Here is a 72,089-nt window from a genome sequence, read left to right as displayed (position 1 = left end):
ACAGTCTTTAATGTATTTATCCCCACAACGCTCTATGAGGTATGGAAGTGCTATTATTGGGGTCATACAGATGGGGAATTGAGGCAGGGAAGTTAAGCAACTTGCCCAAGGTCATACAAGGCATCTATGGAAGAGCAAGGATTTGAACCCAGGCTCCCAAACCAGTGACCTATCCACTGGACCATCCTTCCTTTCTATACCACCTCTTGTATGTTGATCCCAATACGCTTTTTGCCAACTTTAATTAAACCTCACAGCATCCCTGAGAGGTAAATAAATATGGTCGTATCCGTTTTGCAGGTGGATAAACTGAGGCACAGGGAAGCTAAGTGATTTGCACAAGGCCAAATGACAGGGCAGTGTCAGAGCTAGGAACAGAACCCAGAAGTCCTAGCTCTCTCACATATGCTCTACCCATTCAAAACCAAAACTGATAACTCCTGTTATCAATATTTGGTCAAGTTAAATGATAGAAAGAAAAGCAAGCAATAGGCTATCAGATAATATTCCTCCTGCAGATACATGAAAGAATGTCCCCTCCCAAGCCTATATAGAGAAACTTGGAGGCTCACAGATAAAATACATTGAGTTATGAAGTTTCTTTGCTTTGAAAGAGTAAAAGTACAAGGATTTTTATTGTCTGCAATGTTGGTAACATTGCATCATCCAAAAGACCTTGTTCATTTATCAGCATTTCTTAAAAATCTTTTGTTCACAAACTTGTGTATGAGCAAAGAAAAAAATTCAGCTCTATCTAATATCAGCTTGCAGCTGTTCGGTGACAGAAGGACTCAAAAGCTATGGATATGAACATGGGAAAATCCAACCAAAGCAGAATGAAGACACAGCACGCAACAGCTGCATGACAAGAATATGCTGTTTCTGGAGTGTGAGAAAAAAATAGCTATAGTTACAATAAGCATCAGAAAGTTGTCAGTAAACATTAGAACTGTGATTAAACTTGGAAAAGAAGCAGCATTTCTCCAGGTATCTCATGCTCTTCAGGGCAGAAGCCATAATCCCCAGCAGGGGCAGAAAAGTATGAGCCAGGTACAAAGTTCTTTGCACTAACTTCTAAAGGCCAGAGTCAGCAAATCTCAATCTGTCTCTGTCCCCCATGGAAAATGGAAAGGGGGTGGAGACCTGTTGAGCCCCAGCTAGCCTATGTATCCTTGATGACTACATGATTTTTCTCTTTACACCCCACTGTTAATGGAATGATGATCTTGTTGGTAAGGCATTATAGCAAGACTCAGGAGATCAGGGTTCTATTCCAAGGTCTATTTTGGTGTTCCTATGTGACATTAAATACTTTATTTCATATCTGAGTCCCTCAGTTTCCTACCTGTAAAATGCAGATAATGCTTCTCCAGCTTCCAAAGTGTTGTGAGTCTAAACTTGCTGAAGCTCATAAGGTGTGCAGATACTGGAGGGAGTGGTATCAGAAATTCTATGAATAAAAAGGAAAACCTGCCAAAGAACAGATGGATTCCTCCCCCCCCACACACCCCCCGCTTTGAATCTCAGTGTTAAATTATTAGTAGTGTTAAGAAAGGACCCATAGACTCCAGCTGGGATCAGGACTCCATTGTGCTAGGCACTGTACAAACACGTAGAAAGACATAGCCTCTGGCTTGAAAAGCCTAGAGTCTAAAAAGCCTTAGTGAAGGGAGTTGCAATAGTCAAGGCAAGAGGAGATGAAGGCCTGCATGAGGGTTCAGCAGAGGTAGAGATGAGACAAGGTAAACAACACTAATAATCTTATGCCAGTGATGACAGGAAGATTAGCAGATACAGGAGATGTGGGAGGAGATCAGTTCAGGGTCAAGGAAGAAACCAAGGTTGAAACCAAGTGGAGATAAATGGGAGGTGTGATTAAAGAAGAGAGGATACTGGTTCAGTGTTAATTGTGGTGTTAGTAAAAATGGCGGTTCTGCTTAGCTCCATTCACTGATAAGACCCAATCCCACAGATCTTCTGTTCCATTTTTAGAGCTGCTCATTTGTAAACTGCAAGATCAATTCTGCTCTTATGGAAATATCGTATTTCAAACTAGTTGAACAACATGTAGCATTCAGAAGAATGATTTGAATACTTGCAGATGAACAGAGACAGAGCCAACTGGGAGGCATGGGTCATTCTTGGCAAACCATGGCCATGTATGCTGACGGCAGAATGGAGAGAACTGTACTGAAGGGGAAAGATTTACAGGCCAAGAAGAAAAATCCTGGCTCCTCCAAATGAAGTAGTAGAGCTGCTGGGAGGAGGTAGGGAGGAAAGGTGAGGTCTCTCTTCTAGGGAACGTACAGTGTGCCAATCACCGTATTACATAGGTGCTGTTCGTACGAATGGCTCCCATGCACCACAGCTCCCTATACTAGGCTGGGACCAGTCCTTTCCCATATCACATTGTCTCCCAGCAGGCTACAATCATGCAGCCCATGGGAGTTACTCCAGCCTATTCCAAAAAGGCCCTGGTAGGGAAAAGACCATCTCTTTCACTTATCTGGGAAGAATGGAGCAATCAGTAGGAACTCTTGATCCCCAGTTGGGGCTGTTCTTGGTTGGAAGCTCCCCCATCAGGACAAACAGGTAGGTGCTCCCAACAGAATTCAGCTGGGTGACCTCCTTCCTTCTGACTACTCCAGGACCACCAGTTTTTTCCTAGGCCAATGGAGACAGAACTTTCCTAACCACACAGCCCTCTAACAGATGGGCGTTCAGTCAATCAGGACAGAACCATTCTCCCAAGTCGGGCCATCAGATTCGGCGGGTCTTTACCACAGGCTCTGGGAAAAGGGAATCATAGAAAAACCCAATACACAAAAATCATTGTTACCTCCGTCATTGCTGAGGAGATCTTTCCCTTTTGGACAATGGAGCAGTCTATGTAACTCCCAAGAGGCCTGCAGCAGTGGGTTTGGCTCTAATGAATCCTGTGGGGGATCTAGTCTCACCACAGCACAAGGGCTGTAATGGGCCTTAATTTTCTGCACACTGGGAAAAATCTTAGTGTTTACTCAATCCTTATTCAAGCAAAACTCTTACTGCTATCAATGGGAGTAGAAAGGTATTTGGGATTTGGCCCACCACACAGGAGAGAAAGCTATACCTCTAAACACACACTTATCCTAAAAATACCTGCACTCAAAATGTTTTTTTCTAAACCCCAAGGATCAGAATCTAAAACCGGAGGGGTGGGGGGTTGCCTAGATGTAACAGAGGGCAGAGTTTAGAACTAAGGGAGGAAATCATTGCATTGCTTCAGGGGCTAAACACAGGGCCAAACACATGCGTTTACTCAGGCAAACTTCCACCAAAATCAGTGAGGAAGCAGAGACATCAGAATTGTGCCCTAAGAGCTTACAGAGTGCATCGGATATTGTGAATGGGGTGGATTTCACCTTACATACATAGATTGATTACTATGTCTATAAATTGCACACTGAAATGCCCAATAGGGCCAACTGCCAGCTAACTGACATATCTGGCTGTAAACATCACCATCAAGAGTCATAGCGTTTTAAAATGCTTTTATTTTATAATTAACTTTAAAATGATATTCTTAGTCTTACTTTGTATTACAGTAATGCGTAGAAGCCACAAGAATAAAACATTACATTACACATGAAAAATGAGTGAAGCAAACAATATTGCTGACATTATTATTACATGCAACGTTATTCGTTTACTTCACCCAACATTTCTGAAATTGGTTCATTTCCCAACAGCAAAGTATTTCAAATATTTAACTCTAATAAGAGTTGCTAATTCTGCAAACAGCAATGAATGATTTAATTGTTCACATTGACACAGGTTATTTATTTTTTAAATGTTTTATGTCCCTTGGTTATTTTTCGTTTTTTGGTTAGACAATTAAACTTTGTTCATTCTATTTGATGTTTTATTGAGTTAATGAGATAAGACCTACATTAAAAGAATCAGGGAGGATTCCATGGTTCCAGGAATGCAAGGAGGAGTTCTATAGTATTGTCCCAATGGTCAAGCAAGCCAGAATATTTTATAAAACTAATATTTTCCAACAGATGGATTTTTATCAAGTTTGCAACAGAAATAATCCAAATGCCAGTGGAAAAACAAACAAAAAGCCCTCTCCCCCTCAGAAAATCCACTCATTTTCATGATTCATTTCCATGCTGTATATTCTTCTGTACAAAATAAAAAATCGGGAAAAGTCCAATTTGTCCCCAATATGTAGTACCATAGTATCCTTAGACTCAATGATTCACATGACAGCACCAAAATACCTTGCATTTTTGTAACACTTTTGAGCTTGGAGGATCGCAATACTCTTTATGAGATATCCTGCAACTTGTCTTTATGCAAGATGCCTCATTCACTTCAGTAGCGAACTCCACGCAGGGCTCAGTGGCAGGATAACCATGCAGAATAGTAGAATCACTGTACTTGCCTTTAAAATACAGTTGCTTCTCGGAATAAACATGACAACTGTTTAATAGCTCACAGAAATACTACACAACTATTTAGGGTAGTAAGAGAAAGAGAGTAACAGATGCAAGTGAAATCCCAGAGAGAATTAGGGAGGCAGAATGTAATTATACCAGTTGTGATTTGGCTGGGACACTACAACTAACATCACCATATTTGTGAACTGTTCCACTGAATGGGTTAATGGTAAGCAATGTGGTCTATTGGGTGAGGCACAGAGTTGGGAATCTGAAACCTTTGAGTTTCAATCTATGTCACTTAATGTATCTGGGCCAAATTCAGTTTGGATGTAAATAGGTACAACTCACACTGTTAGAAGTCACACCTTCTTATGCCAGTGATGACTTTGGTCCTCTGTATATAGCTTTCTCTTTTTGTGAAGTAGGAATATTACTTATGGATGGAATTTTTCAAAAGCACTCGGTATCGATCCAATTCTGCTCCCGTTAAAGTAAAAGGGAATCTTCTTTTACTTCAGTGAGAGCAGAGGTAGGTCAACACTGAGCACCTGGGAAAATCCCACGCTACTTCTCTACCTCCCAGTGGTGGTAGTTAATATTCATAAAGCACTGACTATTGTTAGAGTCTGGATTATCGCAGATTATCTGATTAGGTAGTTGGGCCTTTTGTGATGATATCACAGTTATTTACCACCCAGCTTCCAATTGTGCATTTCTAGGATCTTATAACAGAAAGGAAAAGAAAAATCCACCCACTCATAATTTTGAATGCACGCAAAAAATAAAACTGGGGGAAAAGATCTTTATAGTCTTCCAGCCACTCTTTCCCTCCCATGTAACATACTAGATTTAGTAGGAGTGATTCCCTTTTTAAATGTTTCCTGTAACATTCCTTCCCAACCCACTACTTGAAGAATTTGTGTTCTTTGAACTTTGATTTATTTTGTAGCTTTACATTCAATCTTTCTTTCAATTTACATTTATAAAAATAAATGCTAATTCAATGTTGGCTTGAATAGAACCAATACCTTATGCATTGGATATTGGATGATATGCTATGAGAAAGAGACAAGCCACCCCAATTGGAGGGATGTATGCAGCAAGGAGCTGCAAAGATTGATGATCACCCATGGGTTTGTTTTTGGGGTGTGTGTGTTTTATTCCACACCCCTCCCCCCTGTTAATGATCTGGGAAAAGGGGGAAAAACACTTTGTTTTGTTTCTTGCAGAAGTCTCAAAAGTGAGAGATGTTGCACATGCCGGAGAGGGCAGAGTAATAACACAACAGGACTTTGAGAGGTTAATAATAACCAAATAAGTTTCAACCTGAAAAATGCAACCTAATTTGTCAGGACAGCAATGAATGGAAGCTCAATCAAGAGTGTGATCTAGTGAAACTGTCATTGCTTATTATTTGTTAAACACAAACTATATCTGGGTGTTGTACAAGGCATGTAATACCATAGACATCTCGTGCCCTGAAGAGCTTACAATCAGTACAAGATTCAAAAGGCAAGGGGTGGGGAGTGGGGGTTGTGTTTGTTCGGTTCTTAGCATAATGGGGCCCAGACGACACCTGGGATTTTAGGCAGCAAATAATAAGAGTGAAGTCAGTTAAACTTCACTGTTGTAAAATTGACAAAAGAGAAGAAACAAGACTTTACATTTTGATGAAGCTAAACTTCTTTAGACTCTCAAACTCTCTGCACCCAAGAATGTGAAAATAAAGGACAATTTAGGGCTGATGTGGATTTAACTAATATCTCCAATCTACCAAAGTTCAGAAAAGTGGTTAAAAATAGTCAGTCTTATTCCCTCTTGTCATGGTTTCTTTGGTCTTCATCATGCTGCTCTTTAGCGACTGCTACTAAAACATAATAGATAGGGACAAGCAAACCCTTATAGAAAAGTCATTTGGAATTTAATAGAAAGTAATGACTATTCTATAAATTTTTGGACTCACCTACAAAATTTAAAAGAAAATGATCTGTCTGCCAGTTTGGAAGGGAGATAAACCATCATGCTACAGGGTATAAACCAGCCTCCAAATGATGGAAGTTAGGAAGGAATTTTGTCTATAGAGAGGTTATTCAATAATTGTCTATGACAGGGTTTATTGCACTTTCCCCTGAAGCAGCTGCTATTGGTCTTTGTCAGATACAGAATACTGAATTAAATGGACCACTGGTCTGATCCACTATAGCCATTTCTATTAATAGAATTATTTAAAGAAAATATATCTCACTCTATTAAACTCTGTGGGACAGATCTTTAGCTGATGTCAGCTGTCATAGTTCCACTGAAGTCAATGGAGTTCTGACAATTTATAACAGCAGACGATCTGCCCCTGTGGGTGAAATCCTGACCCTCCTGAAGTAATTTGCAAAACTCCCATTAACTTCAATATAGTACATTTGTGGGGGAGCAAAACTTAACCTGGGTCTCCCCCAGTGCAGACTAGTGTGCTAACCATTGGACCTTCCTTCTTCTGTGATCACTAATATCAAATCAATAATTAGTAAAAATAAAGCACCAAAGCATCACTATGCTAAATGTAGTAGGCACCAAAGTATGTCAGTAAATTATTATTTATTAATTAATAATCGTGACAAATAATATCAGTGGCCCTCCATAATTACCCCTTCACACATGTACCTGCTCTGCTTTCAACTCTCTGCTGCAAAATGAACTTTTCCACACACAAAGAAAGAAGAATGGAATTCCCACAAGTTTCCACACACCAATGACCCAAAATCTGTAAGGTGCTGAGCGCTCTCAGTTTCTGCTGATTTCACTGGGAGTTCAGGAGACCTAGTGTTTGATCCTGCCCCCTGGTATTAACTGGAGCTTTTCCACTGACTTCAGTGGGTGAAAGATCAAGTCACTAATGCCTTGCAGTACACACATAACCCATTATGGGGATCAAGCCATAAAACTGGTGAACTTAAGTAGAAGCCAATACAATCAAAGATTCCATAGGTATCATATAGCGGTGGCAATCAACATGCAGTTCATTAGCTCTCCTTCAGCAAAATGCTCATTGCCTTCAATGAGTTTTTTCTTGAGTAAGGATTGAGCCCTATATCTTCATCTACTTATGTTACTGGCAATTATAGATGCATAGATATGTATATTTTTTGGCCAGAAGGGGCCATTATGATAACCTAGTTTGACCTCCTGCATAACACAATGCATAGATCTTCACTCAGTAATTTCTGCATCAAGCCCATAACTTTTGTTTAAGGTATATCCTATACTTTAGAGCAGGGGTTATCAAACTGGAGGTCGGGACCCCTCAGGGGGTCACAAGGCCATTACATGGGGGGTCGCAAGTTGTCACCCTCACCCCAAATTCTGCTTTGCCGCCAGCATTTATAATGGTGTTAAATATATAAAAACTTGTTTTTAATTAACAAGGGGGGTTTCACTCAGAGGCTTGCCATGTGAAAGGGGTCACCAATCAAAAAGTTTGAGAACCACAGCTTTAGAAAGCTAACCAGTCTTGATCTAAAGACTTCAATTAATGGGGAATCTATCAAGTCCCTAGGTGAGGTATTCCAATGGTTAGTTATCCTCGGTGTAAAAAATGTGCACCTTATTTCTAGTCTGAATTGGTCTACCTTCACTTTCTACCACTGGATCCTCTTCTGCTAGATTGTAGAGCCATCTGATGAATCTCTTACCCATATAGATATCTGTATACCATGATGATTAAGTGACCTCTTAAACTTTTCTTGGATGAACTAAATATAACGAGTTTCTTAAGTCTCCCACTATAAGGCATGTTTTCCACATCTAGAAACAGTCTGGTAGCGCTTTAGTGAACCCCTTTCCAAACTAATGTTATCATTATGATAAGGATTATGGCCCCAACATGCTGGGCATTGTACAAACATAGTAAAAGAAAGTCCCTGCCCTGAAGAACTGCCACTAATTAAAGAGAAGACATTAACAGGTGAATTTTGCATAAAATGGAAAGGAAGAATTCATTTAAAAATTCATTACAACACTCACCTTGGAATTCCTCTGTTTATCAGTCTAACTGCTCTGCCTGAATGAAAGCACCATCCAGGTGCAGACACTATTTTATTGGAGGGCAAATGTTGCTTGCTGCATGGGTGATTTTGTGTAAGTATAGGTTTCGGGTAGTAGCCGTGTTAGTCTGTATTCGCAAAAAGAAAAGGAGTACTTGTGGCACCTTAGAGACTAACAAATTTATTTGAGCATACGCTCACGAAAGCTTATGCTCAAATAAATTTGTTAGTCTCCAAGGTGCCACAAGTAAGTATAATATCCCAAATGATATTGTCTCTTGCCCAAAGAATTAAGAGTCTAAAATTAGCAGTACAATTACAACTTTTTTGTAGCTGTATGGGTGGGGTGCACTCAGTTCCTATGATTTCTAAATCCTAATTTTCACACACATAACCAAGAACGGGAGGCGGTGGAAAAGTACATTTTTACTATGCTACCTACTTTGAATTGGACTATGGACACACAAAGCACAACTTTGAAAAGTTAAAAATCACATTAACAAAAGGTGAGCTCATAAATAACACTTGAGATGATTAGGAGTACTTGTGGCACCTTAGAGACTAACCAATTTATTTGAGCATGAGCTTTCCTGAGCTACAGCATCCCATGAAGTCAGCTGTAGCTCAGGAAAGCTCATGCTCAAATAAATTGGTTAGTCTCTAAGGTGCCACAAGTCCTTCTTTTCTTTTTGCGAATACAGACTAACACGGCTGCTACTCTGAAACTTGAGATGATTGAAACTGAAATATTTTTACATCTATTTTACATGTTATGATTCACCCTGTTTGTTTACTTTCTGCATTTCTCTCAGCTCCCACAGTGAAAAAAAACCCCATACAGCTGGAAGGGGGTTATTTTAGGTGGAGGTGGGGTAGGGGAGAAGGGTGGATTGCTTCCAGACAGTTTCACTTTCAGATGCTAATGCCGCAGCCATGCTCCAGTGTTCATGTTAAAAATACACTGCAAGGGACTATTTATTTATTTATTTATTTAATTTAAATAACCCTCTATCCACTGGGCATTAAAAAAAAAAAAAGTGTGCACTCATTTCCGCTCGTCTTTGGTTTGGAGAAAAGGCATCGGATGAAGTGGGCTGTAGCTCAGGAAAGCTTATGCTGGAATAAATGGGTCAGTCTCTAAGGTGCCACAAGTCCTCCTGTTCTTTTTGCGGATACGGACTCACAGGGCTGCTCCTTTGAAACCTCCCATTTGATCTGACAGTGTGCCTGGAAATATCTTCAGGCTGCTTAGTTCCCGTATTTTTTTCCCCCAAAGGAGAAGCTGGGAGGTGGGGGGGCGGGGAATTGAATTACTCCTGGATAAACTCGGGGCTGTACAAGACACAAAATGAAGCCTCTCCCTAGAACTTTCGTATTAAAAAGAAGAAAGTTTCCTCCGCTATTACTACTCTATTCATTATCATGATTAATACAAAGAACTCTAGCGCATAGAAAAAAAGCCCCTACAACTAACGACAACTCCCTGGCGACCGGACCACTGCCCTTGAAGCCGCGGCCCCCGGGCTCACAGCGGCGCAGCACCCCCCCTAGCGCAGAGCGCGCGGCTTCCCGGGGCGCAGGACAGGGAGCCGCGGCAGCAGAGGCGCCCGGGAGAAATGCTTCCAGCGTGGTGTTGGCAGGGTGACGTTACATTTCCGCGAAAATCCAGCATGCGTCTGCGGCTTGCAGCTGCACTTAGGGGCATCGCTGCAGGGAGCGATTTCCCCCCCCCCTCGCCGCCGCCCGAGGCTGCACACCCAGCCTTTGCAGAAACTGGTGTCGTTTTTGCAAGGTGTGGGCATAAACATAATGCGTGTCTGTTTAAAAAATAAAAAAATAAAAAAAATACGAACAGTGGTTGGTTTAATCCTTTCTGCTCTTTGACTGCCAGAGCAGCTCATCAGAAGAAGAGGGAGCGTATGTGAAAAGTTTTTTTGGGACAGGGGTGGTATTCAACATATGGCACTCGATTAATCTCTAAATTGAGACTGTTAAAACATCTGCTGTCTCCAAATGTTAAGCGGTATTTTTTTTTTAAGTAGCCTTATTAGGGAAGCGCCCCGGGCATAAGGACAAAATTAAGAGACGCCTTGTTTTTGCTGCTTTATTCTGAAACCGACCGATAATTCACAAAGCAGTCGGGAAATGACGGGATTTCTCATGCAGCACATAAGTGCATCTACCACCCTCATCGCCACATACAGCCAAAGCAAAAGCCTCTTCTATACCCTAATGGAGGAAAAGGAGAACCTCTTATACTTTTTTAACGTTAGCTTTTCAAAGAATAGACGTCGGGAGTTAAACCCGGTTACTTAAAATAATAATGCTTTTTAAGCGGTTGTACTGGAATGAATTTAGGTAACTCTTTTTGCACAACACCTCAGTAGGTAAAAGCCACGTTGCTGATCCACAGTTTGCATGGGGTTTTATTTAAAAAAAAAATGAACAAAATGTTTACACAATTCTGAAATGCTCCATCATCACGCATTACTTAAAAATAAAAGCTGAATTAGCATACCTGGACTCTAAGCTCTGAAAGATGTATATACAGTTGGGGAAATGATCACTTAGTTTATTCCCCTTGATGATTGGCGTTGTTGTAAGTGAAGGTTCCCGCATATTTATCTCTCTGTTACAAGAATCCTGCTTTCTAACAACATAGTATTAATTTATCTCCAATCCAACGAGAAATCTATCAACTTTTAAAACTTAGAAACTTTTGTCAATTATCTTGCGCCAATAGGACATTATATCACTCTCCCTTTTCCTTGAAAATAATAATAAATAATCACAATTACGGGCTTTTGGGGCTACAAAGCCAGACAAGAGAGTTTATGAATTCACTAAGATTTGGGGGGTGGGTGAGGAGTTCATTGGCACAACGCGCTCCCTGTTTACACGAGCAGCCAGGCAATAGGAAGGGGAAATGAATGAGGGAAGATAAAGTCAAGAGCCTTTCATTGAGTAGCATAGACATTAATGTATATGCATGGGCGCGGGATTCTCCCCTTCCTTTCCCCAAATGCCGTAATAAAATACAAAATTTGCAAAGTAGATATGTTTCCAGTGCTTTCTATTGCAGACCTTTATTGATAAGCTCTCAGACAATGACGTGATAAGAAGCTAAAAATGATTTAAACCATAGTTTGTATGACGCATGGATTTGAAATCACATGTGGTTCTTTGCTTTTTGGGGGGAGGAGGTAGATGACTTTTGATGAAAGATAATATGAATAGTGTATACCTCATTATGATGGCTCTACTCATTAGCAAGTATCAAAGGTGCTGTAGAAAAGGTTCAGATTGTCTTTTTGATGGTTAAACATTTCACGTCACTGACTAAAATATCTACTCAGTTTCGGAAAATCCCTCTCAAACTTTTTGTGTTTTGTTTTTAAATGTAACTTTATTCCTCATGCAGCTAAACCAAGGCAGTTTCATCCTCAGTACATACTGTTTCGTTTTGAACTGCAATTTGAGGGTTGTGGGTGGGTGGGTTTTTTTATTTTGTTTTTGGCTTCGGGGGTGATTGCTAATTTCCAATCAGCAATTTTGCTCTTTGCTCTTTTATTAATTTTTTTACAGTAGACCGGATACTGATTTCCCCCAGTTGATAAGGTCAGAAGGTTGTGTGTGTGTGTCTCCCCCCCTTTCCCCCTCCTTGGTTTCTTTTGATGTAGTGAGGAATGCTTCTTCCTTAAAATATAATCTGCCCAGTAACAATCAGCGCGCAGCAGCAAAAGCCCCAGAGCTATTGGCTATGCAAATAGAGGGAGGGGAAGCAGCTCCCCAAACTCTTAACTCACACTTTTAAAGTGATATTTTCTTTCCCTCCACTTCACCTTCATTTTACTGGGGGGACGGAAGGGGTGATTAGGAGGCGTGCTAGCCACATACACCTCTTTATTTTCTGCTTGGCCATCTTACTTTTCATGCAAACCCATCTTTAGGGGCATACAGTTCCTCTTCTCTGGTTCCAGCAAGGTTGCAACAGAGACTTAACAAACTTGACACACTTCACAAAATGCTGCCTTGCATAGGCTGGGAGGCACAGAGGAGTGGCAATGAACTGAGGTGTGCTGTAAAAGGTTAAAAACCACCCAGAATAAAAGTTAAACTCCATGGCTAAAATAATAGATGCAAAAAAAAAAATTAAAAAAAAAAAGCAAGGGTACGAATGATCCTCATAGCAAATCAAGCATGATGGAAATCACATTTATTGCCTAGTGCAATTTTTTTAAAATGCAATATAAAGGACAGCAGTAAGAATAACTGAAGCAGGAAAAATGCAGTGTTGAAGGCTGAAAGTCACAGAGCAAGTGCGGGACAAATCCGCCCCTCTGCTTCCCCACCCCCATTATATTTCCTAGAAAGCTATATCAGTGTGACCATGCAGTGCTAACACCGTTCTGGCTGTTAGTCAGAAATACATAGACATATTCGAGGAAGTTGCATTGTGGCCACTGCTAGATCTCCCCAAACACCAGCGTGAAAATACTGCAAAATATACAAGCATCAGCAAGCACACAGCTTTGGAATCTTCTTTTGTACGGTCTCTGTTTTGCCTTTAGTCTTTAGTTGGCAAGCAAAGTTTTCCTCCTGGTTGCAGGTCAGCAGGCTTGGGGGCGGGAGGGGGGGAGACGGAGGGAGAAAGGGTGTGTGGGGAAAGGGGTATCCGAAACCTTCTGTTTAACCTGGAAGAAGCAGGAGGATCTCCAGTGAGCAAGGAAATGTCATGGTTAACACGCACAAAACTAGGCTGATATTTAGTGAGCCACTCGGTTCTGTTCTTGCAATAAGCAATTAAAAAGAAAATAAAAAAAACTTATATGGATCCAGATTGCCCGGTGCAGCAGAAAGTCTGGAGCGATTTTGTTTGGTCGCTGTACAGAAGAAAAAGAGAAGCTGTCATTTTGTGTGTGTGTGTGTGTGTGTGTGCCCTATACAAGGGCCTCCTGGTTCCTTGTTAGCTTATAGAGGGGGAAAAAAACGCGTTTGATGTTACATCTGACCAGCTGCTGTTCTCCATAATAACAAGAGAGAATACTGCCTGCCCTAGTGAGTTGCGTCACTTTTGCTTCAACTTTAGGCTAGAAATCAAGAGAGCGAGAGAGAGGAGAGAGAACTTTCAAGGAAGCAGGAGGGAGCTGGAAAGCCCTGCAGCCTGCCGCCCACCCACTTACCCCTCCTCCTTTACCCCCTCCTTCCCCTCCTCCTCCCCCCCAAAAACTTTTCCATCAGAGAAAGAGGGAGATCTCTTTGGAAACATGGAGCTGCTGTGCTGCGAGGTGGATCCCATGCGGAGAGCTCTGCCAGACCCGAACTTGCTCTATGATGACCGCGTTTTGCACAATTTGTTAACCATAGAAGAGAGGTATCTGCCCCAATGTTCCTATTTCAAATGCGTCCAGAAGGACATCCAGCCCTTTATGAGGAGGATGGTGGCGACCTGGATGTTGGAGGTTTGTATTAAATTGAGAGGCAGAGCTTCCCCCCCAATCGGTCTGTCTCCCCTCTTTGCTCCTGGTTCGGGATTTTAGGGGGCTCCTTTGCACGGGGGTGGTGGCTGCAGAACTCACCCTTTTGCAAGCTCCTGAGTTTGTTTTGTCCCTTCTTTTCTTGCAGTGTTTTGCCCCAGATCATGGTTTTTGCTAATTCATTCAGTGCTTTTCTGAGGGGGGAGGGGGGAAGGCAGACGGGGATGTGAAATGGTTGTGTCTCGGTCGTTTGAGTGCGAACCTGTGAAGAAAACTGCCCTTCCGGGGCTGCTGCTTTGCAAAGAGGGGTGCAAAATGGGGGAGAAGGAAAGTTGCAAAAGTCTTTGCAAAACAAGGAAAAGAAAACCCTCCTTTTCCCCCAGGCTACTGGATCTGCTCGAGTGAGGCTTTTATGGCGAGGGGAGCTGGTCCAGATGCCGTGCAAAAAACAAGGGGTGACCGATCCCCCCCCCGATTTTTGCCCAGCAAGTATTTCTGTGCCCACGTATGCAGTGCTCAGGACGTGCCATTTTTTCGCCATGTTGCTTTGCATGCAACTCTGCTCAGAAGCGCCGAGCCGCCCCCACCCCAAAAAGAAGAGATCTGAAATACACCCCCTTCTCAGCAGGGCTGGACCCCAGCTTGATGGGAGGCTGCTGGGGCGCCCGGTGAGCCGGGAAATCCCTCCCTCTCCCCAATATTTACCCTGCAAGGGCGGCTGTGGGCCCAGAGCCCTCCAGACTTTGCAGCCTTGCGCTGGCCCCATCATTTCCCCTTAAGATCTAGCTTTGGGGGGACCCCTCCCCGCCCATCCCTCCCAGGCTGGGAAGCCCAGACCCTCCTCTTGGTTTTCATGTGAAATTTGCCCCTTTCCCCCCTGGGTTGGATTTTTGATCATTTTTTGAAACCATTTTCTCCTGCTGAGGATCTAGGCTCTCCCCACCCCACCTCCCCCCCTTGCCGAATCGCGGGCCCAGGGCTGGGGGAACACCCCGCTGGGGAATTTTTACAATTGTCGGGAATGATAGGGGGGTGCCTGGGGATGCCATCGGTCCAAAAACAGGGGCCCCCGGGGCGGTGTAGATATTTTTATTTATTTTTTGAAAATATGACGAAATCCAAAAAGGGCAAAAAAAAAACCACCCAAGAAAAAATTGGGTCGCAAAGTCTGAGGCGGCTGCTGCTGCTCGATGGGCTTTCGGCTCCCACACTGTGACTTAATTCATTTCTTACTGAATGAACCAAAGGAATGTGAAAGCCGATTGACAGCCTTCCCAGCCTCTCCAGAGATCGCCCCCTCCCCCCAATCTAGCAAAAAAAGAAAAAGAAAAAAAAGAAAAGTAAAATCATTTAGAACCATTGGTAAATTTCATGTGATCACTCATTCTCTCTCCCTCTCTCTCTCGCTTTCCTCCCCACCCCCACTCCTTGATTGCAGGTCTGTGAAGAGCAGAAGTGTGAAGAAGAGGTTTTCCCCCTAGCCATGAATTACTTGGACAGATTTCTAGCTGTGGTGCCCACCAGAAAGTGCCATCTGCAGCTGCTGGGGGCAGTTTGCATGTTTTTGGCCTCCAAGCTGAAAGAGACAATCCCCCTTACTGCAGAGAAACTTTGCATATATACGGACAATTCCATCAAACCCCAAGAGCTGCTGGTAAGCAGCCCCACTCTACCTCCAGTGTGCCCCCCTCCCCCTCCACCATCAGCGCTTGTCCTGTCAACCTCCCCCCTCCTTCCAGGGCCCAGCAAATGATACATGTCTCAGCCCCTTTATAATTTTTTTAACAATATTTGAAAAGTTGAAGGTGTTAAAAGATTTTCCTGCACTGATAGAAAGTGATCAAGATAAGTTTCCTGTATGAAAATAACATGATTGTTTGAAGGGGAGATCTCCCCATTCCTTTTGAATGTCCTGTGTATAATTGCCTAATATTTAATAGCCTTGTCCTTTTCCTGTTTATTTAACACAATGGTTAGCAAATGCCCTCAAAGGGAATCTGAAGGCATTGGTTACTGTTTGTGTTTTTTAAGAGATTTATATATAGTTAGCAGAAGATCTCTTTTTGATAGCATGCACATACATATATGTACATGTGTTTAAATGGGCAAGAAACTTTCTGAGCTGGGTTCTTTGTAAAGGTGCTTTCTTTCTGGTGCTCTGGTGCTGCACTGCCATCCAGTGTCAGACATGCACAACTGGAAATGACCTCATCTTTGAACCATTGCCAGAATCTCTTCTGTTTGTAGTTTCTTTTCTGCTTTCAGTTTTAAAGGAGCTGTCTTCAATCTGAGGAAATTTTTAAAAACCCATGTTATGTCACTTGGCTTTATTCAGGTTAGGTACCAAATAAAATAAATATGCAGGAGGATTTTTATCACCCTTTGGATAATTTGCTTTCAAACTTTTTTCACTATTGATGCAGTAAGCCCTGTTTCTAAATTTCTTTCATTTATGGTTGAATCCTGCTCCTATTGAAGTCAAGGGGAATATTGCTATTGATTCTAGTGAGAGTAGGATGGAGTGCTTCATACTGTGAAATTAACAAATTGCCTGTACAAGTGACAAATTTATAACTTAGAAAATCATGGGTAGCATTTGTGCCTTTTTTGTATATGTAGTTCCCAGTGTTAACTCAGTAAGGGTGGTTTCGGAGTAACAACCGTGTTAGTCTGTATTCGCAAAAAGAAAAGGAGGACTTGTGGCACCTTAGAGACTCACGAAAGCTTATGCTCAAATAAATTGGTTAGTCTCTAAGGTGCCACAAGTCCTCCTTCAATAAGGGTGAAATTTATCGAAATTCAGCTCTGTTAAGCGTAATTGCAAAGAAGGGCCTCCTCCGCAGTGAGGAGCTCAGGCTCAGATCTTCAGGTGAGAGAGCTGAATAAAGTTACTTTTTTTTTAAATGCTTTCTGATTAAATAATATTTGCATAGTGCTTTTAAGATATAAAGTACTGTGTTAAGTGCTAAGTATTATTTGTTTATAAGAGTGCATATTTCAGTCAAATAGTTCTATTCTCACAGATCCTAATTTGTAGGATCTGGCCCTGAATTCACACAAGTACTTCTTATGTGAAAAACCCATTGAAGCCAGTGGAGTTCCACCTGTGGAAAAGTTGCAAAATCAATCTAGAAGGAAGGGCCTTGCCCCAAAAATGCTGTTGTGCTTAATGCACTGTTAGTAGTTCCCCCAGTAGTTCTACCTAGTAGTATTTTCAATAAATACTGTGGCGTCAATAAATACCCAGTAGTATTTTCAATAAATACTGTGGCCTCAATTCAGGAAAGCGCTTAAGCACATGCTTAACTTTGTTGATTTCAGAGGGAGTTAAGCATGTGCTTAAAGATAAACACATGCTTAAGTGCTTTGCTGAATAAAGATGCTTTCCTGACTTGGGGCTTGTGTCTGGTAATAAGTGTTAGAAAGATCAGTCCTTCATGAATTTAATTGTCATTTTATTAAAATATTTTATGATTTTCCTTGAGAAATTATGTAGGACTGGTTTCAGGTTATCCTTATGGAAACGTTTTAGTAGAAGATTTCCAGGTTTTGAAGGGTTCTATATTATCTGAATAGCAATGTTTCTGGTGCAGCTGTTATCTATTAAAGTAGGGTTCTTCTCTGAAAAGTGACTGTAAAAATGCCATTGTGGGGTTCCATGTTTATTGTCTCTCACAGATGCCAGTTCAGATCGACTAAGTTCACAAGTAAAAAAGATGTTTTTTCCAATCGCCAGCCCTACAAACTCAACCTGGGCTCTGCAAGTGCTGCTGGCTTTCTGAGGCTCATGCATCCTGGAGATTAAAGAGTCTATAAATGGAATGTCGTTAATAATTCTGATGATGCATGAAGTGGAGTGGAATCCAGCTCCCTCTCTCTGATCTATGAGGCCTCTGTAGGACTAATAGCAGTAAAATGTATGAAAAAATTATTTTAGAGACTAAAGGAAGGAAACATGGCTCTGAAGGCACCCAAGGAGCAGATCTGTTGCCTGAGAAGGTGCCATTTTTATATATAACTGCTTTTAGAAGTATAACCACACTTTAAGGGCCTGAACCATCATTCCTTGTGCACCTAAAAACTTCTTGTGACTTCTCTGGGAGTTTTGTGTGTGCAAAGAATGCAGGATTGGGTCCTATGTGGTACATTGTCAGATGTCGTACAGTCTTCTTGGATGTGTCGTATGCATTTCCCTTCTGCAAAACTTGCTGTGGCATAGGTGAAATACCATGTGAAGCAAAGGACATCTCTAAAACAATTGTGGAGAAAATGCCGTGTTGCTAACTTTTCCAGTGGAAAAAGAAAATGTATGTGTTGCTTATTTGTGTGCATAGTTATCCACTGGGCTTTAAATGGCAATAAATTAAGCACTATAGCCATTTAAAATAAGTTACTAGGGAAGGACCACAGTGACCTTGGCGATATCTAATTGCAGGATAAAGTTTATGGGTGGGCATTCAAAACTGGATACAAAAAAAGTAAAATCTTGGCAGGAGCTGTCAGGCCTCATTATTTTCAGTGTAGCTTGACATTTCCAGTGTTTAAAAAAAAATGAAGGAAAAGCAAAGTCAACAACTTCAAAGCTTCAGAGGCATATTGAAAAAAGGTTTAAGCAAAACCAATTTAGCAGTGATATAATTACAATCAGTAAAATGAGTAAGCTTTTTGTTCTTTTTCGTCAGGCTTGCCTATGGTTTTTCTTTTTTTTTTTCTTCCTTCAGGAGTGGGAGCTGGTGGTGCTGGGAAAGTTGAAGTGGAATCTTGCAGCAGTGACTCCACATGATTTCATTGAACACATTCTAAGAAAACTGCCTCTACCTAAAGACAAGTTGCTTTTGATCCGGAAGCATGCACAAACATTTATTGCCCTTTGTGCCACAGGTAAGACAAGGTGTTTTGAGTCGCTGCTTCCTGCTTTTAGTGGTCTGAGAAAGATAGATTACAGCCAGTGGTGATACATAGGGCCCTGTCCTACATCCCTAGCTCACATGGGAAGGCCCATTGAAGACGATGGGACTATTCACATAAGGGCTGCAGGATCAGGCCTTGAGATCGTATGTTTGCTAATGCAGAATTCTTGCACTGGAGAACAGCAATAATGAGTTAAATCACTGTGGCCTGATTGTAGCCAGCTTTCATTGAAGTCAATGGAAATACTGCCATTGAGCTCAGTAGATGCTGGATCAGAACCTTTGATTTTTCTGCTTTTTAATTGGTCATAGGTGGTTTCTGGGGACAGATATGGTACATCCAATAATATCAGAAGCTGCGATGGAATGTTAACAGGTTCTTTATGAAGTCTCTTGTTCTCTGAATGTTTTCATGTATTATTATAGGCACTTCATTCTTTAGTATTGTACGGAAAAAGATGAATTGGGGAGAGCATTTTTTGTTTTAAATTGCCAAATATATATGTTATAATGACATTGCCAAGGTGAAATATTATATGTAAACATATGTCTTATTTGTGATACCACTAGATTATGGAAGGAGAAGGAATGGAAACAACATCAACATTTGTTTTGTGTCTGTGACACTTTTTAAAAAAAAACAACGCTTTTTTTTACTTCACTCCAAAGTTAACCAAGAAACTAGGCAGTCATTTTCACTTTGTGTTTATGGACAGTCGTATTTTCTGCTTCTCCTGTGTTTAGGTTTAACATACACCATGGAAATGTTTAAATAATTAAATTTAATTTCGTCTTTACATTTATTTATTTAAATCTTCAACGTATTTCTAGTCATTTTAATTTATGTAAAAATCCTTCTTTCAAAAATGAAACCTAGACATTGAGCCTTAAACTACTTAACAGCGTCCCTATTAAATTCTGCATCATGCTGTTGTTGATTCAGATTCAGTTGCTTACAATAGGTCTAGTCATTAGTTCTTTGAGGAGGAGGCAGAATTACATACAGTTCAGTGACAGTCAGTCATGTTACAGACGGAATGTATGGGGCTTTTTGGAACAGGGATTATTTCTGCCTATGAACTTGTGCAGCATGTAGCAGAGTGGAGTCTATACTGGGCAGTTGAGGTGCTACCATAATATAAATAATTACTATTATTTAATGGCATTTGAGAGTTGATAACCGTCCTTTGCACAGTAGGCTAGTTCTGCTACTTGTATAGATTTTAATCTTTAAATACTAATTTTATGGACTATATAAATGTATATGCTTTAAATTTGATTAACTTTTTAACCATTGAGATTAACACACACACACACACGACTAATACACACACACACACCTGTGCGCGCACACAATGTGTGACAGACCCATGGCTGACATTGTCAAATGTAGACTTCAACTTTCTTTATGCTGTGTTTACATTGTGGGGACTATAGCAGCCTCGCTATATAGCATTTATGCCGGTATATCCCCGTAGTGTGGATGCAGCCTACGCTGGCAGAAGGGTTTTTCCATTGCTGTTGGAACGCCACCTCCCCAAGCGACAGTAGCTAGGTTGATGGAAGCGTTCTTCCATCGATATAGGTACATCTAAACTGGGGGTCCGGTCAACATTTTTTACACCCCTGAGCGCTGTAGCTGTGTCAGCTTCAGTTTTGAGTGTTCACGAGACGTAAGTCTCAACTCATAACTACCCATCCTTTTTGTTTTTTAAACACCTTTCTGACCTTCAGACCCTTTATTCGGGCAAGACTCCATTGAATTCAATGGGAGTAATGCTTAAGGACTGCAGGAGCACTCTTGGTCATTTATCAGCCAGTTTGGGCCTGATGAACTCTTTCCTTCAGGATTTTTTATCGGTTGTTATGTATATACTGGCTTCACCTCTTCTAGTGTCAGCATTAGGGGGTTAATCCTAACATCCCTGACTTCTTTTCTCTCCTGGAAGCTCTTGGTGTTTCACAGGCTCTCCTGCCCACACATCCAGTAGTTACAACACCCTCGCTGTAGCTTTGGTTCTGCCATCAGTGATCAATCCTTCGGCACTTTGGGTTTTGTTCTTCTCAAACCAAGCTGTTCCTGCCTTTGCTTTGGTGCACTCATCCACTAAAGCAGTGGTTCTCCAGCTTTTTCATTCATCAGGGCACTTTGTGACAGAGAGATGACCAGACTTCAGTCTCCAGTTCCCTACTTCTCAAAATTATTCATACTGCAGATCCTTGGAGGGCCATCAACCGTAGTTTGTGCACCAGTGTCCTAAAGCCTGGGTACCTCTCCATTCTCTCTTAACGACTTCTCTGTCTGTTGACTCCATTCCCTCCCAAGCAACTATCAATATATATCACTCTATTCTTTACTCAGCCAGTGACCAGTTTGCACCTTCCTCTATCTTGTATCTCCTCCTACCCTTTCTGTGTTCTTTTGTGCATGGATCCTGTTCATGAATTCAATTCCCTTGGCTTGATCAGAGCTCCTTGTCCATCAGGAGATATGGAAAGCCCAGTGTATTGTATATAATCTCTTCAGAGTCCGTGGATTATCACTGTGCACACTGATGGGACTGGCTGTGGACAGTGGAGTACCTTCTTTTCCTCCCATCCCGTTCGCCACAATTTGTTGTGAGGAAATGATTACATTCGCTTTTCAGGAATCAAAAACATGTATATAACCTCACTACAGTTTCAAGATTGGGGGCCTCATTCCCCCTTGATTTACTAGCAATCTGGTATTGCTGTATTATTTGTTTTACAATAAATGCCACATTTTTGTTATAGTTCCCCTTCTCAGCTTCTCTCCTCAAAAGCGTTATTGTTCTTGTGTATGAAGAAAAGTTCCTTCTTGTTGGACTTTCTTCCGACTCTAGTCCTTGTCACCTTTTCTTGCTCTTTACTTCATAGCTATCATCAACCACTCCATCGTCACTTGATTTCTTTTCCCTTTCTCACACAAAACATCTTTCTCAGTTCAGGTAAAACCTACTCTTTTATATCGCCATTTACCCTTTCTGAGCACGGTGGCCTCCTCCAACCTATGACCATCTCTCACAGTACAACTTCCCTAGCCACTTTTTGCCTGGCTTTTGACCTTTTCCCACTACCAAGATTGACCCTCTGTGGGTGGTTAATGACCTTGCCGTTGACCGTGGATCATAGATTCCTCTCTTTTCACTTCCTGTTTGACCCCAGTGCAGCTTTCTTTACTATCAATCACTTTCTCCTCTTGAGTGTCTCATGTAAGAAACTGGTGTCTCCTGCACTTTCTTCCTCTAATTTGAATCCTAGCTCTTAAGGTTTTCAAATTTTCTCCAGCCGTGACCAGCTGTGATCTCTTGTCCTGTTCGCAGTCCCATAATCCTTTGTGTCAGCAAAGGGATTGGCGTCACAGCAAGCAACCACAGCTAGTTTTGGATGGGAGTGCTGGGTGGACAGTGGTGGAGTGTTGGATTGTGATGGGTGATTAGGGTTGCTTTCATTGGAGAATGCCTTAGACATGATGGTCAGGTATGCAACCCCATGCTCAGGGTGTCCCTAAGCCTCTGACTGCCAGATACTGGAGTTGGATGACAGGGGACAGATCACTTGCTAATTGCCCTGTTCTGTGCATTCTCCTAAAGCGTCTGGCATTGGCGACTGTCAGAAGACAGGATACTGGGCTAGATGGACAGTTGATCTGACTCAGTATAGCCGTTCTTATGGAGAGGAACTCTGCCCTCTTTTGCTATCTAACTTTTTCCTCCTAGGGTTAGATAGTAACCCTAGATGACATACTATAGATGACACCCATTTCTGTATTTCCCCTTAACTCAATCCTTCATCTCCTTGTCTCCCATCTATTTGTTTGTCTTGACTCTGGGGCCTGTTTCTGAAACCAGTTGCATGACGTAAATCCAGAGTGTCTCCATGAAGTCTGTGGAGTTATTCCAGATTTACATGAGTGCAACAGACATAAGAACACATCCCTCTCTTTGCTGCTGGCTGCCCTATAACATCCTGCTACTGAATTATTTGAAAAACCGGAGCTCATCTTGAGCATAAAAAGCTCTCTTTGTTCCTCCTCTCTGACTCAGGTCACACCCTCTGTAACCTAGACCTTAGCCTGAAAATTGAGGTCAAAAATCTCAAGGTCCTCCTTGACCCCAAACTTTCGTTTCCCTTCCAAGGCTTTCTTGTCTTTAAATCTGCCTATCACCACCTCCTGAACACAGAGTTCACCCTTACCCTGACACTCTGCCTCCGCTTAAATCCTTTTCCATCCCTTAATCACTTCCTGTCGTATCTATACTTCCCTTCTTCAGTGGTCCTGTACATTTTGATAGGTGCCAGATTGCTGTGTCCAGATGCTCCCTCCACAGAGTGGAGCTAGATCATCGCTTATCCTTTCACCTTTGCAGGCTCCCGAGTTCAGTTTGGAGTTGTTCTTCTACTTGCATTACCCTGTCTGCTTGGAGCTAGCACACTCCAAGCCATGGAATGGCTCCTTGCGGAGCCAAAAGATGCATTCGTTTCAGAGCTGTGTGCTGGACATCCCAAACTGTGGCTGGAAAGAGGAACAGTCAGCATTTCGTTGACTTGAAATCTCCATTTGTTCCCCCCTCTTTCAGGTCTGTCAGAGTCCAGATTGCTGGCTCCCACCTTACGTTATGTTCGCCTATGAGAGACAGGAAGTGCCAGTATTTTAAGGTAGTGCTGCCCCATTTACTCCAAGGCCTCCAGGTAAATAGATATTTGGATGAAAGTGGAGGTAGCCAGACCAGGCTTTGGACATGCTGAGCGCCGAGTCACGAGCCCCAGATCACAGTGAAGAGAACGTGGCTTGGTTGTTCTGTTGTGAGAGAGGGCCATATCTGTGCCTCAGGACATGCCCTGGGCACCCCTGCTATGTTCAGTCTTCACCCAGCCTTCCCTCTTTCTGCCTGTTTTGAGGGCCATTGTGCTGAACTCTGTAAGGTGCTGTCCCTTCAAAAGAGAATACATGGTGCTATGCAGTAACTCTCAGCAGCAGCCTGGATTTTCTAAAATCAGTGGAAGAAACAATGATACAATAAACGCTTTGCTGCAGATATTAATCTTTTGAAAAAAGCATACAGGGTGAAGTGGCCATGGTTACATGATTATTTCTGGTATAATGGGGTCTGAAAGAGGCATAGCCATACAGCACTGTTGGGACACAAAGAAGGGTTTTTGATAATTCAGGGGAAGGTGGCATATAGCAATATATCAGGCTTCACAGCAAAACAAACAAAGGCACAGTCCTGCTGCTGTTAATGTTTTGCCATTAGCTTCATTGGGGCACAGAATCAGGCTCCAAATATGGTATAACTACATCTGAAGAATCAGATAAGACGCAGCAGATAGAATATCACCACATATGGAATCCTTTCCCACTCCCCCCAACTCTAGCCAGCACTAACAGTGTTGCAATTGATTAAGAGTATACAATAATGCTTTCATATCTTGGTCAATACAATTAATACAGAGGCATAGTGTGGCATTTAGGGGCAAACCCACTCCCTGCAGCTCCGAACCTGAGTTGCTGGACTTGTTACTGGGAAGATGCCTGGGGGGAAGTGGAGGACTGGATCTTTCTGCTGCTAACCCTTTGTATCAGACCCTCCCTGGCGTAAACTGGCATAATTCTATTGATTTCAGTGGGGCTGCTCTGACTTTCACCAATTATGGCTCTGGTCGCTAGATTTTTCATTTGTACAGATTCTAACAGAAGGTGGGTCTCAATCATTGATCGGGGTTCCTTACTGCTACCAAAACACAATAAATAATATGAATAATAATAATAATTAATAAGCAGAATAACCATCCACAAAACAGAGCTCATGATCTGCTAAGCAGCATGTTCTGTTAAGCTGCCATATTATACATCGTTACTTGGATCATGTTAAACATACTTTTCCCCATTTATCTCCTATGAAAGGCAGTGGTACTGACTCCAAACATTAGTATTCAGGGTGCTTGAATATTCCGTCAGACTTTCCTTGGGGATTTCTGATCAAAGCCAATATAGGGTCATATCTAATTTGTCTTATTTATGTGATCAGTGACTGAAGTCACTGGGACTCTTCAAGGCAAATAGAATTTGGTCTCCGTCCATCCTGTCTACACAAAGGAATGAAGCACTTAAATCGGTGTCATGTTTGCTTAATAGCCTTTTGTTTGGTTGTACGTGGTTCTAGTACGTAATTGCTAAAAAATGCTAAGAAATGGGCTGTTTTTGCCTTTTAAAAACAAAGTAGTTAACGTGGAAAATATAAATGCTATGTCTACTAAAAATACAAGAGCAAGAAACTTACTGACGAACACAGTAGAATTCACAACATGTATGCATAATAAAGAAAACAATACACATACTGTCCAACTGAAGTTGGATCAGAACCTGGAACAATTAAACATACCGTTTAGACTCCTCCTCTCGTTTCCTCCAAACTTATTTTTTCAAATATTGGGCCACGTATGTCTCTGGGGTTACAGCATTGGCTGGGTGGAGTTTCATGATGGATTCATTTAGCCCGTTTATGTTTTGGAGAGTAAATATAATTTTCAAATTGGATAGATTGCTGACCTGATTCTGTAGTCCTGTTGTAGGCAGGGTGGATTTGATTTAAATCATGATTTAAATCACTAGTCAGGAAGACTCGATTTAATCATGGATTTCTACATAAAAGTGCATTCTTGTTGGTTGTGATAACCTTAATACATATACTTCACAGGTAGAGGAACTTCATTAAAATATTCCCAAACTGGGTCTCTTTTATGGCCTGCAGCCATTATAGGTTTTCCCTTCTAGTGAGAGAAATGTATGGTAGATCTCAAATCAATGAAGGCCACACTCAGAAAGACCTCAAGACTTCTGGAATATGCTGCTCAAACAGTTTCACTTTTGTTTCTACCGCCTGTCCCTCCCTTGTCAAATTTAACTCCAGACGTCTTCTCCTTGTCCAGATCTATTCCGCCCCCAATAATCTTCTATTCACTGAACGTTTTAAAACTTTGCACTTTTAGAGAGTGGTAAGGGATTGACTCTGTGTATACAAATTTTCAGAGGGACAATAGGGTTGAGGTCTGTTATTTCCCAACTCTCTATATTATTTATTTAAAAACATTTTTGTTGTTAACAAGCATGTTATCTCTGGAGACAGAAATCCACAGTTTGAGAACTGCAAAACTAAGCATCTGTGATGCTGAGTCCCATTGGGTAGATAGAAAGGTTAACCTAAATAATCTATACAGAAGTTCCTGGAACCCCATAAGATTGGGTCCCTAAATATAATTAACTATTGGAACTCATTTACAAAACTTTTCTTAAACATTACATGAATATATTGTCTCATACTGTAGAATTATAATTTATGATCCCTATTCCGTGATGAGATATCTTTAGATAGGTTTTTTCCTCAAAAAGTATTTTCTCAAAAAAATCCGATTTAAATTAAAAAAATCTGATTTAAATTTAAAAGTCATTGATTTTTATCCACCCTGGTTGTAGGTAAAACTTCCAGTGACTTCAGTTGGAATTCTACCTACATCAAGACAGGAACTGCAGACTCTTCATTTGTAACACTGAGAAAAAATTCTTTACTATATCCTAGAAATGAAATCTACCTTATTATAAAGCTGAAACCAGGACACTCACAAAAGGTAATTGTAAATAGGTAGGCTTCCCACATTGCTCCTGACACAGTGTGCACGTACACACCAGATATTGTTCAGACTTGCAGGATGTCTCTGTTTCAGCCCTTATGTCCCTGTTGATTGAGAGAGACTTTCAACCTTTCATTTTCCTAGGTTGGTAATGAGGTCCAGGGGGCCTGGATGCCAGCTGAGTCAGCAGAATAGCTCTGCATCCTGGATTCTACAAGGTGCTGTCCTCTGACAGTTGCCACAAAAGTCAATAGTATCTTGCAGGATCAGACCCATAGTTTTTAAAGGGCTTGTGGAATAAGCTCCTATATACACTGATGATTGGTAGAATATGACTCCATGTGGATTTTGCCCTGGGTGGGAATAGAAAGTGAAACCATTTGTGGTTTCTCGTAATCTGCTTCTTTTCTTTATACTTTTTTGCTATTCAGACATATTGTCGCACTTCAAAATAATGCCCTTGCCATCATTAACCCTCTTTTATACTTTGCTTTGCAATCGCATAAATCATTATGAAGATTTAGGGCCAAATTCTTCCCTTGGATGCATGTGCTAGATTCCCACTACTTCCATGAGAGCCACACCTACATCTGACAGAAGAATTTGGCTCATAGCATTGACGTGGGTATCACACAGGGAGTGCTTTCATAGGATTCCCACGATATGGCTATCGTCATCATCTCGACCAAGCAATTAAAACACTCCTCTGTATTCTTCAGGCCAAATGTTGAAGTCCTTACTCCTTTTATTTTACTTTTTTCCCCCCAAGGCAGTTCTATTGACTTGACCCCAATGGGGGTTTTGCCTGGGTAAAAACTGAGTAAATGTTGTCAGGATTTGGCTCAGTGTCAATTGTAGGAGGAGGAGGGAGGGTGTAAGTTGAAAATAACATTGTACAAAAAGCTTGTTTTAAATCTCTTGCTGGAATGTGAGGGGCTTGGAGGGGGTCCTGCGTCCCTGCAGATATGGTGCTTAATATTTATGTTTTGGTTGCACCTTGACAAACATTTCACGTAGTTATTGCTTTGCTTGAATATGGAAATATGTTAATTACAGCCTTTATTCTGCTGTCTGCTCCTTTCCTCAGCCTTTTCTATTCAACCCTCTAGGTGGCCCAGCACAATGTGGCTTCTTTTCTTTGAATGAGCTCTTTCCACGCTAATAGGGTCCCGGGTGATGTGGAGAACCATGTGCACAAAATCGGTGCACCGCCCCCCATTCCTTTGTGGGCATGTCAGGTTAAATTCATATCAGCAGGAAGGTCACTGCCATGATTTTCAATAGCGCGAGATGAGGTGATGACTTCAGACAATGGCGCCACACTCTTCAGCTGGAGACACTTGCCTTACCAGTTGCAGTAGTTAATTAATATGCTAAAAATAGAAGCCAGTGATACAAATCGCTGCCTGTTGTACAACAAAGACTGGGCATGTGTAGCTTTGATAGCCAAGTTTATGGTGCTTGTCATGGAGGGAAGTTAGTGTAGAGCTAGAAGCAATGTAAGACTTTCTGGATGCTGAGCTTTAGTCACTCTGGGCCTCTGGCCATTCGCGAGCTGTCTCATTTGCATTATGAATGACATTAAGGGAACTAACAAGGTTATTGGGCATAGAAATGTTCTCATGTGACCGACCACACGTGGAAGCAGACCTACAGCAGTGCTAGTTGGCAGGGGCACTGTGGCTCTTTATTCGGCTTCCTAGGAGGAGAGTTTCTGGGAGTACATAACTCATAGATATAAAATAAACGATGAGAAAAACTACATTCAGATAACGTGACGGGCCCGATGTAAACCCCTAGGAGGCAAGGAAATTCAGAGTGAAGACTGGGATTCCACCCTTCACTTAGCTCATTGTGCCGAAACATAGGGCACAGTATGTATGATATCCCAAGGTTTGAGGGCTCCTGCAATACCTACTGTTGACACTGCAGGGAGGGTGAGAGAAGGACAGAGTTTCATTCTGAACTCTGAATCTCTGCGTCTCTGTGTACAAGTCAGATGTCGAATGGTATTTGACTTGATTTTCAGGGAGAGGATTTAATTTCTTTGTTTATAGCACCGTCACTTCCTCAAAAAGGAGGAAGGCAGGGATACACTATATTACAGACATAAACCGCCTGTTATTTGTATAAGTAGTAATGACATAATTTGGTAATTTAAAAGTTAGGGCCAGATTCTTATCCCAAGTTACACTAATGTAAATCTAGGCTAACCCCACTGACTTCAGTGGAGTTACACTGGATTTGCACTGATCTGCTTAATATCAGAATTTGTCCCATGTTCTTTATCGTATTTTAATATCCTTGTTAAGAGCCTGATTGGGCCTGATTCTTCTCTCATTTACACTGGGATAAATCAGGAGCATCTCCAGTGTACTCAATGGACTAGATCCTCAGCTGCTGTAAATCAGATCCATTGACTTCTGTGTTACACCAGTGTAAATCCAGATTAAACCCACTTCAGTCAGTGGGCCTACATCAGCCAGCCCCAGGGAACTAGATCAGTGTAAAACCAGTACATATGAAAGGAGAATCAGGCCCATTGAGCCAAAGTCTGCCTTCACCTTTATAAATCCATTGAAGTCAATGGATGTACTGTGGATTTACACCCGTGTAAATGAGAGCAGACTTTGGGCACTAATTCTATCGTGTAAATATGGTTTTAAACACTTTTTAAATCTTATAAACATTTATGTGCTCCCTAGACTGGGAGTGGGGCCTGGACAGTCACTCATGCACATAAATCTTTACACATTTTTAAAACACCGATTTTCCTGATTTTTTTGAGCCATTTCTGTTTTTAAATTGGATTTTGGGGCCCTGTAGCCCTTCTTTCACATACTTCTTCTTAGAAGATACCATATCTGCCCATAGTACAGCGCTGCTATAGCATCAGTGGGCAAGTCTTGTGTTCCTTCATTTGTGCCATCCGTTTTTAAGGAGAACTCCCTGTGGAAGACAATAGGGAGCTCTGCTTGAAGTTCAGTTGCATGTTACGGCCCTGAGGAAGGCGTTCAGGGTTTGATCCATTATGAATGCGTGCATTTACAGTCCTTATAAGGAAGTAGCGTGCTAGACTCTGATCTGAGTTTCATTCGTATCATTCAATTTGCTTCAGTGGAGTCACTTCAGATATATGCTGGTACACCTAAGATCATTGTGTCTAGCTCTGAAGACTTGGAGGCAGGAATCCTGATGCTATTCCTGGTCTCCAGTTGACTTACTGCATAACTGTGGGTGAATCATTTTATTTCTCAGTGCCGCAGCTTTGCCATCTGTAAAATGGGATAAAACAATAGTTACTTGCCACACAGGAATTTTGTGAGACATAGTTCTCTACTGTTTGTAAAGTGTAAAGTGCACTGAGCTCCTAGAGGGAAAGTGCGGTGAGCTTTATAGAACATATTTTGTGTGAAATGGCTGGCTGGCCTTCAGATGACAACTTCCCCTGCTCCAATGATCCTCTGTGTTCCAGATAGAGCCCTATGAGGAATCCATGTCATACCACCTCTCTTCCTCCTTCCTGAGGCCCCGCTGTGTCACAGACACCATCTTTCTGGCTGAGTATTCTGACCAGATTCCCAGTCCCTTCTTACCCTGTCCTCTTTAATTGACCCAAGGGATTGCTAGTGAGCAAATGATGCATTCCTCCCTGAGAAGAGCATGGTGTCACCACAGCTACTCCAGTCACAGCCAACTCAGTGTGTGAGGGACTGATACAGGGAATCAAACCCAGAGGGCCGAATCCTCAGCTGGTGTAAATGAGCATAGCTTCACTGAGTCAATGGGGCAACACCCATTTACACAAGCTGAAGGTTTGGCTCGGATCTCCACCATGGTAGTTTGCAGGGCCAGTCTCTATTTTTATAAATAAACTGAATATATTGACAAGGATCTGTTTCACACTATGTACTAATTGGGTTTTGAGAGTACTCATTCTAAATAATAAAATAAAAGTTGATTGTAAACATGCAGTACTTTTTCTCCTCCCACCCACTTGTTTAAACTCTCCTCCAATCCCTATGAATAAAAACCAGCAAAAAGATGTTTTTTGTTAAGTTACTGTTGAACTAAAGTCTTGAAAACCAAGTTTCAGTTTGAGCAGTGGTTTGCAATTAAGATAAACTGGGAACAGGAGTTTGTAAAGGCAATTTGGATATACCATTCACTATATCAGTGCTGAAAAAGCCTTAGAAAGGTAACTTATAAAGGACAAAGCAAATTGGGATTGTGTTCTTTTGTTTCTTTCTGACATATAAAGAATTCTAGAAAAGATTTAAAAAAAAATTTTTCCTGCTTCCTTATTAAAAGTATCAGGAATGTCAGTCCGGTCTTCCTTGATTTTGCTAGATGGCTCGTTAGAGGTCTGAAATATGCATTATGGGCTTTCTCACTCCTTAATTGTAAAGGTGTGGCAGACTGAAGGGCAGGGGGGTAAGAGATATGATTAAATTTAACAAAGACTTCTTTTCTCCAAATAGTTTACCACATATTTGAGTTAAATATGTTTTAGTAGGGCTGTCGATTAATCACAGTTAACTCACGCGATTAACTCAAAAAATTAATCGTGATTAATCGCACTGTTAAATAATAGAATACCAATTGAAATGTATTAAATATTTTGGATGTTTTTCTACATTTTCAAATATATCGATTTCAATTACAACACAGAATACAAAGTGATCAGTGCTCACTTTATATTACTTCTGATTACAAATATTTACACCATAAAAATGATAAACAAAAGAAATAGTATTTTTCAATTCACCTCATACAAGTACTGCAATGCAATCTCTTTATTGTGAAAGTGCAACTTACAAATCTAGTTTTTTTGTTACATAACTGCACTTAAAAACAAAACAATGTAAAACTTTAGAGCCTACAAGTCCACTGAGTCCTACTTCTTCTTCAGCCAATTGCTAAGAGAAACAAGTTTGTTTACATTTATGGGAGATAATGCTGCCTACTTCTTAATTGCAATGTCACCTGAAAGTGAGAACAAGCATTCGCATGGCACTGTTGTAGCTGGTGTCGCAAGATATTTACCTGCCAGATGCAGTAAAGATTCATATGCCTCTTCATGCTTCAATCATCATTCCAGAGGACATGCTTCCATACTGATGACGCTTGTTAAAAAAATACTGTGTTAATTAAATTTGTGACTGAACTCCTTGGGGGAGAACTGTATGTCTCCTGCTGTTTTACTCGCATTCTGCCATATATTTCATGTTATAGCAGTCTCAGATGATGACCCAGCACATGTTGTTCTTTTTAAGTACACTTTCACTGCAAATTTGACAAAACACAAAGAAAATACTAATGTGAAATTTCTAAAGGTAGCTATAGCACTCGACCCAAGGTTTAAGAATCTGAAGTGCCTTCCAAAATCTGAGAGGGATCAAGTGTGGAGCATGCTTTCAGAGGTCTTAAAAGAACAACACTCTGATGCGGAAACTACAGAAACCAAACCACCAAAAAGAAAATCAACCTTCTGCTGGTGGCATCTGACTCAGATGATGAAAAAGAACATGCATTGGTCCTCACTGCTTTGGATTGTTATTGAGCAGAACCCCTCATCAGCATGGAAGCATGTCCTCTGGAATGGTGGTTGAAGCATGAAGGAACATATGAATCTTTAGCGCATCTGGCACGTAAATATCTTGCGACGCCAGCTACAACAGTGCCATGCAAATGCCTGTTCTCACTTTCCGGTGACATTGTAAGCAAGAAGCAGGCAGCATTATCTTCTGCAAATGTAAACAAACTTGTTTGTCTGAGCGAGGGGCTGAACAAGAAGTAGGACTGATTCGACTTGTAGGCTCTAAAGTTTTACTTTGTTTTATTTTTGAATGCAGTTGTTTTTTGTACATAATTTTACAAAATTAAGTTCAACTTTCATGATAAAGAGATTGCACGACAGTGCTTGTGTTAGGTGAATTGAAAAATACTATTTCTTTTGTTTTTTACAGTGCAGATATTTGTAATAAAAAATAAATACAAAGTGAGCACTGTACACTTTGTATTTTGTGTTGTAATTGAAATCAATACATTTGAAAATGTAGAAAACATCCACAAATATTTAAATAAATTGTATTTTATTATTGTTCAGCAGTGCGATTAATCGCAATTAATATTTTTAATCGTTTGACAGCCCTATGTGTTAGTAAAAACAAGCACAAATAGTCATCACTGAAAACCTCTTCTGTCTCAACTGCTTAGGTTTCAATTCCTTTTGATTTCATATTCCAACTAGTTCTGCAGTTATACATAGAAATCCAGGGTAGATGAGACCTGAATTGTTAATGTAAAAAACAAGCAGAAATCTCTCATTCCCTCTTTTTTAAAAAGGGGGGAAAGAAGAACCATCTAGGCCTTCTTTTTCCATCATAAGTGGGTTTGGAAGATAGATTTTTATTGGTAAATGTTGGCAAATGTCGATTTCACCCCCCGAAAAATATTTCCATTGATAATAATCAAAATTTACAAATATGTATAGTAAGAAAAATGCTGCTTGCGAACTTTGATTTAAGGATATTTATTTTGTATATTTGACCTGTGATGTTAACAATTTGTGTTTTAATGGTTATAAAGCTTGAACTTTTTGAATCTGAATGTCTGCTGTTATTAAATAATTGTCTGACCTCCTCACCCAAGTAATTTCCTGCAACTGAAAATTTAAATAACTAGAAATTGGGGAAAAATGAATAAAACCCATAATTATGCACAACTGAAAATTTAACTAGATAAAAATAGAAGTGTTTAAAATACTGTTGAAATTATAAAAAAATAAAAATTGAATTCTGCCAAGCCTAATCACAAGGAAGGGAAAAAGGGCACAAACACAATTTCTTTTTCTTTTGCAGGTCACCTTTAAGCCTCATCTATCTGCATCTAGCTTCTCTTGCTCAGTCAGAGCAGAAAGGACTTCAGTATTTCTGGCTGGTAGTCTCTGTGTCTTACAGCTTTGCTGGTCTGTGCTTGGAATAATTCTTGGGTCCGTTTCTGCAGATTTTAACTTCGCCATGTATCCACCATCAATGATAGCAACTGGAAGCGTGGGAGCAGCCATCTGTGGCCTTCAGCTTGATGATGGGGAAAGTTCACTGTCCGGTGACAGCCTAACGGAACTCCTGGCCAAGATCACAAACACAGATGTGGTAAGTGTCCTGAAAGCATTGTTGTTTCTTTGCTGAGAAGGCTGTGGAAAATATGATCAACATAATTTGCTTGATCCTGCTAGCCCATGGGAGTTCCACGGGCAGAGGACTTGCAGAACTGAGCTCATAGACACCGTTACAAAGCTTAGGAATCAGCCCAAAACTCTCAGGGTATATGTACACTGCAGTTAAAAACCCTCATCTGGCCCATGCCAGCTGACTTGAGCTAAGAGGCTGTTTAATTGTGATGTTAGGGGTTAGGGTCCCAGACCTTGGGCTGCAGACCAAGCTCGAACATCTACGTTGCAATTAAATGGTCCCTTAGCCCGATCCCATTTGGCATGGGCCAGCTGCAGGTGTCTAACTGCAATGTACACATATCCTAAGTCACACTCTACCTGGCTTTTCTGTGAAAGCACAAGGGGTGTGTTTGTTGGAGAGAGGAAGTGGGTGCAACAAGGGGGCATCTGGCAGTCCCTGCTGGTGTCTCTTGGAACACTAGTTACCCCAGAGGGAGTAGGGAGAAGGCCTTGGACCTGACTCCCATCAACAGTGGCCAGCAAAGCAGGCCTGTCACAGAGGAGAGTGCACCCTACATCCTTATGAGGGGTGATGATGTGAGCAGACAGAAGGCATTGGGTTTCCCTGAGATCCCCCAGGAATGAAGTTTTCCATCTCTGATACCAGGGACCAATGCAAGACTGGTCAAATGTGGGTCTGTGTTTGCTGTCCATGGATGGTGCATCTGTTATTTTCATCTTTCATTGATGCACCTATTTTAAAGGTCCTTGATTTAAAGTCTTCATGCACTGTGTACAGTATATCCAGATAAAGAAGTCAGTTCTCTTTTTATTCCATTTACTATAAATTCATTGAGGATGCTTCTTAGGTTATGAGAAAATCTCAGAAATAACAGAGGGGAATCTGGCAGTTGTTCGATGGTCTATGTGAAATGATTTTGGTGGTCTCAAGTCAGTTTCTAGTGAGTACATCACCCAAACCAGAACCCCACACTCTTATTGGCAGTCTCAGCAGAGAGTTCAAGGACTGTGAAAAGATCACTGAGAATGACCTACCCTGGGCATAGAGGTGGGTCCCACAAGTTCTTGGCTGAGCTATGCTGGGGGGAGCTTCATTGCTGCTGTCCAAGGTGTACCCAGTCTGTGGATAAACATGGGACTTTCACTTCTAGGATTGTTAATTGAGCATGTTTCACGAGCACTCAAACTACAAGAAAATGCGTGCTGGCTTCTGACAAGATGACGCTCTTCTACCATAAGCCCATCTGTTTAGAGCATGCCATCCTAACATGTATTAACTATAAATTGTTGTATTTCTTTTATCTTGCAAAAGATGTGCAAAATAATTATGTGCATTTATTATATTTTTGGATGCATTGTTGTTTAAGCCCTGCTGTTTTTTCACCAGCAAATTGAAGTCTTTGCATTTCATTTCTGATTTCCAAGAATGGTCCAGTTTTGCAAAAAAAATTGGCAGAATTTTTTACTTTTCCCCCCGTGTCTCATTGTTTTTAATGTGACATTTTGAATTTCTTTTAGTTGGAAACCACTTTGCACAGAAAAGAGGCAACATTTTGAATGTCACATGCTTTTTAGGTGAAAGTGGTTGTGGTTGTGGAAATTTCACACACTCAGTTACTGGGTCAAGTAACAAAATGAAATACTTTTTTACACAAAGTATTTGTTGCTTTTTGTACATCTTTATTATAGACACATGTAGGGCAAGAGACTGTGTGAGTGATATATAGCAGTATGCAGCAGGATAATGCAGTAAGAGAAATCACGTATGTTATTTAGGCTGCATGGGCCGGTAAAAGTGGAAATTAATTATCATATAGTGCTCCTTTAGCAATGGGGGACACACACAACCCTTATCATTTGGTGGAGGGGTAGTGGGAGGCACACAGTGCCCTTGGCATACGGGGGGATGAAGGGGCACACAGAGCTTTTGGAGGGATGGGGTGTGGGTGGTGGTCCCTGAGATAGAGGGGGATGGGAGGGTGGCACACAGGGAGTTTGTGGGGGCGATGAAGAAACAAAAGGAACCCCTGGTATATGCAGAGAGTTTGTCTTACATAAGCTGCAAAGTGTGTACTCCCCTGGTAATAGTGCTAGAAAAAAATAGTATCAGAAGGGAAATAAAACGTCATGTTACCACAAACTGTAACTAATAGGGATTAGGATGAGGCCTTCATGGGGGATACATTATCCCATATCTACCTACTGTGGGGCTTTTTGTAGCTTCCCTCGAAGCATCTGGTAATGTTAGAGACAGGATATTGGACCATGGATCTGATTCGCTATTGCAGTTCCTGTGCTCTTTAAAAGGATTACAGTAATACTTTTCTACTTCTCCCAACTTTATTTGTAGTTGTATGCAGTGAGCATTTTTTAGGATTGGGATTAGGTCCTGTCTGTTTACATTTCCTGTCATGTCTTTGCTTATCCTTTCCATGGAGAAGGAATCGTTTTAAAAGGTTAGGGGGAACTTTTCTAAGGAAGGCACTGGCTCCCATTGACATTCAGTGGAAGTTTGAGCACTTCACTGTTCTTTGTGCCTTTAAAAATTCCCCCATCGTATTTTTGAAGTATTTTCTCTGGGAACAGAAACAAGTGCAGCCACCAAGCCCTATATCTTAGAACTGGAGTCTTCATCAGTGTTCAGAGCTTTTTCCCTGGTGACACTTAGTGGAAGAGAGGCGTCAGGCTGCTGCCTAGGCTGTCACAGGACTACATTTTCAGTTATCACTGAACTCCATCTAGGCTCTGGATATTGTTTCCATAGTAATGAGTGTTCGTCAAAGGAGGGAAAGAGCCCCGGATATATTGCTGATGTGTCTGCGGGCCCTGGTAACGTTAGATGGGTTTGTTTTTGAGTGGCTCTGTTCTTCTTTCTCAATGAGTCCTGTGTTGGGCAGTTGCTCATCTGCTGTAAGGTTTCTCTTGCGCAGGATGCCATGGAGATCTTTTCCATCATTCCTCTTGTTTAGCATGGATGGGAGGTTTGGGTTGCAGTGGAATCAGTATGCTGACAATATTCAGCTCTGTGTCTCCTTTTCATCTGTCCCAGACATTGCAGACCTAGCGTCTAGCCAAGATTGTGGCTTGGAAGATTGCTAGTTGGCTAAAGCTCATTCTGGATAGGACAGAAATGACACTAGTAGAATGGGAGAAATGTTTGTAGGATTGTATAGAGGGGATATCTATTCCCTGGATGGAGGGGCAGTACTCACCCTATAGGGGTTAACAAGGTTTGCAGTTGTAGGGGTGCTGCAGAACCTTTAGCTGCTCCTGGATTCCTAGATATGAGGAAAGAGCATGTTTTTCACTGTTGCAAGCAAAGAGATAGTGACCATTCCTTTCTGATGTAGCCCTTGCTACAGTAATCTATTCCTAGTCACCTCCAGACTGGTTATTGCGGTTCACTCTACCCTTGAAAAACAATCAGAAACCCCACTAGTGCAGGCTACATTGTTGTATCATTTTTATTTATTTCCAGATGTAATTCAAAGTATTGGCATTTCACCTAGAAATCCCTGCTTGCCTTGGGATTCTGGCTGCCTTAGAGGCTGAATCTCCCCATGTGCCTTTTTGCTGGCTGGAGAAAGGGCACAGTGAAGTGTCCTTTTCTGTGGAGTTTCCTTTCCCCTTATTCGCACAGAGCCCAAATTAATTGATTTTCAGGGCATGTTGCAGGGTATACCCAAGACCAAGCCTGAGAGGGAGGGGAAGGTTTGGCTTACTCTGGTGGCTTAGGGAGGTTCTATGCATCTTTTTCAGTTGACATTGTCAATGTATGTTTTAATGCATGTGGTTCCCTACAGTAGTGCCACCTATTATTAAAGTTGCCTGACATTTCCTGTTATAAGACCCTATTTTTAGTTGCTTGTAAAATTGCCAAACTTTAACTATTTAGGCTGTAATTTTCCATGCTCTGGACTGCTGCAGGGCAGGATGGGTCCAAGTCCTGGCACCTGAACTGACAGCAGGGAGCTGTCTCTCCTGTGCTCTTATTGACTACCCCCACCCCCATTCTGGGCCCAGGCAGCGTTGCTGAAGAAGCTGCCTGATTCAAACGCAGAGAGGACAATAACCAGATTTGCGGAGGGTAGAGGAGTTTATTGGGACAAGGAGCCTGGCGGGGAGATTGGGACTGAAGGCTAGCAGTGGAGGTGAGAGAAACTGGGAACTGGGAGTTGGGGTAGGAGAAAACTGAGGATGGCTGGGCAAGGAGACTAGGACTAGGAGCCAGGTGGGAAATTGGGACTGGGAACAGGGGGAGACTGGGGCAAGATGCTGGGGGTGGACAACAAGATTGGACAAGAGGGAGGTAACTGGAGGTCAGAGTGAGGGAGAGAGGATGAGGAGCCAGCAAGAAACAGGGACTGGTGAGCAAGGAGACTGGGAACAAGGAGCTGGGAGATTGGTGGGAGGAACTGGGAATGGTTGGGATGGGAGACTGGGGGTGGGGGACAGACTGGGACTGAGAATCTGGAGGAGTGAGACTGGGACTGGGACGACAACCTCTCAAGAGCGGAGACTGGACCTGGGCAGGTGAGGAGAATGGGAGTGGAATGAGAATCCATGGGTGGGGAAGAGAGAGTTAAAAATAAAAAAATATTATTAAGGTTTCAGAGTCAAGCACTCAAAATTAAGGTTGCCTATGCAACCTTAATTTGCGTCCCTTATGCATATACATTAAAATACAGACTTTAATTACCAGTCCCAGCCTCTACACCTTCCCTGGCTCCATTTCCCACTGTACCCTTTCTCCCACCCACACTGCATTTGAATCTGGCAACTTCCTTCTGTGCACTGCCTGGACCCAGCAGGGGCCTCAGTAAGGGCATAGGAGAGACAGGCTCACTGCTTTCACTTTAGATGATGGGACCTGAACCCGGCACAGTTGCAGCAGCCCAGAGTTGCAGCTGTAAGTAAGGTCCTGTTCAGCCCCTGGCTGGAGCATGCTCAGTGTGGATGGACTCTTTGGGGGAATTTAGCTGCTAAAAATCTAAGAAGTCTCTACTGAGCATGTGCAAATGGTGATTTTTTTACAAAGAGTTATAAATTGGCCTAATTTGGGTGGGCACACTCCTGACAGAGAGGCCATCCTCTTACCAAATTGCCAGTCCCTATTCCAAAGCATGTGGTTGCTAAAGCTTTTCAAAGAAAAGGTCCCTAGAGTTTTAGAACATGAGCAAAACAGTGTATTTTTCCCTACCGTCATTCTCAGAAGTGGCTGAACTGTTTTGGCTGAAATTTTCCATACACCCAGTATGTCAATTTAAGCCCAAACGATTAATGTCTGGCAAAGTTATAAGCAACTGAAAACAGAGTTTTGTAATGGGAAGCGTTAAGCAACTTTAGTAGGTGATTCTACCACCACAGCCTATAATGCATATCTGTTATTGTAGAAAAAATGTACTATCTTTGCATTGTTTAAGGGTTAGTATCAAGCTGCATTAGTAAAGGGTAAAGACTACTGTAATGTCCTGCAGTGGGGCAGAGTTAAAGTTGTCCATACAACCATAGTTTGCTCTCAGTTCCTGATTTGTGATCACTTAAACCTGTAACTGTAATGTTACAATAACTTCAGCTTTTCTATGTGAACTGCCCTGTTTTTCAAAAGGGGCGGGGAGGAGGGAAGAACGGAGGACTTTTAGGCTCCCGGATCATCATCATCATATGGTAAAAGATCCTTCTTATATTGCAAGTTCTTTGGGGCAGAGATGGTCTTTCCGTTCTATGTTTGTATAGCACTTAGCACAATGGGGTCCCAGCCATGACTATGGCTCCTAAGCACTATGATAATTTAAATAGATAATAATAATAATAATAATTAATATCCTGCAGAGGTTACAGGCTCTGCAAATGAAAAACTTCTCCCCCTGCCAACACAAGCAACAACCTTCAGAACCCTGCAGAGTACCTGAAGGGAGGGGATGGAGGGAGCATGCAGCAGACTTAGCACTAATCCCATTCATGGCCCCTGGGCAGTGAGCTGCTGGGTTATGTTACCCTCTGAAAAGGTTAGCATGGGTCTCTTCCTGCTGCAGTTAGCGTCATAGATGTAATGGTTAGTAGAACTGACTGTCTAATTCTCAGTGAGGACTAGCTACCCTGAACATTTCAGATTTTAAACTGCAGCCATTTTTGAGTTATGCAAAGTAGCATCTTACTATTTTCTTAACAGGAAAAAAAGCATATTTTTTAACCCTTGCATAACTCAGAAATTGCCAAAGGGATTTTGCTTTAGCTTGAAAAAAAAAAAGCACCATCTGAGATAAAACATGAAAAATTTCAGCTCCAGAGTTAGGAGTATGTGAAAATAGAAGGTTATAATGAAAGGCTGGTGTAGCCTTAACTATAATGAACTCTCTTAGGCTTCTGCTGAAGTATATGAGGATGCTTCCTGTTTACAAGGAAATAACTGTACCAGAGCTGCATAAACTCAAATGCCAAAATCAGTGGTCTTTACTATAACATAACTGAGAGGAAAATTTGGTATGTAGTGCTCTAATATTTTTAATAGATGTTTCATTATGAATTAGGCCAAAATATGTTATTAATGAAGAGAATTTAGTTTAGACTCCTTTCACTTCAATAAATAAACTCTCACTATGTGAGTGTTTCTTTCTAAAACAGAGAGCAAGGTACTAGTGTACTGGTCTGGTGTAAATCTGGAGTAACTCCATGGACTTCATGAGAGTTACTCTGGATTTGCACTGGCATAAGTGAGATCAGAACCTGGCCCAATAGCTGTTACATTACATAGTGGTGGTATACTATGCCAGTACCATTTGATAAAGATTATTTGCTAAATAGTGGCTATACAACATTTGGCAAAAAATAAAATGCAGTGTGAAGGAACTGTGACCTTCACACTCTATGAGGGAATAATTGAGCTATGTGGGAGCTAGGCTTTATTGCTCCTTCTGGCTACCAAAATAAATATCAGGACCTTATACTAATGAGAAGTGGAGAAGCCTGACAGTTTTATGGGTAGTGAAATTACCTTTGTGTGGTACATTTTAAGTGCTTTTTCCAAATAGAAGATAGTAGCTAGTACAGAGTGGTTTCACACAGCTGTATGTGATACTATAAGGTTGTGGGCCTCTACTGTGATATCATTTTCTTCAACAGAGTAGGAATGTTTCTTCTGTTATTTGTGAAAGTGGTAACTGGTTGGGGAAAAGTTTAAAACCCCCCACCTCTATCCACATGATGTTCATGGAGTGCTCTCTCCATCCCTCAATTGATCACTGCAATGGAAGAATAAACAACTTGAAAAGATAGCATTGCCAACTTTCCAACGTCTCAAAACCAGACACTACAGCAGGAGTATTGAACTTCTCCTCATCCTCTGTTCCTCCTCTTCCCCTGAAGCTCCACCCCCTGCTCTGCCTCATCCCCCCAAGACCCGACCCCCACTCACTCCTCTCTCTCCCTTCTCCCCCGTCGCTTGCTGCTCTCCCCTCTCTCCCGTCACTCAATCCTCTTCCCCACCCTCTCCGTCCCCGAGCTGGGCTCCCTCTGCCCGTAAGGGGACTACTCACCTGCCACCCGCTGGGCCGGGGCTGGGAGCTGCAAGCCTGATGTGGAGCCTGCCTGACTGCCCAGGAGATGCAGGTAGAAGGTGGCCCCAGCTGAGCAGGGGCTGGTGCGGGTTGGTGACCTGGTGCTTTCCCCCTCCCCCTCAGCCGCTCGCCCTTAAGGCAGGTAATAAGTGGGAGGGCCGTGCCCTGCCCTCCCCGCCCCGTCCGGTGAGCCCTGCACTACAATTATGGTCAGAATTGCTTGGGCCACTCAGCTCCCCTCAGGGATCCTTCCCCCACCCAGCTGTTGGCAAGGGGCCAGGCCCTGCTCTCTTACCCTGGCAGCAGTTCCTCCAGGCCCAAGGCAGCTGCCGAGCCAGCCCCACTCGGAGGTGAGGGCAAAGTGGAACCAAATGTGCCGCCAGCCTAGGGGCAGGCCGGCCCGTCCCTGCATTCCCTGCTCCTGCCTGGCAGGTATTGCTCTGCCCCGGGCTCCAGCTGATCCCATCAGGCCCGATCTTACTGGGCTGGACTGACACTGCTGGGCCCGATCCTGCGCCACCCCATTTTTGCACCCCTCTCCCGCAGTAGCTCTTTGCTGCCCCTCTCTCCCTGCCTTAGTTACGGCCTTGGAAAATTGTGGTAACTGGACTTTTGGTGTCTGGTCAGTACTTCTGACCAGAGACTGTACAGGTCCCCTTCAAACCAGACTTTCTAGTCAAAAACCAGACACCTGGCAACCCTGTGAAAAGATAAAAGAAAAGGAATGGTTAGTCTCTAAGGTGCTACTAGTACTCCTTTTCTTTTTGCGAATACAGACTAACACGGCTGCTACTCTGAAACCTGTGAAAAGATAGGAATTTTCATACTGGACCAGACCAACATTCCACCTACTGCAGCTTCCCGTCTCCAGCAGTACCAGATGCATCAGAGGAAGGGGCAAGAAACCTTATTGTGAACAGTTATGAACTGTGAGAAAGGATGGCCCAATGGTTAGGGTGCTATACTTGGGATTCCTGAGTTCATTTCTGTATTCTGCCACAAACTTTCTATGTGATGTTGGGCAAGTTGCTTAGGGTGGGATCTATGAAGGGACTTAGGTGTTGCAATGCTGAACATCAGAGAGTCTAGAAGATCACAGGAAAAACACTGTGATCCACAAAACCGCGTTAAGCACCTCAGCGTCTAGTACAATGAATGGGGAGAGATCTACAAAAGCTAGTATGCTACGTGGGGAGTCACCTAAACTAGCCAACGGGAGACGCCAACCAAAAGAGGGGGGGTTGTCAAGCCCACCCCCTTGGATATAGGGCCTAAGTCTGGGCTGCATGGAGGTGCCTAGCTCTGCTTAGCAATACTAGAATGGCACCCCCTGTCCTGGAGTCAGGTGGCTTAAGCACGTAAACTGTGTTTCTTGTTGGAATGAGTTAGGTGACTGCCTTGCTCCACACAAAATGGCTGCTAGAGAAGGTAGTGCCCATCTTACAACTTTTAGCCCGACAGTTAGAGCACTCCACTGGGATGTGGGAGACCCAGGTTCAATTCTCCTCTCTCTGCTAGAGCAGGAGAAAGTATTTGAACAGAAGTCTGCCATTTCTCAGGCGAGTGCTCCGACCACTGAGCTATGGGATACTCTGGTATGGAGTTTTTTTCAGTCTCTCCTGTTGAAGCTGTTCTATTGTGGCTAAGTAACATAAGAGTGGTGGGAGGAGGGCGACTGGACCCAGGGTCTCTCACCTCCCAGTTGGGTGCACTAACCACTAGATTTCAGAATCATTCTCCCTTTCTTGCCCAATGATTTTTCCACAGTGGATAAATATTAAATAGCCATTAGGCGAGAGAGAGAGAGCGCATGAGAGAATGACTCTGTGGTCCAGTGGTTAGGGCACCCTCGTGAGAGACCGTGGATCCAGTCCCCCTGTTTTAATAACTCTTTATTTATGTCCAATTGAAAAGCTTCAACAGAAGAGATTGAGGGAGCCTCACATCAGAATATCCCATAGTTCAGTGGTTAGAGCACTTTCCTGAGAGATGGAACACCCCAGTACAAATCCTTTTTGCTCCCCCTCTGGTAGTGAGGGGGGGAATTGAATGTGAGCTAAACATTATAAGGTGAGCATCTCCTCTTCTGGCCAGATTTTTGACCTGATCTGGTATGCAGCCTCTGAGAATGCGTACAGGATCAGGCTCCACATGTGATGTAGTCAGACAAACACCTATCTTTCCCTGTTTTGTGAATCACTCTGGGGCTTAGGTGGGGAGATGGGCATCTGGACTCCCAGAAGGCATCAGCAGCGTACATGCCCAGAAGCTGAAACATAAGTGCTGAGGGAGATTTACCCCGAAATGTAGTCACCCAGTGAGTTTAGGTGACTACAGAGTTTGGTGGGAGTTTTGTGGATAGCAGTGTAGCCAAAACTGGGACTTGGACACCTAAACCTCAGATTTAGGTGCCTAGGTACCTTTGTGGATCCCACCCTTACTCTCTCTGTGCCTCAGTACCACCTATGGGGCAACCAGATAGTGGCCCCATTGTGGTTGCCTCTGTACAAATATATAGGGACAAATTTTCCATAGAGCTCAGCACTCAAAATTGGGGAGGTTAGGCACAAGAATAAGTGGACAGATTTTCAGGAGCGATCAGCCTGTTTGGTGCAGGGTGGGTGCTGAGGACTTTTGAAAATCTGTCTATGAAGTGTCACCATGGGAGTTGCTGGAAGCTGAGCACTTCTGAAACTCTGGCCTGACTGGTGGGTTCTGAGCCCTTCAAAATGTGGCTTTGATCTGTTTTGAAAATCTGGCCCATAGTAAATGACAACTGCTGCCACAAATATCATAAACACTCTCTTCTTGCCCTTCCTCAAACATCCTACGTTAAATCTGCTATGTATATTACTTTTCAGACAAAGAAATAATTCTGATAATACTTTCACACAGATCCTTTCAAATCTCTAGATCTAACTGAAGTTCAGAGTTGCCACATTCTAGAATTAAGTTTTTGTTGAACTACATTATAAAATGATAGAATATCCATTGGCAGTCTATCGAGAATAGATAGCATTTGAGCACTGTTCCTAAGGCACATACGTCATTTATTCCCTCTTTTGTAGGGTTTAGGGCCTGTGGTTTTGGAACCATGTAACAGGGCTTGCTGTGTCCTATCCTGCCTTATTTGTTGCAGGCTGCATTTTGTATGCAAGGAAACAACAGACAAAATAGCCTCAAAAGAAAGGAAGAATGAGATAGTTTCCTAAGTTGTCTTTGCCTGAGTTGGCAGCTGCTCTAGCTCATTCAGCTTTTTGTTCTCCAGTGAGTGCTGTGCGTGTGTAGTAACAATGGGGTGATGCAGTTACACTGTAGGCTAATAGTAGAGTTCCGTCAAATCCATTCATAAATACAGAGAAGGGTGCAGTGCTGTGAAAGCGAGCCAGCTTGCAGAGGAAGTAAGGCCTCCAAGTAATGAGCTCTCCATCACAAACATAGCTGTCAGATCTCATGGACTGGTGATAGACTGTGATCATCTGGTTGGAGGCTTGCCCCGACCTGCACCGCTGCAGATGTGTGACCTGTTCAAGCTGATAGAAGACACTGATAATGGCTAGCAAAGATTCCTTCTCATATACCCACATAGCCCTAGTTTAACTTTGTCTGATGCAACACAAATATTGTAGGTTTTCTAGGAATCCCAATTTTTATAAACTCTGATATTATTATTGATATTCTTCTTGTTTGTTATTTAATATGCACTTCTGTCATCTGAAGATCTCCCAAGTATTTTTCTACCATTAAAGGACCACTGTCAACTTGAAATCTCAATTCAGCTTAAAAAATGAGTTAATTTGAGGTGTGATATATGCCCCTGAATTCCCGCTGCCAATTTTTTTGAAAGATACCCCTCCTCCCCTCCGAACAACAGGAGAAACCGCCTATTCTGGGGAAACAGTGGAACTGAATATAAACAAAGTGTTCTCAAATGAACTAATAAAACTAAAAAATTAGAGGAGGAAAAGACTTGTTTTCCCTAATCCCTTTCAGTTACAGTCATTTTAGGCAGTCCTGGTAACACAGTAAGTAAACAAATTCTGGCAGAAGTGTGATTTTACTTATTTAAGTATGATGATGTCCCTTAAATTAATTTACCTACACAACACCACTGTGGGAGCGCAAAATATTATTTCCCCTATATAGAGATGGGTAAACTGGGGTATACAAGCAAACTTTGTAGCAATAATTCATCACCAGTGAGAGAAACCAAAAAAAGCATCTTTCTGTTAGTAAACTGAATCAATTTGATCTGGAATCAAAAAGACACCAACAACATGAAACACAGGATGGCATTTTCACATTGTCACTTTTCAAGCCCTTGGTTTGTATAGACAGTAGTGTCTCAGAGTTAGGGACCCGTGTACTGCAAATCAAGTCCCCAGTTCAGGAAAGCATCCCTATGCTGGTAGCACATGCCAAAGTTCCATAAAGTTAATCATGTGCTTAAGGGCTTTTAGGAATTGGGACCCAAATGTGGACCAAGTGGGAATCCAGTCATCTTTTGTCCTTAGCAGTGTGGATCACACGTTCTGTGCTGGAATTTATGCAAATCCTTATTCCTAAATGCATGAGTAGTTGCATTCCTGTGCTCTCAAAGCAAAGTGTAAATAACAGGAGACCAGCACTGTTACAGCAATCACCTACTGCACCCCCTTACATTTGTTACATATCGCCTCTTTCTTGAAAGAAGCACCTCTCCTGTTTTCCTGCTGTTTTTTTCTTTCTTTAATTTTTTAAAAGAGCTCCTTTTCAGGAATGTTGTTTAAGAGAACCAGAGACATTTGAATAGTCATAAGGTAGGCTAACAGCTCTCTTCTTCAAGTACCAGCAAACATTTAGGAAAAACCCACCTTTGTTTTGCACAGAGATGTCCTGTGAATTTTTCAGTGTTTTCAGATTGCTGAATTTTATCACTCAGCAAAGCATCCCAACTCTGGATTTAAGCTTTTGAGCTTCAGCAGCAACTGTGAAGTAATGGTATAAACAAAGGGGTGTGTAGTTATAGCTCAGTGGTGTCTTTCAGATAATTTAATTTAAAAAAAAAACAAATTAAAAAAACCCCACTCTAAGGTTGTTCTTCAGCTAGTTATTGTACAGGGCAAAAATTGTGGTTTGCTTGCAGATGTTTGATTTGCAAGAAGTTCAAAAATAACATTGTTCATTCAGTGCTAACGTAGATTGGCTGCAAGCATTTTTATCACCAGATTGTCTAAACCTGCTCTAAACACTAGACAAATTGTTTTGTGTTAGATTTCCAAAATATAGTGACACCTCTCTTAAGTGATCTCTCATAGTCAGACCAAAAGTATTTGCTTAGAAGAGGTTAAGTGGAACAAAATTGTATTCAAAGCATTTGGGGATATTTTGTGATGGTTTCTTGATGAAGACCGTTGCCTAGTGAGGATGGTGTTTAATAGGCTTTCAGTGTACACGGATGAGCATAAATAAAATTAGACTTTGTTGCATCAATAGACCTACAGTTTCTGGATTGTTTTTTAGACAATGTTCCATAGCATGTTATCTACTTCCATTATGCCTCATTCATATTCCCAGATGTATTTACTCTCTGACTATTTGATGGGCAAACCTAAAAGGCTCTGAGGTTCAGATCAGTTTCCGTAAGTTCAGATTTTTCTCTAAACCTCATCTTTGGTTAAAAAAAAACAGGCCAGAAATCTTGCTGGGACAGGCTTTCTTTTGGTATTTCTACTCCTACCCCAGGAAGTGAAAGGACATAAGAAAATTAAAATAAAAAAGTTCCAGGGGACAAATGGCACAGAGAGGTTGGAAACAAACTGAAGATACTTTCATCAAGAGCTAAGTCCTGAAAAGTACTGACACCCCTCAATTTGAAGTCAGTGGGCCCTAACGGAGGTAGGCACCTCCCAGAAGGTGCTCAGGACATGGCAGAATTGGGTCCTAAGCTGCCAATAGAGATTCACGCTGGTTCAGTAGTGACTGAAAGTTCTTTGAGGTCTTGCTCATGTCCATTCCATTTCGGATGTGTCCAACCTCGTTTGGGGACTGTATCTCAGTACACTGCAGACTCAGGGGTTTATCTGTAATGAGCTCCTTTCGAGACCATAACCCCTGAGTCTGCAGTGTACCGAGATATGCTGAGAGCCATCTGTCTGGCTTGCAGTGTCTTCCTTCCCCAATTGTCCAGTCGCGTGGTGCAGGTGTTAATGGACAACACGGCTTCCATGTTCTATGTCAACAGGCAGGAGGAGCTTGATTGTTCTCACACAAGATGTCAAGCTGGTTCCTGAAAGGCCTTGAAAGACTCTTTCCTCCGGTCTGGGACCTGGATCCCCAATGGGACCTCAACCTGGTCCTCTCCAGGCTTCACGGGTCCACCCGTTGAGCCTATGGTTTCTTGTTCCCTTTCCCACTTGTCGTGGAAGGTTGTATTCCGTGTAGCTATTACCTTGGCGAGACATGTCTCCGAGATTAAAGCCCTCACTTCGAAGCTCCCGCATAGGGTATTCTACAAGGACAAGGTCCAGCTGAAGTCCTGTCCGGTCTTCTGGCCAAAGGTAGTGTCGCACTTCCATGCCAACCAGGACATCTTCCTCCTGGTATTTTGTCCAAAGCCTCACATGACCAATGAGGAGAGGCGGCTGCACACTCTAGATGTCAGGCGCGCCCTGGTTTTCTACCTGGAGCCCACAAAGCCCTTCCACAGATCGACACAGCTCTTTATCACGACATCTGACAGGCTGAAGGGCCTTTCAAATCTCAGAGGATTTCGAATTGGATCACCACCTGCATCCGTACTTGTTACGAGTTGGGGCAGGCTGTGCCTCCACTGATCATGAAGGCTCACTCGATTAGAGCTTAGGCATCTTTGGCTGCCTTCCTGGCGCATGTCCCTATCCAGGACATGTGCAGGGCCACGACATGTTCTTCAGTACACATGTTTACAATGCATTACACTATCACCCAGCAAGCTAGAGATGACAATGTATTTGGAAGAGCTGTGTTGCAGTCGACACGTCGATGAACTTAGACCTGCTGCTGGTGGTGCTGCTTGGGAGTCACCTACAATGGAATGGACATGAGCAAGCACTCGAAGAAGAAAAGACGGTTACCTTTTGTAGCCGTTGTTCTTTGAGAGGTGTTGCTCACGTCCATTCCATGATTCCCCCTCCTTCCCCTCTGTTGGCATTCTGGCAAGAAGGAACTGAGGGAGGTGGGAGCTGGCAGCACCCCTTATACCAGCACATATGCGCACCACTCCAGAGGGCGCCAGAGCCAGTCTCCTACTGTTACCGCTGCATCAAAAACTTACAACACCAGCACATGTGGTGAGCACACACACCTACAATGGAATGGACATGAGCAACACATCTCGAAGAACACCAGTTACCAAAAGTAAGCATCTTTTTGTGCCACTGGATGACTGTTTGATGGCCTATGTAAAATGAATCTGGTGATCCCAGTCTAGTTCTTACTGAACAACCCTGTCCCCAGAGGCAGTGGGTGCAGTATGTGTACATACTCACAGTAAGTGAGGCAGGAGGTGAGCGAAAAGATTTAGGGATAAAACTGTTTTCCTTATTCTGATAACGGTCCTTGTTCAGCATTAGACGACAGTGTCTCTTGTGATTCTTTAGGGGCTAAGATGGCATTGCTGCTTCCCATGGTGTTCTGTGGATAGAAGGCTGCAGCAAAAGGCCAGTGAAGTCAGTTGAAAGACTCCATTCGTTGACTTCAGTGGGCTTAGGATGAGACCCAAAGAGGCTTGAGAGAGGACTTCAAGATCAGCCTCATATAAACTAGCTGCTGAAACAATACAAATTTATTTGTGTTTTCCCTTCTTTAGCTTTTATTTTTGACTTTGGGCCTGACCTTGCCAGGTGCTGAGTTCTTCCTGCACCTACTTACCTCAGTGAAATCAATGAGAGTTGAGGGCACTCAATGTCATGCAAGTTCAGTTCTGTACCAGCCTGTTCTAACGCCTATTGAAATCAATTGCAAAATTCCATTGACTTCAGTGATGCAAAGTTGGACCCTATTTGCAGAGATGGATGGGAGGCTCACATACCAGATTGCCAGATGCAAACATCTTCATAACAGCGGTACAAACATATTTAAGTTTAAAAAAGTAAAATATGGAAAAATCAGCGAGAACATGTATTAACTTGGTGCTGAAAAGTTAAAGAAATGACTTGCATATAGTACCAGGCCTTTCCAAATGCTTAAACCCTGTTTCTAGGTTATTGTGCCTGGAAATTCAGAACCTGGACTTTCTATGTTGAATAACCCAAATTGTGACATAGTGCAATATATTTCTCCTCCTGTTTGTTTTCTCCATGTGAATTTCCATCACTATGCAAAGGTTACTCGCTGCCAAGCACAAAACATCATCTTTTTTTCCAAACATAAAAAAATAACTGGAATAAACTGCCCAAGGACTGTGAAGTTTCACAGAAAAAATTAAGTGCTCTTTTCTTCTGCACATGCTATGATGACAATAAAACTGTGGAATGGAAACTACCTGAACTATTTTAATAGTTTAAACTACTAGACCAGAAAGAAAAATGAGGAAGTTGATCCATGTGACACATGACTTAACAACCCTTCTGAAAAAAACAACCAAAACAAACCGCAGAGTATTTGTCAGTAATGGTCACAATTACCACATCTTACAATAGAATTATTATACTATTCTGGACCATTACTGTAGTATGCTATAGTGTTGTTTTGAAAGGAAATTCCCCGACTTCTATTTTTTTATTTCCTTTTAATTTATAGAGCAGCATTCCCTACCTCTGGGTGCTGTACATAGTAAAATTGCAACAAAACGTTAAAAATAAAATCCAGAAATAAATTACATACAAACACAGCAAGCAACACAGGCTTTGAGAAACTACATTGTGCATCATTGGAAGCCTGATTATTGACCCTGCTGAGTTGTTTTTAATTCTGTAACCAGTAACTTTGGATAGGAGCAGAGTCCGAATGAAAGTGAGAAAGAAGTGGTAGTTCCACCCACAAACCAAGCCCACCTCCTTGATACACCAAAATGAGATACTTCAGTAAACTGTTGCAGATCTTCATAATATGTTCATTCTTTTCCTTTCTCCCATAATAGTTAGCATCCCATTGACATGAATAGTGGCAATTCACACTTCTCAGAGCTATTATTTCAGGCTCTGTGCACAGTCAGACAGACAGTCCTTGCAGCAGTTAGATTGTTCAGATTGATTGTTCAGTTAGATTGTTCAGTTAGATTGTTCAGATTGATTGTTCAGTTAGATTGTTCAGATTGTGAACTTGAGTGTATCTTCTCAACCATAAGTGCCAGTGATTTAGGATGAGTTTCATTTGTATGCTCCAGTCGATTTTGCTGCCACAGAAATGCTAAGCAGCTGGATTCCAGTGGTGAATCTGGCCCTATTTTTTTTAAAGTAAACACTTCGTTTCTGCAACACAAGGTGACAGCCTCCAAAATGAAGTCCCAGCTTGGTAAATTGGCACTGGCTAGCCAGGTTCAACCCCTGGATGTGTGCTTTATAGATATGAATAAATAAAAATTACTATTTTGATTAGTAAATTATATTGAAGTTGTTAGAACTTGACAGACAATATATTGATAGTTGAATCATAGTATAGGCCTTGTCTTATGGATTTCATTGATGAATTATTGTGTTAAAACCAATGTTCAATCTGAACACCATATCCACAAACACTAACATCAACCTTATTGTGGGTCTCAGTATAATATAAAAAGCCATGCACATAAATAGTAGTCCAAATTCTGACCTGAAATACCTTGTAGGCTTCAGCTATAAAATGAGGACAGAGGTACTGACCCACTTTTTGTATTAAGTGCTTTGAGATTCTCAAGCCATGCCTATGCTATAAAATTAAGTTGACATACAGCCGCCACAGTAACTATGTCGATTTTGCATGTCAACACTACGCTCCTGGTGTCGGTGGTACATGTCCTCACTAATAGCGCATCGATGCAGAGAGCAGTGCACCAGGAGTAGCTATCCCACTGTGCATCTTGCCATCATGTAGCACACAGTGTTTTAGTGCATCATGGGAGCAAATGAGTGGTACGGGGGTGACTGGGAACATGGGATCAACGTCCCATGATGCAGTTTTCTCCATCCTATCATTCCATGTGCGTCTCTTTTAAAAAGCTCTGCAAACCTGCACATCCACCATCTCTGCGAGAAGCATGGATCCTGCACTGCTCTGCTCTTCAGTATTGTGATGAGCATTACGACCACAACATGCCTGATCCTGAAGTATTTCCAGAGCCATGAGGCGGAATATGTTGATTCCTTGTAGGCTGCCTTGCTGTGCTCCAGGGAAAGAAACAATTCAAGGTTGTTGTTGGCAGTCATGGAGAAACTTCACACAGTGAACCGCCGGTTCTGGGCCTAAGAATCAAGCACTGACTGGTGGGATTGCATCATTGTGCAGTGGCTGCAGAACTTTCAGCGCCTAAGGACATATTCCTGGAGCTGTGTATGGAGCTCACCCCAATCCTCCAGCGCTGTGACATCCAATTGAGAGCTACATTCACAGTGGAGAAGCGAGTGGTGATAGCTGTGTGGAAGCTGTCAACGCCAGATTGCTATTGATCAATCAGGAATCTATTTGGTGTTGGAAAATCCACCGTGGGGGTTGTTGTGATGCAAGTGTGTGGGGTCCTTAATTGTGTCTTGTTACGAAGGACTGTGACTCTGGGCAACATGCAGGACACGGTGGATTGTTTTGCAGTAATGGAGTTCCCTAACTGCGGTGCGGCAATAGGTGGCACGCATATCCCTATTTTTGCATCAGACCACCTTGCCATGGAGTACATCAAGAGAAAGGGGTACTTCTCTATGGTTTTGCAAGCACTGGTGGATCATGGGGTCGTTTCACTGACATCAACACAGGCTGGTAAGGGAAAGTGCATGATGCACACATCTTAAAGAACACAGGCCTGTAGAGAAAGCTGCTAGCAGGGACTTTCTTTCCAAACCAGACAATTACCACTGGGGATGTTGAAATGCCAATAGTAATTTTGGGAGACCCAGCCTACCCCTTGCTCCCATGGCGTACACTAGCCAGCATGACTTGAGCAGGGAGTGCTTCAACCACAAGTTCAGCAGGTGCAGAATGTCAGTTCAATGTGCCTTTGGCTATTTGAAAGGCCGCTGGCACTGTCTACTCACAAGATTAGACCTCAGTGAAGAAAATGTCCCTATAGTGATAACTGCCTGCTGTGTGCTTCATAATATCTGTGAAGCAAAGTGGGAGCGGTTTCTGCAGGAGTGGAGGTGGAATGGCTTTGAGCAGCTAGATACGAGGGCTGTAAGAAGAGATCAGCGGGGGGCTATACAGCTCAGGGAGGCTTTGAAGGACCATTTTAACAATGATCCACAGTAACGCATGTTGCTGTAGTCTGCTGTGCCTGGCACCCTAGTATGAACATTGTAATGAGTGTTCTGTATGTGGTAATATAGTATTGCAAACGCACCTATTGCTGTTATTTATGAATGACGTCAGTCTGAGCCAGCATATATTATGAACTAATAAAGATGAATTAAGTTTCCATAAATAGACTTTTATTCTGAACCCATACAAAGATAAGAACGGCCATACTGGGTCAGACCAATGGTCCATCCAGCCCAGTATCCTGTCCTCGGACAGTGGCCAATACCAGGTGCTTCAGAGGGAATGAACAGAACAGGTAATCATCAAGTGATCCATACCCTGTCATCCATTCCCAGCTTCTGGAAAACAGAGGCTTGGGACACTTCATAGATGATTTTACATCCCTGCCATCCTGGCTAATATCCATTGATGGACCTATCATCCATGAACTTATCCAGCCCTTTTTTTAACCCTGTTATAAGTCTTGGCCTTCACAACATCCTCTGGCAAAGGGTTCCACAGGTTGATTGTGTGTTGTGTAAAGAAATACTTCCTTTAGATTGTTTTAAAGTGTTGCTTATTAATTTAATTTAGTGACCCTTAGTTCTTGTGTATGAGAAGGAGTAAATAACACTTCCTTATTTACTTTCTCTACACCAGTCATGATTTTATAGATCTCTATCATATTCTCCCTTTGTCATCTCTTTTCCAAGCTGAAAAGTCCCAGTCTTACTAATCTCTCCTCATATGGAAGCTGTTCCATACCCCTAGACATTTTTGTTGACCTTTTCTGTACCTTTTCCAATTCCATTATATCTTTTTTTGAGATGGGGCGACCAGATCTGCACACAATATTCAAGATGTGGGCGTACCATGGATTTATACAGAGGCAACATGATATTTTCTGTCCTATTCTCTAACCCTTTCTTAACTATTCCCAGCATTCTTTTTGCTTTTTTGACTGCTGCTGCACATTTAGTGGATGTTTTCAGAGAACTATTCACAGTGACTCCAAGATCCCTTTCTTGAGTGGTAACAGCTAATTTAGACCCCACCACTATATATGTCTAGTTGGGATTATGTTTTCCAGTGTGAATTACTTGCATTTATCAGCATTGAACTTCATTTGCCATTTTGTTGCCCAGTCACCCAGTTTTATGAGACAAACATATTTAAAACTGAATGAAACTTTATAAATACATGGGAAAGAACTTCTGAAAAGGAAAGAACAGTCATTTCCATTTCACAAACACACATACACTGACCTGTGAGAGACACAGTTGGTGTATGTGCAGCTGTGACTGTCTGTACTTTCCCCCAGGGTGGAGTGGTAAGGGTATGGCACTGGCCCCGGATGCCATGTAGTAAAGGAAGGGGTATGTGGGGAGGTCCTGGAATGCAGTTCTCTGTGGGCTGCAGGGGGAGACAAGAACGGATCTGTTGAGCCTGAAGGTCAGTCAGAGACTGCAGCATGTCTGTTTGCTCCCTGAGAAGGGTTATTATCTCTTGCTGCCCATTTATCTTGTCCTCACTATCCCTGTCCATTTTGTCCTCCAACTTCATCCTCCAAGCCCTGTGCTTGGTAACTGAAGCATTGAGGCTTTCAGGATCTCCTGGAACATGTCTTCCCTTGTCCTCTTCTTTCTCCTTTTCTGGCTGAGCCGCTCCGCTGGTGTGGATGGAGAGACCCTCAAGGCCACTTTCGCCACTGCGAAAGAAACAGTGGACAGAGGTACTATTGTGAGTGCATTCACTCCACTTGATCACACAAGTTACAAGCGCTACATTCTCACTTCTGCTTGTGACTTTAGCTGATATCTCACTCCGGAGGGTAACGGAGGCTGAAAGGGAACAGCTCCTGCATCCATCCGGTGCAGACCGAGTGTGTATGGTGCTACCCTGTGTACTGCAGTGGTGCCTGCTGAAGTAATTGCTGAGTGGTGTGGGAAAGCATCCTACTGTGGCAGAAGAACTAGGGCAGCCCTCCCCAGAAACCTTTGGCAGAGGATTGCAGACTGCCTCCAGGAAAGCTTCCTCGAGATCTCTGTGGAGGATTCACAGGCCTTCAGTGCACATAAACAAACTGTTCTGCAGGGCTCCCTCTGCCTAACTGTTGAGAAGCAGATAGCAACTCTACCTCTTGGTTATTTCACTACCTCTTACAACGTGACTAAAAAAGAGTAAATGAACAGATGTGTCCCTGCAATATCAAAGCAAACTACATACTTACCAGAGGTTCCTTCCCCTGCATCAGGCTCACCAGCCTTGGACTGCTGGGACTTGCTTGACTGCTCAGGAGTCAAAAAGAGGTCCTCACTTGCAGTGATGCAGTGCCACTGGATCCCCTGGTCGCCTGTTCCCCATTCTCCTCCTCCTCTTCCTTGTCCAACACTTCGTTCTCAGGGTTCACTGTGGTGGCCTGTGACTCCAGCTCCCCCGAAGTATTCGTGGGGTCTCGGGGATGGTGGTTGGGTCACCGCCGAGGATGGCATGCAGCTCCTTGGAAAAGTGGCATGTCTGCAGCTGTTTGCCTCCCTTGCCTTCTGGTTTGTCTGTCGCAGCTCCTTAATGTTCACACGGCACTGCTGCGTGTCCCACTTGTAGCCCTTCTCCCCTTCTACCGTTCATAGATGTCGACATTTCTACGGCTGGTTCGGAGCTGTGCCTGCATAGCCTCTTCTCCCCACAGGCCCAGGAGATCGACCACCTCCTGTGTACTCTAGGCAGGAGCGCGTTTGCTGGGTGGAGCCGGCATGGTCAGCTGGGCAGTTGCTATGTGAGTTTTCCATGCCAAGCAAACAACAAATGGAATTTAAAATTCACAGGGCTTTTAAAGGGGAGGGGCATGTACCTGGCCGCTGAGCAGAGTTCAAAACAGTGACCAGAGCGCTCACAGTGCGGCATTGTGGGCCACCTCCTGGAGGCCCCTAAAGTCGACATAAGTTATGCAGTGTCTACACTGCCACTGTGTCAACCCAACTACGTCGACCTAAGCGATACACCTCTCGTGGAGGTGGAGTTATTCAGTTGACGTAGCGGGTGAGTTACGTCGACAGGAGCAACATTGTTGTGTGGACACTTACAGAGTAAAGCAGCTTATGTCAACCTAACTCTATATAGTGTGGACCAGGCCTCAGATGTAATTGTGACCCAGAGACCTTTTGATGCCAACTGGCAGAGGGTATAACAGGTGCATATGGGTTACAGGGATCCCAGGGTCTGGTATTTTTAGTTCACCAAAGAGTGTCATGTGAGGACTCAAAGACTATGTGTCACCCTGGTCTTCAATATCACTGCGAAATGCATGTACAGATGTTGTGTAAGGAGTTATGTATATGCACTGAAAATTATGTTCTTAAGGTCAGCATTAAGGGAGTGGTCACCAGCAACAGTGAAAAGCAGGTTTTCTTTCAGACAAGGAACGTTTATCTGTCTGGCTGTTTACCTGTAAATTAAGTATTTTATGGTTCACAGTAGGCTTCCACTCAAAAGATCGGGCTGCATGCTAATGAAGGATTGTGAAATCTTCAGAGAGGAAATTAACAAGAAGAGGTAAACAGAAATCAGCTTGTTTAGGGGTAATACAAGAACTTTTGAAACTGTACCCAAGGTACAGATGAACCTCTAGATATTTGTTCAGTCTGTAAGGACAAGCTGTCAGCGGGCTTGATTTTTATGAGAACGAGTCTCTGCCAGACTGGTTGAAAATGCTGGGAAAAGAACTTGGGGTACGCTTTCTTGCAGGAGATAGACATTCCTTGTTAGTTAAGTTTAGTTTTCAGAAAGCATGTTATTATTTTGTTTTATATGTAACCATTTGTTTCCAGTATTCTTACTCACTATCACTTGAATCTCTGTTCTTTGATAATAAATTTATTCTTGTTTTCACTATAAATACATCTAAATGCTGTGTGTTCAGCAGAGCTGTGTTCTAAGGTATAACTAGTGAGCTGCGGTGTACAATTCCTTTGGAAACAGTGAGCCTGGTAATTCTGGGAGAGTTCAATGGATAAGGGGCTGGACTCTACAGGGAATGCTCGGAGAACTTGGGGTTGGTGTGTGCCTATTGTTAACCTTTACAGAGCAAGACATGTGGAGGCCTGGGGGCAGTACTTGTGCTACCAGAGACTGGTGATTTCAGGGAGCTGATCCACCGCAGACGCAGACAAAACTTCCTCACGCTAAGGGCAGGGTGCCTCACAGCCCTGGAAAGTGTCATTTTAGGGCTCTGCATAAATTAAATGGATCTTTATTTGTTTTTGCTATTAATTATTACTATTAAAAGGTATATAATATTATAAGAGTATTCTGAAACTGACTTAACTGGGTGAAGATTTTCAGGATTTACGTTACATGCAAAAACTCTGCAGTTATGTAGAGAATTGGGTTGTAAAGCACTGAGATGGGTACTTGGCTGTGCAAATGCCTGATTTGTTTTAGAAAGACATTCTGCTTTGCAACTTTGGCCCTTAATGTTTTAAAAGCGTACTGAGATCTTTGTATGAAACGTGCTTTATAAATGCAACGTTTTATGATATTCTGCAAATGGATATCCCCACTCTTCGAGTTTTTTATGTCTGAACCTGATCTGCACTATTTTGCCATCAACTTCAATGAGAGTAGCGTAGGCCCTGTTTGAAGGAAGGTTAGCATGGCTGGAAACTTCTGTTTGGTGATAGGGAGATGTACACACTCGATGAAATCTTCCTAATGTGGCGGGTTCATCTGTGCTAGTAAACTCCTTTGTGACCTTGGGGCTCATCCCTTGATTACCTTGCATTTCTGTCAATCTATCTGCAAAAGCTGTTTGAAAACGAGATATTGTGTCTGATGATACATTTATATGCATTTGCTTAGGTCTTGTCCAGTGAACACAAGCACATCAGTACCAGTTTATGGAAAAGGGAAACAGACCAGAAACAGAAGACCCAATTCTATTGTAACAAGCAGTTGCCGGAATATGCTATAATAGACTCACTGGGCATTTTAACATAAAACCAGTCATTTTACTAACTGGTGGAACATGATGTTCCAGTTACTACTTCTTAAATATGTGAATGTTGGTAACGGACCTAGAATGCACATGTGTTCTTGAGCATGGGATTTATCTGAATATTTTAGGGTTTTTGGCAGAAATATATTTGGGGCGAGAGGCCCAGCCCTCACCATTAAATGATCAATTCCCTGACTATAGAAAGCGTCCATCCGTTTCCCAGCAAGATGAATAAAAGCAAAAGTTCTCACCTTAAAATAACTAGACAGATTTGTCATCACCAGCAGGACCATTAAAAACAAAACAATCAGTCCCCCTACACACCTCTTGCAAAAAAACCCAATAGAAATACCCCAACATGTAATGGCTGCAGCATTGTAAAAAATCCAGATTTTTTTGCTTCACCTCCCATCACCAATAAATCCAGGGTATTTAATTTCTTTTTCTCAGTGACATGTACGGTACTCCTTCACATCAGTCTTCCTGCTCCATTCTTAGCAAACCGGGTATTCAAACTTCACATCTCTCCAAGAGCAGGAATCCTGTAGGTGTCAGTCCCTTGCTTTCTGATAAGAATGTAGCATGTATGCAGAGTATAAGGAGGGATAGACAGTACAATGCACCTCATACCAAAAAAGTTGGTAGGAGGTCTAATTTTAGGCCTGACATGGGGTCGCCAATTTTGGTTGGACGTATTCCTGGAAGTTTCATCACATGACATAATCTTCAGTTAAAGATTAATCTTCAATTCCCAAAGACTCCAGGACAATCCTGGAGGGTTGGCAACTGTAGCCTGCTATCCTCAACAGGACTCCTTTTACAATAAGGCAGCAAAGTCTTTTGTAGATTTACCAAAACCAGAGAAAACGTGGTTTTGGTAATTAAGCGTCTTAATATGGGTAATTCCAGCTGGCATGGTTTCTACATGAATTCTTAATACAGGATTACGGGCAAGCCTTCTTGCTGTGGTATGGTGCATAGATAGTGTGCACGAATACCTGTTGTTGGAGTGCAGTTAGCATTTTGAAACATGTCCATTCAGTGACTGATCCAGTGTGCTGACAGTACATGTAGTCCAGTGGATAGGGTACTTGACCATGAGTCAAGAGATCAGCATTCTATTCCTGTCATTGCCACTGACTCACTGTGTGGCCGAGTGCAAGTCACATAGGCCAGCATTTTTAGACACGACCTCTCACTTTAGGCACTGCATTTCGGGGGGGGGGGGGGCGGGGGTCCAACTTGAGGCACTATCTCGAGTTTCTAAGTTGCTGAGCATCCCCTGCTCCCATTGACTAAACTGGAGTTGTGGTTGCTCAGTGCATCTGAGTATTAGCTAACTTACATTGTTACTCATTTTTTGTGCCCACAATATACCTCTAATTTCCAGAGGACAACAGGACTATACACAGAGTGTGGGTATGAATGCAGAGAGACAGAAATAAGGGTGTTTCATGAAAAGTGAAGATGAAGAATTACCTTCTGGTCAGATGTCCTAAGAAAAACTGACCCCAGGAAATTAAAAGGAGTATGCTGTGGAATGAATACATGATCTACACTCTCCTTCTTCTGAGGCTAGGGTACATCTTAGAGGGCTGTCTCATAATCAGAACAGTACAGAGTGACTATATCTGTCATTAGGTGCACATTGCTATTTCAGACAGATTGCCATAAACTAGTGCATGCCTCTGGGGTTCCTCTAATTTATGATAAGGGCTACAGTGATGCCAAAGAGCAGGCCAGATTCTGCATAGTGCAAAGGTGACTTAAAAGACATCATTGTCCCCACTGCACTTCATGTGACATACAGCCTAGAATCTGGTCCCTGAATTCTGTGCCAAAGCTTTTCCAAAGGGACCTTGTGTAAACTTAGTTCCTCTTCTGTAAAATGGGGAGAATGGAAGTTGCCTGCCTCCTTAAGGTAGGGATACGAGGCCTTGCTCAGTAATGACTGTGAAGTGCACAGGCTTATTAACACCAATAAGTGAAAGAGATGACAGTAGAACTTATGGTTTCTCCCTGATGCCCAGCACACCTTTCCTCCAGTGGAGCAAGTATATTGAAACAGGAGGTAGAGTGTTGGCACCTCAAGCCAAGGAGAATGTCATTTCCCTTCACTTTAATCTCTGCCTTCTCCTAGGCTTAGAGGCCACAGCATCTGCTACTCCATCTGTTACATCCACATTAAATCTAGCACTCTAGCTCTACTCCTGAGGCATGTTTCAGTGTAGTTGGTATGTCAAGGCGCTTTCTGGGGCTTTTAGCAGCAAGGATCTCATGGGCTCTACTGAGTATGTACAAATGACAATTTTCGGAGGCTTACAACTTGGTTATGTCTCGGTGTATGTTCCTGGGGAGAGCATATGGCACCTGACCCCACAATTCTCCTAATCCAAATTGGAAGGTCATGCTCCAAATCCTGAAGGTGCTAGAACTCTTCAGAGAAACTGTTGGGATTTTTTATTAACTCTTGTCAAACTACCTGCTTTCCCTAGCCTCATTCTTGGAAATGGCTGAGCTGTTTTTGCTGAATTTTTCCCAGATCAATTCAGCCTGAGACACAGAGTAAACATGGCAAATTTCAGCCCAAGGAATAGAAGTTTGGCAAAGTGACAAGCAACTGAAAGCACTGGCTTATAATGGAAAGTGTTAGGCAACTTGAATTATGGGAATCCCCAATTTCTTCACCTATAGTTAAGTGTTTAATATCAGTCTCACCGATCTTTGTTAGGGCATCCATCTCTGGAGCACAGAGCCATGGGTTAAAGAAGCACATAGCTATGACAAACACAGAGAAGTAACAATCCACCCACTGCATGTCACATGGGCATGACACTGCAACACAGATTTTAAGTATTGCCTTGCTCTCTGCTACTGATCTAACAATGGTATTGATCAACGTTATTCTTGATAACAGTTGATTTTGACTATTAAGCTGGAAAATACGATGCCATCCTGGTCCAGTTATGCCCAGGCAATAGTGATGAACTGGCCTCTTGTTACTGATGTTCTAATGGTGCCGCCATGCTCTGTACCTAGCTTACTGATGCTAGAATTGAGCTGTAGCTCACGAAAGCTTATGCTCAAATAAATTTGTTAGTCTCTAAGGTGCCACAAGTCCTCCTTTTCTTTTTGCGAATACAGACCAACATGGCTGCTACTCTGAAACCTAGAATTGGGTAGTGGCCTCCACATCCTTGGTAAGTTTCTTGTTCATGATAGGACCAATGTCTCATCCAATCCACTCTTCCTTGTATCTGATCAGCATAACAAACCATCCTCTTGTACTCTTTTGCTGGTATATATATATATATATATATGTACAAATAATGTTTGGGAATGGTGCTCCAGGATATAGGCATGGTAGTTTCTTTGCAAAGAGAGGGTGTGACTTTACTGCTAGCATTGAGTCTCCAGGGTCCAACACAAAGTGGTAATCCTGGCACAGAATGAATTTTATCACCTGGAATAATCACACCAGCACAAATTGTATGAAGCACATAAATGTCACCTATGGAGCGGACATGCCCAGACATACATGACTTATGCTTTCCCAGTCAGGCTAGGACAACAGATGTACATTGCAGGCCAGGGATGAAGCATACCTGTGTGCAGACTTCAAACTCTACTGGTTGCCACTATGTGGGTGAGAGTGAGGGGGCTTGCCAGATAGGTCCCTGGTTTGATCCGTTGTGCTGCAGTACTTTGTTCTGTTCCTGACTCAACCACTGACTCCATGTGTGACCTGATGCAAATCACTTCTCTGTAACTCAGTTGCTGAGTCTGTGAAATGAGAATAAAGATACTTATCTAATCCTCTGTGCAAAGTGCTTTGAGGTCTGTGGCAGAAACATGGTTATGGATATTTGTAGTTTTCTGATATTACTACAGTAGAACCTTAGAGTTACGAACACCTTGGGGATGGAGGTTCATAACTCTGAAATGTTCAAATGAACAAAACATTATGGTTGTTCTTTCAAAAGTTTACAACTGAACATAAGACAGCTTTGAAAATTTACTGTGCGGTAGAAAACTGCTACTTTTAACTCTCTTAATTTAAATTAAACGAGCACAGAAACAATATCCTTATCTTTTTAAATCTTTTTTTTAAAACTTTCCCTTTATTTTTTAGTAGTTTACATTTAACACAGTACTGTACTGTATTTGTTAATTTTGGTGATAGTGGTGGTGGGTTTTTTGTTTTTGTCTCTGCTGCTGCCTGATTGTGTACTTCCACTTCCAAATGAGGTGTGCGGTTGACTGATCAGTTTATAACTGTGGTGTTCGTAACTCTGAGGTCCTACTGTATTGTTATTGTTACTATTTTAATTTTGCCTGCACCCTGAATAAGTGTGCCATTTTCAGTGAGACATAGGTGTCCTAGCTTTGGCCTGCTCTTTCCCCTGTTGTTGGAATCATTTTGGTTGTTTCAATTTGAATTTACTCCGTGGGTGGAAGATGGTCCATGCAAACTGCTGACAATGGTCTTGGTGCTCTGTGCCTTGGATTGTCTGGTGGGTCGCTTCGCAACTGCATTTGTCCTTTTTCTACCAGGGTTGTCTTTCATGAAGCTCAACTATCAAGCAGTGTTTGGAGGCAGGATTACATTTTTGGGAGTCTGGATACAGATTCTCTGAGCTAGGGGGCATCTCCTTTTTACCTCTTCGTTGCTGACCCTTCTAAAGAAAATACTTCAGTGTTCTATAGTAACGGCCTACTTCATTGCAGTGCTGTAAGATGTAGTACTTTGGACCATTACTGCAGAGTACTGTAGACTTGATTTTATTAAAGGCATGTTTCTTCTTGCACAGGTATGATATACATTTTGCCCTGCAGAGGGAATGCAGGAGCTACTGCAGAGCTAGGTATAGTCCTGCCTTTGGATTTATACCTGTCCTGCAGGATATTGCCAATGAATACCTTGAGTTCCCATTCCAAAAGGCACTACTTTCTTGCAGGAGAGTTAGAATTTTAAGGTGCCAAGATCGTAACAAATGTGGTATTTGCTTTACTCCACCCAAAGGACTGCATACGTGGGCTGCTTCTAGTGATGTGCATCCTGTTTCCCTTCATAGCACGATTCTAGGGTGAATGCATGATTTCCATTCACATAGCCTCTGAACATCTTGGTTTTCCTCATTTCTGCTCGTCTTGAAGCTTTGATTGACACAGTGGGAAAAGATTCACTAACAGATCACTTTGCTTCCTATTCTCTAGGACTGCCTTAAAGCCTGCCAAGAACAGATTGAGTCGGTGCTAGTAAGCAACCTTAGGCAAGTCCAGCAGCAGCAACAGCAAAGCAATCCTTCAAAGATGGTGGATGAACTGGACCAGGCCAGCACTCCCACAGATGTGAGAGACATCAACCTGTGAGGACGTCAGCCCAGACAGTCATGCTTGCTCCCCCTGCTCCCCCCCCTTTTTTAGAGTGAAATCTTTTTTTTAATCTGCTCCCACATAGAACGTATTTAAAGCTCTTTTAGATACAAAACAAAAAAAATGAGTAATTTAAAAAAGCATTTGGTGCCTGTGATGTTCTACAGAAGGGAATCCCACGATATATTTGATAATTGCTGTTTGATTATGTATCAGTGATATTAAGTGCTTATAAAAGCATAAAAAGTAGCTAGATAAATGTAAGCCTGCATTTGTGGGAACAAAGTAGAGTATACTTTTTTGTGCGTGCATTATGACCTAGTGCATACACACCCTTTTTTAAACTTAAGAAAGGAATTGTGTGTGTGATGTTATGGCTTGACTAGATTGCAAAGCAATAGAATTAAGGGGTTAGGGCAAAGTGGGAAAAGATCCCTGAAGTGATTGAACCATTTTGGATGCAGAAGAGATTTGCTGATCTATCACCTCTGTTATTAGTCAGAACTGTTTGTTGGATCTCTGTAAGTTAGTTTTGTTTACTCTTGCTGTCTGTGGTAGCTGCTACCTAAGAAAGAAGATGCTTTATTTTGCCAGCCGGAAGAGCAGGTGTTTCTTTGCCCGCCCCCTCCCCCCCTCGCCCCCCACCACTGCTTCCTACTTTTCCTCCAGAAATGGTTCATTCTAAACACAACAGCATCTTTGGCTTAAAGCTGATCCTGCTATCCAGCAGTGGTCCAAGCCAAAGTATAGAATGCTTGCATTAGATGGCAGAAATATACAGATTACAAATGACCTGTCAACAAATCAGACCACCTCAGAACTTTGGATTCCTAGATGCAGTGGATCATCTGTGAAAAAGCATTATATTCATTCACAATGCTAATGCAACACGTCAATGTTAACTTTTGGCAGCTCCTTAGTTTGGTGTAAAGGCAATTAAATGATGCTCTGCCCATCTTCCTTTTTAACATATCCTCACTGTGTTAAAGAAGATGTGATTTCCTTTGATCCCCCCTCTCCCTCCAGAAAACACATTTTCCAGATTTTTATAACTTTACTGGTCCACAGTTAGCATTATTATAAACCATTTCATTCGAAAAGCACTTTGAAAATTGTTCCTAAGGGATAAATGAGATGGTTTATGACAATTGTGCTGAGCAAAAAAAAAAAAAAAAAAAAAGCAGCAATGCATATAGCTTTTAATAGTCAATATTTTCCAGTATCTGATGTACTTTGCTAGTTCTGGTGTTGCTGGAAATTCCAACACCTGCTTCGGATGACATTCCTGTCACAACATTCCGGATGAAAGTCTGACAATTCTGTGTATTGTTCAGTGTCAGAAGGATCTTAATACCACCCGCATGCTTATATATGGACAATGAAAGAAAATTGCTGGTGCAAAAGACACAAATGGTAAACATCAAGGTGCGTGACTTTGATTTTTATTACAAAGGTGTATTCAGTGTACTTGAATTTATTTTTCCTGCTCCATCTGTAAAGAAGAGGCATTTAGATGGCAAAGGAGATGGGGCAATTTTTTTTTTTTTTTGCACAATTGTATTAACAGATTGCAAATATACAGTTTGAAGCTGTTGGATGAAATGTTAATGTTTGCATTTTTTTAAAGATAAAAATCCAGAAAGAACATGCTACTTTGAAGAATATTTTATGAATGGACTCTGCCATATTTGGCTAGATGAGGGTAGAAAATGGAGTAAGAATCTAAGGGGTTTATTTTGTTTGGTTTTTTTTTTTTTTTTGCGCTGCTAAGAAGCTATGATTTGTTTCATTCTTATTCACATTAACAGTACTTAGCTGTATTGTTTCACTGAGTGTGCTGCTATTTTATAAACATTTTTATAATATATTATTTTACTGCTTAAATTTCAAATCCTGAAGTAGACGGTTAAGTGGAGATAAGATGAGTTGTTAGATTTACTGGAAATGCCCTGTACAGTTGTTTTCTAATAGCGTGCTCATGATTTTTTTTTTATTTTATTTTATTTTATTTTTCTGATCACATCCTGCAAAGACAGTATATTTACCTCAGGTTTACTGGACAAAAAAGGTTCCCATTTTCACAATACCTCACAATTTTACAGTTCTTTCCGCTGGGAGCCTCATGGAATGGTCAGTGCAAAAGGCAGCCAAAGCCTGTGTTTTGGTGAGCAAAGCACAGTTGCTTCAGTTGTGTAGGGGAACAGTTGTAGATTGCAGGGACATTGGGCTCCCGTTTGGTCTTAGGTGTCCATTTCATAGTGGAAAAAATACATTAACATGAGGGATCCGTTCAGCAAAGATTTCTGCACGTATAGGTCTCAATCCTGGAAGCACTTAAGACCTGATTCTCCACTGTATGTCACCTTATTTAGTCATTTGTATTTGTGCAAAATGAGTATCTTGTGGATATTAAAATGTTACCTCAGACATAAGTAGAAAATTCTGGTTTGGGAGCATTTTACGCTTACTTTGCCCCGATGCAAATGATTACTCAAGGAGCTGGACAGTGAACTTTGAACCTTTGCTACCTAGTGTAATGCTTTACTACCATAAGTAATCCCACAAGGCTAGATCATGACTTTGTGGTTGTCTGCATTGTTAAGCTGCCCCTAGAGCAGTCCAGAAAACAGATTGTGACCCCTGAAGTCACAGTCCCCTCCTGGTCTCCTGTCTACTTCAAAAAGGGAATAAACTGCACCAGGTCTATACTCGGTGCAGCATATGCATCACAATGCACCAGTGCAGCTACATGGCTGGCCACATTGAGGGTGGGGGAGCTGGGGCTCTCCCCCTTTCTACCCACCTGCGTAGGGAGGGGGCTGTCCAGCTGTGTGGTGCCTGCTTCCTTGCCCACGATGCTGCCTGTCATACTGCTAGTTAGCCACACCATGGTTTGGCATATAGAAATCAATGGGGCTACTTGTGGTAGTAAGCACTTAGCTCAATAATGTTTGTGGAATCAGGCCCTTAATTTGCAGTGGATTTAGAAATAATCAGCCCAGTACTTTTGTAATACTCAAAGGGAGTTTTACCTGAGTATGGACTACAGGATTAGGCCCAACAGTCTTCTCTCAGTGGCTGGGTATCAAAGGACAAAACAAATGGTCTTAAAGTAATACTGCCAGGCTTTTTGAGCCCCAGATTTTACATGCTTTTAACACTGCATATTATAACGGAAAACACCTTTTTGTTAGGGCTATGTTCAGTGTTCTCAATGAAAACAGAAAACATAGCTCCAGTTCCCACAAATTCCTTTGGAGGGCACTCCAGGCAATTTCAGCTGTGTGTCCATGCAAAGGTGTTTGCAGCATCAGGCCCTGAGATATTTGAGATTTTTGTATTTTGTTTCAATTTTCTGAAATCAGTCCAATTTTGCAAAACAGCCAACGTCCTGCAAAATGTTAGGTATTTTGCTTAAAAAGATAGAGCAAGTGAAAACAGTAAAATTTTCACTCTAAAATGGCCATATAATTAAACAGAAACCTTGACATTTTCCAAATTGTGGAATTTAGTTCTTACAAAGATAAACATTTTCACATTAAAAACATGAAATTTAGCAGGTTCTGGTACAAAAAAACTCATATTATGAAAAAATCATGGAAAGTGAGATTCCCCCCCAAAAATCTGCACAGCCCTGCTCCTTATAAGATCTTACTGTGACATATAGAACTTTCATATGGACATATACCAAAGTGATTTATGGACTGGACCAAATTTTGTGCTGACTTGTGCCCTTAAAACGCCCTTGATTTTAGAGGAGCTGTATATGTGTAAGTCAACATAGTATTTGGCCACAGTGTTTGTGGAGATCACTTCACCTACTTCTGGTCTGGAACACAGCAGTCGTGTGCCAGCAACACTAAAAAACTGTTTGTAGAACTGAAACTGTTAGGAGAGAATGTAGGCCAGCAGAATGGAACATAATTACCCAACGCTGGAATTTGGCAAGGACAGCAAGGTTAAGAATGTGAAAAGTATCATAGGACTTTTAAGAACCACAATGGTCAGGACCTTGGTTTTCATTTCATTCAAAAAACAGCACTTTCCGAAGTACAATTCCTTCTAGCACCATGCTAGGCATTGGCTCGCTATGGACTCAGAAGGAAGAGTGCTGTCTGCTGAATCACTAGCACCATTTCCTGCAGTGCATACGTTTTCCTTGAAAGGTTCATCATTAAGGCCTCTCTCCTGCAATCAGATCTGTGCAAGCAGTCTCTTGTACCCATGTGGAGCCCAAATGACTTCTGTGGAACTCAGTGCAGGCACTGAAGTCCACTTGTGCTGATCTGATTACAGGAGTGAGATGTAAATGTGAAATTCCCTATGTTATGGAGGGCTAACTGCCTTTCTGTACCCCGTGTAGTGCAGAGAGGGGTCTTCACGTCATCTTGGAATAGGCCAGCTTGAAGAGAGTTCTGGGGACAGGAAAGTGAATACACAGATTAGTTTCCAAAAAGGGATGTGGAGAAGCTACATAGGAGCTTTTGACCTGTCAGTAGATTAGGGATGAATTTCATCCCCCTCACTCCAGGTTTGTGCCCTGCATATAGCACAATTACTCAGACATTATGCAGTCATGGGCGAATTTCACCCGAAAGAACCTGATAGATTATAACTCAGAGCCTTATCCTGCAAAAACCTGTGCATGTGAGAACTTCACCCGTATGAGTACTCCCATTGACAATGGGACTACTGGAAAATTATTCAGGGGTATATGTGTTTGTTGAATCAAGTCCTCACTGCATTACCATGTAGCGTTAGTTTTTTGTTTGTACCTTAGTATTCCTTTAAAAACTGCCTCTGAGCATGATAAAGTTAAATAACGTAGTCCTTTATTTTGTGTAAAGCTGACACATAAAAAGTACAGTTGGAGCCCACATGCACAATTTATTTCATAGGATCTACACTGTGTGCAGTCATTTTTAACAAATACATTTGATGCTCTAGTGGTGTAGTAAAAAATAAACAATTACTATGTGGTTAGAATCAAGAGGGCATTTACTATTATAATACAGAGCACTCAAAGTATGTAAAATCTGGGTCCTAACAACTTGACAATATCACTTAAAATGAAAACTATCGTACGTTTTGCACAATTTTCATTTCAAACTGAGGACAAGAAAGTCAACATTGGTTTGTTGTTGTTTTTTTGTCTGGCATCAAAAACTGCTATCTCAAAGCACCAGTGTGTGATTTTTTTCAAATACCATAATCCAGCCTTTTTCTCTACAGCCCACTTTGAAAAAAGTGCCTTGCAGATTGTACCTTCCCAGATCTTTGATATAGTATGGCAAATATTTGTCATTTTTAGTGGAATATTTGGTTTTTCTATCTATCTTCTGTCTTAGGTACTTATATGGTCCCCATCACTATAGTATCTGAGTGCCTCACAATCTTTAATGTATACATGCTCCTAATACCCCTGTGAGGTAGGGAAGTGCTATTATCCCAACCTAATGCTGCTGGTCTTTGCTTGAATAATTGGACAGCTCAAAAGTTCCCAGCAACTCACCCGGCCACTGGATTTTTTCCACTATGTGTATTACCATGTTATCATGTACCTCAGAAATCACTCTCAGTTGCACAGTTTCTGTTCTCAAACTTTTTTTTTTTTTGCTTTAATGAGTGTGATGCCATATCAAGTCAAAGTTATCCTCTCACAATGTGCTCTTTAAGAGGTGTGGATGTTTATATGGTCAGGGGATGCTAGAGAGTGCGGTAGTAGACATGATCAGTGTAAACAAAAAGTATTTAGAAAGTATGTGAGATTGTTTTTTGATGGATAAGATTCTGATAAAGTGTAGTCTCGATTACCTTTTAAAAGGTTGTCTCTGTTCAGTGTTAAGTCATTTTTATTAATAACCTGTTGTTTTGACTAGTTTAAAGATGGTTTTAAGAAATGTGTTTTGGCGGGATTAGGTATGCTGTATGGACAATAAACTCACCTTGACCTGAACTGCCTGTCCTGTTTTTAGTCATTCAGCATGAAAATCCTGTAAAAAGAGGTGCATTTCTAGAGCCCAGTACTCTTTTCATAAATTGTTCTCCACAGCAAAGCAACTTATGTAGATAAACTGTACATGTAAAATGGCTCCCCATATTTAACTGAGTGTCATGGTAAAATAGACCTACTTTAAAAGTTAGCTTATTAGTCAAGACTTACAGCCAGACTCTGCTATGTTTCTCTCATGGAAAGGTCCTGTAGTATTTGATAGAGGTAAAACCACACAAAAAAGTGGGTTTTAAGAGTTCTTTGGGGTCTACAGACATTTCTCTAAAAACGTATAGGTTTTCTTTTTCCAATAAATTATTTCTGTATGTTTTCCAAACCAGCCTATAGAATTCTATCTATAGCAGTTTATTTAATTCTCTACTCATTTCTATAAGGTGTTTTTAAAAAACAAGAAAAACCTACAGAAAACTTAAGTTCTATTGGACTTTTCCATAAGTACACTGTGCAAAATTTGGGGGGAAAAAAAGGAAAAAAAAAGGCTTTGTGTTGGACAAAGACATGGAGAATTTTTGGCAACAAATCTCCTGCTTCAGACTTCGGGCAGGAGAACTGACCACAACCTTCTGAGGTTCCACCACCTCCTTCACACTCACATGCAGGGTTTTAAGCTCATGGATACATACTGTAAGCTGACCATTCCTTCCCATTCACTTGTGTGGTGTGACCACAGTGTCCCTTCTCCCCCACTCCACAGTGCCTTATTAAAGAGACACTGCAAAGACTTCATGATCTCTGAGTGGCCTTTACACTGCCTATTCAGTAAAAACAGCAGGCCAAATTATCTGCTGGCATACCTTCATTGACTTCACTGGAGTTACACCTGCTAATGGCAGGAGTGAATTCGGCTCAGCATTTCAGGTCTTGTTTGCCCATAAGGAGGATCAAGATTCATCACTAAATGAGGAACCACTTGTGACGGGATCCCCGGGGTACAGCCTGGAACTGTGGGCCCCCTTAACTCTCCAACTTGGGCTATCTCTCACAATGCTTTGCCAGTGACAAGCAGCAAACCCCTCCAGACGCTGTTATCCCTCAGCCACCAGCATGCAGAGGCACACCCAGCTAAATTGCATGAATGCTCTCCAAGCCACTCATGAACTATATACACAGGGAAACACTAGCAATTCTCCCAAGCCGCCAGCCTTGCACCCCAGAAATATACCATGTTACACTGCTCAAGACCATTTCTTGAACAGTGCAAGCTCATTAATTAGTTTGCCACTTTGTCAAAGGAAAGTGGACATGCACCAGGCTTCGTAATCTGAGCAGATTCCCCAAGCACTTTAGACAAACTCACTGGTAAGGATAAAACATTACATTAAGTTTATTAATCTCAGAAAGATACATTTTAATTGATTATAAGTGTTAGGCAGATCAGAGGTAGTTATGAAAATAAAAAGTAAACATGCATTCTAAATTCTAAACTTTTAGACTAAGCAAGAGTTGAATCAAACAGCTTTTTCCACCCCACTGGATGTTGCAGGTAGGTTACAGTTCTTAATACACAGGAAAAATTTCCTTCTCAGCCTGGGACCAGTCTCAGTTCAAAGTCTTTTTCTTCCCAGTGTTCTTGTCGTCTTCAGCAGAGGGGGCGTGGAGAAAGATAATCGCATGATGCCCCTGCACCTTATTTTGTACTCTCAATACATGTCCTGGTGGGCCTTGCTGAGTCACAGAGTGGAGCAATCCTCATTGTGTGCTGCACAACTGTCTGTTAGGCCTTGTCCACACCACAAAGTTTTGCCTGCAAAAGTTATGCCACTTTAATTAAAGTGCTTTAATTAAAATAGCTATTGCATGTCCACAGTATGCGCCTTATGTTGGTGGAGCACATCTACACTAGCAGCTCTTGCAAAGACACAGAGCAGTACACTGTGGGTTGCTATCCCACTATGCAGCTGGCCTCAAGGTGCTTTGGGAAGGGTTTGCAATGCCTCATGGGGAATGTATAGTGTCACATGATGCAGGTTTCTTGAGAGTGGTGGTGCGGGATGGGGTCGGGACAGCAGGCTGATGGACCTATCCTGAGACATCAGCTCCTGGCTCTGCTCTGCACAGCAGTCTTTCCCCCCATCCTGGCAGAAGCAATCCACTCTACCTGCCTGCCTGGGTTTTACCACCAAAAGTAGCTTTGTAGTGTGTACACGTACACTGTTTTGTAGTATAACTGTAGCAAAACTTTGTAGTATAGAGAAGGCCTTACTGAATTGTAGATCTCTTGTTTACAATTCCCCTGCTGGTCATGGGTTTTTCAACACCTGCCTGGGTGTGGGTCACCTCCTTTGCTGTCACTGGAGAACTAGCAGTGGGTGATTCCCAAACTCACAACATATTTCAATAATAACCATATAGCAACATCTCATAACTTCATATTACACTAACAATATACATATTTTGACAGAACGGTGAGGTTCAGCAGATTATGACCTTTCATATGGTATCTTACATGGTATGCTTTGTTAGAAATATCACAACCACATAGGAATGATGAATATGGGGGTTACAGGGTGCTACTTTGAAGTACAGTGTCACACCACTATAAAGAGATCTTTTGTCAGCTGGTTAAACTGCATTTCAGACAACTTGCACAATGTCTGGTTTTAGTCCATGCAGCTCAATACATATCACCATTAAGCCTCAGATCGGAAACAAGCTAAGGGTTGTTTTTATAACTTGCATTTATGTATTCAAACTGCAGCTTAAAGAGATGCTTTATGCCTTCAATTTAGGGTTTGGGGGCTTGATTCTGCTCTCACACTAGTGTGCAGTACATGAGCAGTAACAGTTGAAACGTCTATAGTTACACTAATATAAACCAGTGTGAGATCAGAATCAGGACCTTTCTGTTTTTTAAAGAGAGAGTTTATCAAACCTATAGTAACAAAAAAGGCTATTTTTCTTTTTTTAAATTTTAACAAACATGTTTATAAAAATAATGTATTTGCAATCTAAACAAATGAGTGCCTGAGATCTAAAAAATGAAATTCACTAGACACTGACCAGTTTACTTTCTTCTTCTAGCTGAGTGAAGTGCTAAAAATCAGGAAACAGCTTTAGTACTTCA

At 42.1% G+C, this 72,089-nt stretch overlaps 1 protein-coding gene and 1 long non-coding RNA gene across 3 annotated transcripts; one reads left to right on the top strand and one right to left on the bottom strand.

The window, feature by feature from the left end:
- Positions 1-13,101: 13,101 nt before the first annotated feature.
- CCND2 (cyclin D2) lies at positions 13,102-68,968 on the top strand. 2 transcript variants are annotated; one of them, XM_073314806.2, is made up of 5 exons: positions 13,102-13,926; positions 15,380-15,595; positions 18,663-18,822; positions 33,513-33,661; positions 62,854-68,968. In XM_073314806.2, exons 1-5 carry the CDS (start codon positions 13,732-13,734, stop codon positions 63,007-63,009), a joined length of 876 nt encoding a protein of 291 aa, XP_073170907.1. In that variant the 5' UTR covers positions 13,102-13,731; the 3' UTR covers positions 63,010-68,968. The 2 variants fall into 2 exon arrangements, with proteins under 2 accessions (XP_073170907.1, XP_073170902.1); XM_073314801.2 differs by lacking the exon at positions 13,102-13,926 and adding an exon at positions 13,981-14,609.
- On the bottom strand, positions 35,408-41,374 carry LOC140899383 (uncharacterized). The gene is made up of 3 exons (XR_012155302.2): positions 41,238-41,374; positions 36,915-36,980; positions 35,408-36,817 (listed from the first exon to the last, which is right to left on the bottom strand). It is a non-coding gene; the product is annotated as an uncharacterized LOC140899383 (long non-coding RNA).
- Positions 68,969-72,089: the final 3,121 nt, after the last annotated feature.

The sequence above is a fragment of the Lepidochelys kempii genome, chromosome 1 (assembly GCF_965140285.1).
Source record: "Lepidochelys kempii isolate rLepKem1 chromosome 1, rLepKem1.hap1, whole genome shotgun sequence".
In the NCBI taxonomy this organism is placed as follows: Eukaryota; Metazoa; Chordata; order Testudines; family Cheloniidae; genus Lepidochelys; species Lepidochelys kempii.
This window is presented reverse-complemented; position numbering and strand designations above follow the sequence as displayed.

Bases quoted from the DNA above. Each gene is read 5' to 3' on its own strand.
- CCND2 (XM_073314801.2), top strand. From the start codon at position 14,376: ATGCCGTGCAAAAAACAAGGGGTGACCGATCCCCCCCCCGATTTTTGC. The intron at 14,610-15,379 runs GTGAGCCGGGAA...CCTTGATTGCAG, and splicing joins GGAGGCTGCTGGGGCGCCCG to GTCTGTGAAGAGCAGAAGTG. The intron at 33,662-62,853 runs GTAAGTGTCCTG...CCTATTCTCTAG, and splicing joins AGATCACAAACACAGATGTG to GACTGCCTTAAAGCCTGCCA.